The 60746-nt window shown below is 44.4% G+C and overlaps 1 protein-coding gene across 2 annotated transcripts; it reads right to left on the bottom strand.

Annotated features, from left to right (window-relative positions):
* Positions 1 to 1644: 1644 nt before the first annotated feature.
* SLC38A5 (solute carrier family 38 member 5) lies at positions 1645 to 32604 on the bottom strand. Of its 2 annotated transcripts, none has more exons than XM_069943465.1 (17): positions 32454 to 32604; positions 17629 to 17718; positions 13375 to 13550; positions 12944 to 13025; positions 10431 to 10546; positions 8176 to 8249; positions 7895 to 7987; positions 6324 to 6405; positions 6116 to 6198; positions 5757 to 5815; positions 4675 to 4803; positions 4514 to 4593; positions 4317 to 4417; positions 3781 to 3905; positions 3555 to 3699; positions 2843 to 2946; positions 1645 to 2671 (listed from the first exon to the last, which is right to left on the bottom strand). In XM_069943465.1, exons 3-17 carry the CDS (start codon positions 13470 to 13472, stop codon positions 2567 to 2569), a joined length of 1476 nt encoding a protein of 491 aa, XP_069799566.1. In that variant the 5' UTR covers positions 13473 to 13550; positions 17629 to 17718; positions 32454 to 32604; the 3' UTR covers positions 1645 to 2566. The 2 variants fall into 2 exon arrangements, with proteins under 2 accessions (XP_069799566.1, XP_069799565.1); XM_069943464.1 differs by lacking the exon at positions 32454 to 32604 and adding an exon at positions 20899 to 21016.
* Positions 32605 to 60746: the final 28142 nt, after the last annotated feature.

Here is a 60746-nt window from a genome sequence, read left to right as displayed (position 1 = left end):
TTGGATAAAATGCTTATTAATCCCGCATGAGGCAGGGGGAGAGCCGTGAACTCTGCGGGGTGATTGACAGGCAAGAAGGCCCATAAGTGGCTGCTAATGGGCCTCCTTGCCTGCCAATCACCCCACAAAGCGCCCTGACAGGACAAAGAGTCGTGTGTAGTCACAGCCCAGATGACTAGTTCACGGTCTCCACCTGCCTTGTGCGCAGGGTTAAAAAGCATTTTACCCAATATGAAGCCTACAGAGCTCGGAACCCCAGACATCATAGAAGACCTGGCTGAGAGGTCTGCGCAGCCATTCTGGGAGCCCATTCAGCACAAATTCAGGGGGACATAACTTTTTTTTTTCCCACTGGGAGTGTGTTAAACAAAAAAATTCTTACTCGCCTTCTCTGATCCCCCCACAGCTGCTCCTCTGATGCCTACCAGTGCCCACCCGTCATTACTTTTTCCTGATTCATCTCATCAGTGTGATGCTCCAGTCAGTGATAGGCTGAGAGATGGGAACCAGAAAGAAGTGGTGAAGAGCAGGGACGAGGAGGCTTTACAACGGCAGCTGGCGGGAATTGAGGTAGGTAAGTATAACTCTTTTTATGTTATAACACTCCCTCAACTGTATATAAGCAATATATGTCACCAGGAAATCTCTTTTTCAGTAATTGGTAATTAATGGCACATCTCATGCTACAGTAAATCTTAGAGAATTGCTACCTATGCAATGTAGCTATCCTGTAAGGCAAGGTTATCTTTTTGGATACCTGGGGTACCTGCTCCTCATCCATACAAATTGAAGTTGATTCTAGGGGCACTTGCTGTCATTAAAGTGATCCAGCTCTGTATGGAGTCCTGTAGGCAAAGCTGGATGGGGAAAGTTATCCCCAATACGTAGCACTAAAGTCAGTTTAACTTACTTTGAATATAGTGCGTATAGTGCGTGTAAAACTCCATACATAGCTGGACATCTCCAATGGGAAATAATGATAAGATAATGTAGACTGAGTATTATTAATGTGGTGTCTGACATATCCTCCTCCAGCAAATTCTGTTCAGCCTTTTCATAGGCTGGGTTCACTCCACGTTTGGGCTCTACATAGCCAATATACCTCAGGATAAGAGTAAAAAGGTATGCTGAAGTATACCATGGCGTACCTGCAGCAGGTCCATTAACCTTCTATTTTACTTCTGTTTCTCAAACTTACTTTGTTACTTGATTTTGCAGAACTCAGAAGCATAGGTTACTGAACTGTGAATCCCACAGAATGGAAGTATACATGTGGGAAATAGGCAGATTATAGTCAGTGATGGTAATTAGACATGAGCGAATTTACAGTGCTAGCGAAGCAGTCAACATGTCAACCGGCTGTCTTTGAACTCTGTGCTGCTCCACTCCAGGTGCCTTGAAAAGCTGGATCCAGTCTTGAGAATCTGGGAGAAGGTTTCCAGGACTGGATCCAGCTTTTTCAGGCACCCAGAGTGAAGTGTCACAGCGTTGAAAGGCAGCCGATTGATAAGCTGACTGCCGAGATTAGCAAAGCACTTTGCTAGTACCGTAAATTCACTCATCCCTAATGCTGATGCCTCTTTGTATCTTACCTTACACAGCAGTCATTGCTATCAGTTGTCGCATAACATAAGAAATCACAAACATTGTTTAAAAATTTATTAAAATATTCTTTCCATGGTCTACATTCTACTGATGTAAACCATGCCTTGTACAGCTTCTCTCCAGTCATGTAACATGTACGAATTGAGTAACTTTGGAGGGTCACTGCAGTGATTGCAGGTGATGGAGTGGATCCCGCACGATTTACAGTGATCAGGACGGAAGGGAGCCGACTGATGTGACCTGGCAGATCACAGTGTTCTAATAGGGAACCAGCTGCACTATAGAGCTGTGCTGAGTATGACTACAGCCATGTAACAGTTATTGTTCACTTTAAGACCGTATGTGACATTTGCAACCGTAAATTGGGGGCCCTGTTCTGATTAAAGCTTTAAGGAGAAACACACAGAATCTGGGCCAAGCTGCGTAATGAAGATGGCAAGGTGTATGTAACATGTAGAGATACTCTATATAGTGCAACGTGGCACATTGTAATGCTCTGCTGCTGCAGCGTCCTCTCTTAGAGAGATTACCTAACCCCTGAGTGCAATACACTGAGACCCCTGAGGAGCTGGGGCTGGTGAGGTAGATACACTGTGATTCATTGACACTTTGGTAGTGTTCAGGGAAGAGGAAAGTGACATGAGAGAATACTCGGCTGATTGTCTCAAAAAGCAATGACGAGGAAAACAGCCTCCAATGACCAAGACAAAGAAGAAACAGGAAGCAAACACATCAAGTGATCGTAGTGAGGCCTTGCAGCAGCTGGGGGGCGTGGTACAGTTTTGGGGGGCACTTATGGCTTAAAACATCTTGTCCGGTACTGATTGGAAGCCCCACTCTCTCCTCGGTCAGGTACCCTGAAAATTCCTGTGTCTGCAGCGACTGTCCTTTGTGATGTGCACAGGTCTCTCCGGGGGCTGACCTATTGTCCTTAACCATGGGAGAGGGGGCCAAGGGCAGGTTAGTGCCCCCCGACGGTACTTTTTCCGTTTGTCGTCCAATCCACAATCATAAAGCTCAGACTCATTATCATGAACACGAAACCCAAAGAAGCAAAGATGGCAGCCTGTGAAAAGAAATGGGAGCACATAAGAGACTGATGTTCAATGTGAAGACAGGGGACTCTTTGATATTTAAACTTTTGGTTTGTGGCGCCCCCCCCCCCCCCACTGTGTGTCCTGCCCCTTGTGCATGAAAATGACTATACATGCCTGTGCATGAAAATGAATATACAAACCTGAATCTTCTGACGTGAAAACAGAGGCTCCTTCTCTCTGGGGACAATTCTGATGTAGAAGATACTTGGCAGGATGAAGATCAGACTTGGAGCCGAAGTAGATCCTGTGGCGAACAAATAGTAACAGACATCAAGTTCAACACGCACTATAGTACACAATGTAGCACATCTACTGCCACTTACTATTCTGCTGTGGGGTCACCACGTACATACATTACATTATCCTGTATCCTGTACTGATCCTGAGTTGTATCCTGTACTGATCCTGAGTTATATCCTGTATTATACTTCAGAGCTGCACTCACTATTCTGCTGGTGGGGTCACTGTGTACATGCATTACATTACTTATCCTGTACTGATCCTGAGTTAGATCCTGTAATATACTCCAGAGCTGCACTCACAATTCTGCTGGTAAGTTCTCAGTAAACATACATTCGTTATCCTGTACTGTTTTGAGTATGTACAATACTACGCAGCTGCTTTGCAGGCTCCACAGCTGAAATCTTCCAGCATTACTTGTGTGTTCTGTGTCTGCACACATTGGGCTCAGGTAAAGCAGATAGGGGATAGTCTGACAACAAGCTTGTTGACTGTTTCCATTGGCAACTAGCGTTTAGGGCAGAATATTAGTAACCTCTGCAGTCCATGTATATACTGGTACATGTTACATTTCTGTACAGCTGGGCAATGCAGATGTGAAGTAATTCTTACCAATTACACCAAAGATATCCTTGATGTTGGGGATAAAGATGACCAGCAGGTTAACAGTTACCAGCAGACACACAGCGATCAGGATGTGCCGCCACCAGCGGAAGTCCTGTCCGGGACAGAGGAGCTGCTGGATGGCTCTGCGGATCTGTGGGCACAGGGGGCAGAAAGATGAAGTCAAAGGAACAATGTACACCCCATAAAACCTCAAGTGCAACCACAATCTTACCGGAAAGAGAACAACAGGCACAGTCAGCGTAACAGCTACTAACACGGCAAGGCGTACACACAGCACCAGCGTGTCCAGAGGGTCCACTTTGTTATATGTGTGCAACATCTCAGAGTCCACACTACCTAATATATGGGGCATAAACATGTGGTCAGACATGGCTTTCAAATAAAAAATAATTGTAGCCAGTTGCGTATCATGGGGAATGGGGCCATAGGCCACAGGGCAAAAACTGTTAGGGGGCAAAATGAGTGGCGATGCATAGAGATTTATATGGCTTCTAATGCTGTACGCTTCTATGTATGCACTTAACTCCCCATAGTGGTGGCTGCTGGTGGACCGAATCTTTGGATTTATACAAAATGTTTGGATTTGGGCTGATTCTGATACCATTGTGCCACAGGTTTCTGTTGTCTACATTGGTTCCATCTCTTTAGATGCGCATCGAAAAAGTCAAATGGATAGGTAGAACATTACAGGACAATTCCCCACCTTCAGGTCTCTTCAATACTTTTCTTCTCTTAAGTTTTACTTACCAAAGAAAGTTAGGTAGCCGAACACAGCAGTCAGCAGGTACATGACAAACATGGCAAAGATGGAGACATTGGCCACATTCTGCATGCGTTTCCTGGTGGCTCTTCATAAAGAATAGAGATATAAGTATGTCGTACCTCGTACTGTGTGTTACATGTTACAGGTACACCACAAAAGTCCCTTTATATAGAATCCATACCTGCGTAGCTCGGTGTATATAGGCAGAACCTCGGGATGGCACACAAAGGCGAACGCAATAATGGGGATGGAGTACGCTGTCTGAAATGGGAGTGAGTTGTTAGAAGCAAAGGAAAGTTTTTCAGAGATACAACGTGTATGCGGATCTGCATACAGACGTACCTGAGTGTTGAGGGTGAATAACTTAGGGGAGCAGCTTTCCTCTGTGGAGTTGTAGCCGTTAGTGTAGACAGGATGTTCTACATGTGTTGTATTCAGAGGACATGGTATCACAGATTTCTTGTAGATCACCTGGACAGGGATGAAGTGCGTCAACACAGATAGACGTGAGAATAGCACAATGAGGAAAATCTGCAGCGGCATTCACTTCGGGTGCTATAGGCTGATTTAGTGCAGCACAGCAACCCGCTCTACAGGAGACTGCGTCTGGTCTCATCCAAGTAAATGGATTTGGTGCAGCCAGATGGCGAAGACCACCACTGTGCAGGGGGACACAGCACCAAATCAGCACTGCAGCCCCTTCATCTTCGGGATCAGGGATCCCGGGATCAGATTGTCGTGGTTATAAGCCAAAAATAGCAAATTTGCCTTTTTTATTCAATAACTACTAGATTTTGATTGACTTCTAATACATTCTACATATAGGAACTGTATGCCCTCTAAAGCTTCAGGTCTTAGTATGTCAAGAGTATCTGTAGCATTGTTGCATGTCTAGGGCTTGTGTTTTTACAGCTAAGGACCATATGTAGTTTTGAGCAGACCTGTCAAAAGCTCTGAGTTTGATTTTTCCGAGGCTGCATAAGTTGGATGCCACCCTGAGGAGTCCAGGAAAACATGAATACAGCCACAGGCTATATTCACACACTGTAAGAGACCGGCCATTCTGTGATCTGGCCGGATGATCTTTAGCGCTGCTTAGTTCTGATGCGGGTGCATCCATTCGCACCTGCATCAGATTTCCGCACAGCACACTATGGAGTGTGCGGCCGGAGCCGCTCGCTCCATTGTGTGCACTGACAGGGTTTTCTAGCGGCCGCTAAAAACTGACGTGTATACACTTCGGCCGGGATTCCCTCAGAAGGCAGCACTACGTAAGTTTCGTGGGAATCCCAGCCGTTGTAACAACGGCTGGGATTCCCACTGAACTTACGTTGTGTGAACATAGCCACAGACTGTGTCCATGTTTTTAACTTTTGCAGCCTCGTGGAATGCCCTACAACTTGACAACATTTCCTAAAACTTACCGCACACAGGAAGAACACCATACAGCTGAGAGAGAAGCCGCTTGTGTAACCCAAATAACCTGTAAAGGGAACAAGAAAAACAGGTGAAAACTAATGGACATGTGGCTATGACCACACACAACTACAACATGCAGTGCCATATGTAGGCAGCCTTTACACAGACAAGCTGGTCATGCTTTCCTCCAGTAATCTGCAACCTGCGGATCTCCAGATGTTGCTAGACTACAACTCCCAGCATGCTTGCCATGTTGTAGTCGTGCCACATGTTAAAGACCACTGCTATACACATTATACACACATAACCTGAGAATGCGGAATATACATCCTCACCAGATGTGATTTATGGCTTTAGGTCTTACCAAGATGTTTCATGAGTGCAAGAGGCAGAATGATGAGGATACTGACAATGATGATGAGCACGTTACCATTGAAATACCAGTCCCTGCAGAGAAGAAAACACTCAGACGTCGGGAACAAATGATGGGGTGATGGCATTTTCCCCGGGAAACTCTCACACCTATATTACACACACACACACGGACAGATGTACAACCCTTCTAATCGTACCTAGTTGGTTCGGACAGTCCCAAGAAGGCCTGGATTACAAGGGGAAGCTCATATTTGATAATATATAAATAGCTGGACATTGCTGCAAAAGAAAAAACAAAATGGTTAGAGTGCTTTCTTGCACCTCCGACTCTTGACACTGGAAGAATGCCCCATGTAAGGAGTGAGCAGTAATACATTTCATTGGTCAAATAGTTTTACTTCAGCAATGAAAATGGGCATGAACATTGTGATCAGTTAAATAGGATACGACAGTGAGGCTACCCAAGACTTGTCAGCAGAAAACCATGAGTGTAAATAAGCACATGGATAGATAGGTCCAGTCATCTGAATCCCAGTCATACCTTTCTTATCTCTATAGACCTTTCCAGTGCCAAGATATATGGCTTTTGGTTAATATGCAGATGAGGCCTGGGGGGCATTCCTCAGTGCAGCATAGGCCCAGGTAATTCCGGCCCATGCCCTCCTTATCATTGCCCCTCCCCCCTATTGCACTAGATAAGGATGACATGGCCCGGAATTACTTGGGCTCTTCGAGCCTTACGCCCCCTGAGGTTTTGAGCCTTGTTTACATAATAATAACAAGATTATATCTATTCACTGGAAAGGACTATGCCGAGAATTCGGATAACTAGCACAATCTAGCCATGGCCTTAAGGGCTGTATTACACAGCCCCACATTTAATGTAAGCGAGCCTCGATCTGCTAGATCGATGCTCGCTTTCTGAGCATATTAGACAGCTCGATGATCGCGTAGCAAGGGTTGTATATATATATCAGTAGTGATGTCCGTGCAGCCCTTGCTGTATATAGCAAATAATAAAGTATATACCTCTTCACACTGGCCGGTATCGTTCTAGCTTCTCCCTGCTCACTGCTAAAGCCTTCTCTGAAGTGACAGGCTGCTCAGCCAATTACTGGCCAAGACGGGACTGTGCCGCAGCCAGTGGTTGGCTGAGCAGTCTGTCACTGCACAGATTGCTTCAGACGTGCTGTGAACGTCGAGATGGACACCAGAGAGGTAAGTAATATCTTTATTCTTTTACTTTTCTCAGCCTTCAGCCACACATTACTATTACACGGATCGACATCTGCCTTATTCCTCAGATTATCGCTCCATGTAATAGGGCCTTAATGCCATTTTACAAAGGCCAATTATCAGCAGTGAGCGTTCAAAAAAAAAAAAAAGTCCATTTGGCTTAAAATCAGCTCTGGTGTTAGCGATCAGCTGATGAGCGGGAAAAGGCTCCCTCATTGGCTGATTACAGCTTTGGATTTATCATTATCGGCCGCACACCTCTCTGTGTAAACAGGAAATGTGCGGCCAATAACAATGCATGTTAATTCCCCCAATTACGTTTATTCTCCTCTCCCCTTTGCGGAGAACACATGGACGCTCAGCAGAACCAAGCATGCATGTGAATTCAAAGTTGAAATTGAAAGCTTAAGTATAAGTTACATTGGTAGTAGAAAATATTTCTATTACCACAATAAAATATTTCAACCAAACTCGGCCATGCATTTTCTGCTAGAACCATCAGGCACTTGTAGAGGGGACGATGTATACTCACCGCCCACATTATGGATGGTTATGATTAATGCTGCAAGAATTTTCCCCACCGATCCAAACGCTCTTTGTCCGAGCTGTTCATAGGCTCTCAGACCTGTCCAAAAGAGTTTACCATGAAACTAATAATAATGACTTAACTTAAGATGAGATGCCGGTTGCGGAAAGGGGTAATGACATAGGAAATATGGGTCTACCATATGTCCTCTGGCTCTATATACAGAGATAGGAGGTTAGTAATAAAAAAAAATAAACTCCAGAAGAAGAGGGAAAATGGTCACTCACCTACAACCCCCGAACACTTTAGGAGGAGGTGGATGGAGTAAGCAGACAGGAGAGCAATGGATATCAGAAGGATCCTACAAAGAAGAATAAAAGCATGGCCTTACACACTTATCCTTTATATACATATACACTGTAAGGCCATGTTCACACAAAGTATAACACCGGCCAGATGATCCTCACTTCTGCTGAATTGGGATGCGGGCGCATTAGTGTGCAGCCGGAGTTGCGTGCTCCATTGTGTTAACTGGCAGGTTCTCTGCGGCCGCTCTTCAATGAATAGTGGCCGCAGAAAACTGACATGTCAGTTTTTTGTGGGGCTGCTAGCGATCCCGGCTGGAGTGTATACTATGGGGGGGGATTTATGAAGCTTATGTCTGAGGTGTACGCCAGCGAGAAGGTGCAGATTCTTCTCCCTGGCATACGCCTCCCATGCGCCCCCCTCGCCCGATGGGTGGGCTGGCAGAGCTTGCGGGGGCATGATGAGGCGGGCGCCTCATTTATCATGATTTATGCCTGCTTGCAGGCGCAAATAATGATGCAAATCTACACCTGATGGAAGCAGGTGTAGATTTGGTACGCCAGGCGCAGATTTGGGCGCCCGGCTGGCCGGATTCACTAAGAGGCGTACACCTCTTAGTGAATCCTGCCACAAAAAGGGGGCGGGGCTTAACATAAGACCGGTGTATTTGTACGCCGGTCTTCATAAATGCCCCCCAATGTGTATACACTCCGGCCAGGATTCCCTGTAGCTGCAGCAAAATGTAAGTTGGCAACAACGCCCGTGATTAATACTTAACTTATGTTGTGTGAACCTAATAAGGTAAAGATGAAGCATCCATGCTAGAGTATCTATATAGTGCTTGTATGTATCTGTATGGCAGGTGTCTTCTATATGGCACGCCACTTATATCTCTACATAATTCATGGCCTGTAGATGGGTGTATGGGTCTGAAAATAACACATCCCCTGAAAATAAGACCTAGTAGAGTTTTTGCTGAATTGCAAATATAAGGCCTCCCCCAAAAGTAATACCTAGTTTTTGTTTGGAAGCAAGCCCGCCAAACAGAACACCGGGGCATGCAACTGTGATTCATTTTAGCCCGCCGCCATTGTCCCCTACCTTCACTGTCCTTTTCAGAACATGAAGACCGTCAACTGCCGCCAACCGCAATGTTCCCTTTCACGGCTTTCAATTGTAAATATGCGGTCAAGGCATGTCGAGGCCTATTGCCCTCCTCCTGTCCCCTACCACTAGATGTAGAGCTAAACACAGTATGCCGTTTTCCTGTCGCCTGCCACCATACAGTACACTGTCCCTGCTGTGCTGTACAAGTGTGCTGTGGTGAGCTCCCGCTGGTGACCGGAGGCCGCCATATCATACGCTGTCCCTGCTGTGCTGTACAAGTGTGCTGTGGTGTCCACTGGTGGCCATACGCTCTGTCCCAGCTGTGCATGTGACATGTGAATTCTTTGTGGAAAAATAAGACATCCCCTGAAAATAAGACCTAGCGTATTTTTGGGAGCAAACTTATTTTTGAGGAAACGGTAGTAGATTGGAGACCATAGATGTCTGTATATTAAGCATGTGGAAACTTCTATATTACATGGTATACATTTATCTCATAGGCTGTAGATGTGTATTCTGCATACATAACGGAGGTGGATATAAAGGAGGACACAGATAGCTGAAGGCCCCCTCGTGCATGAGGATTAAATGGGCCCCTTTGCTCTCTAGTAGCATATTATAGATCGCCTTCCATGTACCTCTCTTACAATTCATTAGTCTTGTATCGTATTTGCTCAATCCCTACAGGCAATCAGTCGGTAGGACGCTACCTGTAAGGTGACGTGTATAGGTTACACATATGGAGTGTTCACTCCTAGGTAGATCATATAGATGCAGTAGACCTTGCAGGGCATATGTCTGTGTAGAAGGTTGACTAAATATCTATTGCAGAGAGGCAGTGTTGAGTTGCCAGTATATATGAGTAGGAGATAGGCCTTACATCTGTGTAGCAGGCAGGCTGTATATCTGTAGAGGAGGCAGGAGGTATATTTATACATGTGGCAGCTTATATATCTATATAGTGAGCGTCTGTGTGTCGGGCCTGTGGGAATGGGAGCCTGCAATCTATCTAGCAGCAGCTGCTTACAGTCATTGCAGAATCTGTTCATGGAAAGGACTTTCCCAAACTGATAGCAGCCTGGACCGGAGCCAGGAGACCGTGCATAGTCACAGGGGGGCAAATACTTACACAAACAGAATGATCCCTGTGTTAGACATAGCGAAGGCAAGGCCCAGGATTCCACTGCCCATGATAGCATTGCTCAGGTTAAACACTGACATCCCGAAAGACGTCTTCCCATCAAACTGTGGAAGAAACAGCACAGGATTTGAATGATGGTGAATTTGTATATATGATACATAGTGTCCAGACGTCTGGAGTGAGGTCATTGTGCAGATCAGGCCATTACTGCAGTCAGTGACTAAATGTCTATGAGTCTATCAGATGTCCGTGTATGGGGCGGCATCATTATGATAGCATTTCCCCTAAAATAAACTCATCCCCAGTGTCTATAATATACCCTCCATGCCACAAGTAGACACAGGAACAGCTAAAGCCACTCTACATATTGAGGACCCTACAAACAGCTCCCTGTATCTCAGCATAGGGCCCATATAACATGGAAAGAGATATCGGGGCTTACTGCACTCTGGTTTTCTGTGGCATTAAGCTATAACTAGAGATGAGCGAACCGGGTTCGGGTTCGTTGTCTGGAAAACATGGATACAGCCAATGACTATATCCATGTTTTCCACATAGCCTTAGGTCTTTATCCAACTTCAGCAGCCACCGCTAATCAAATGCCGAAAGTTCGGGTTCCGATCGACTTGAGCATGCTCCAGGTTCGCTCATCTCTAGCTATAACCCAATACATCTAAAGGTTAGCTCTGTAGAGGGAATAGAGAACCATGGACATTCTCCTTTACTGCCTACGGTTCAGAGAAGGTACAAGACGACACGGCAGCTTTATAGCTTTCTCCTTAGTTGCCTGGAGACAAGTCGAGCCGAGCTGTAAGAAAATGATATAAGATGTCGTTGTTTTCTTATTGATGTTGAAGGTAACACACTGAGAGCCTGAAAAGCTGGAGAAAAGAGCCATGAAGAAATGACGATACCATTTATGAGCAGAGTCTCTGAGGCTTCTGCACCGGAGCAGCTAGAATAAAGCCATTCAGCAGCGGTAAAGTGTTATTTGTATTACAGAGAGTACCATCGCTCTTCCACTCAGGGCAAGTCCTCAGCGGACACCATAAGAATTGTTTGCTGTCTAACCTTTTAGTGTTTGGAAATAACAAGGAAATGCTTCTCATGGCAAAAGAAGAACAGAAAACTGGTAGCAATGATTTTCTCTGTAACTTTACCATACGACGGTAAAACATCTGGGTCCTGAAGAAGAGTGGCATGTATCCACATACTTTATTTCGGTCTCATCTTAAGACCAAACATGGCTGCTATATCCCTAATGATGCTATGACATTTTTAGGTGACCTCTAAAAACCATAACTATATCAAGTCCTTATTATCTTACAAAGTTTCAGGAACGCCAAGGATGCAGACGTCTATTTTAGGCGTGATTTCGTCCTGGTAAGTTATCATCAGGGTTTTCATGAAATGTCTTGCAGCCAACCATAATAGATCTTGACTGAATAATGGATTGGACTGGATGGACTGTTTGTTCATTGGTTATTTCTGGATTATTAAGTAATTTGTTTGTGACAATGAAAATGAGAAAGTCAACTGTACTGTACAATTTTAGTTATAGCTTTCTCCAGATCTATAGGCCACTGTAGAGTTTTTTTCCAGGATGCTTCACCTTGGAAGGTTTTATAGACAGATGTATCAACTGAGGGGCCTATTAGATGAAGCGAATTTTCGTTTTCAACGATTAATGACAATGACAAACGAGCGCTTTTGGGAACATCCTGAAATCGTGTGAATTATGATCGTTTGTATGCTCTAGTATGCGAACGATCGTAATAATGAACAACTGTTGTGTACATAAACCGAAAGATTAGCGAACAATTAATGATGATTTTATAGTCAGCTTAAAAGATGCGATCAGCGATCAGGATCGTTGCCTGCATACACACTGAAAGATTATCATTTAAATTTGAACGATATAACGATTTTTCGTATAATTGTCTCGTGTAATAGAAGCTCTCCGCCACGGAATCCCCCCTGCCTCAGTGTCTCTATGGGATGGCTCGCACACCTCCGCTCCCAACTTAAAGAATTGACATATCGCGAGCCATCTCATAGAGACAATTTGTGACACTGAGGCAGGCGGGATTCCGCCTATATTATATAGGAGCAGATATTTCCTTTTTTTTAGATTCTTTCCTTCTAGGTTTATTCCAGAACCTCCATCCATACCAGACACAGCAGCTACTAAAGTTTAACATATTTTCAATGAGCATCTTGAAGGGGAATTTAAAGAGAAGGTTTGATGTGTAGAGACTGTATAGAAGATCTCAGGCCCAAACATATCCATATGTAGAGGTCTTTGCTGCCATTCTTCAACTTATGACACAGTTGTGAAATCATATCACGCTTTCTGGCGAAGCTGGAAATTTGAAGGTGCTGCTTTTTCGTTGTACAAAAACTGATTTTACCATTCCCTATCTTATCCTGCTTTAATAATCAGATTTTTCTACGAATAAAGCATTTCTAAAAGGGGATGTTTTAGAGAAATCCATACTTACGTCAGTAAACTGGGTTTTCTGACTAGTTACGTGTTGCAAGAATCCCTCCTGCTCCTGGCTGACTGGTTCATCTGCCTCATATCTGGAATAAAACATAATATACATGGCTAGTGACATGAAGGACGTGCATGCAATCTTTTCGCTAGTTATGGAAAACAAAATGAAATTTCAAACTCAAGATAGCACCTTGGAAAGTAGAGCTCACTTTAGATGACATACTGTAATACTGGGGTGTCAAACCCCCTGACCAAACTCCTATCATGTCTGGATAGCCAAAGGTATAGTTATCCAGGTATGATGATAACTGTAGTTTTGCAGCAGCTGGGGGGGGGGGGGGGGGCTGTGAGTTTGACACCTGTGTCATTGTGGGGTACATTACTCTAATCTCATGAGATCAATGTAACATGTAGAATCTTCCAGATATCTCTTACCCCTCCTCCAGCGTTACTCTGTCGGTATTCAGGCTTTCAGATACACTTCCGTTTAGCATTAGGGAATCTTCGCCATCCCCCAGTTTATCCATTTCCATACTGAACACCCGGCACCTTTATTAATGAACTGATGACACAAAGGACAATTGGAGAGGAGATGGTATAGAGCAGTGACCCTGGAGGGGGTGACAGAAGGGATCCTAAGTGAGCAATCACTTCATTAAGTATTACTTACACATCCTAATACCCCAAATAGTTCTGTGCCCCAAATAGTTCTGTACCCCAAATAGTTTACATTTTGGGTTGATCACTATTAGGACATCAGCCCTGATGAAGAAGCGGAACCATATAGCATTGCTTACCTGTCTGCCCCAGATCCAAAACCAACAACAATCCATTTGTTTTTGGAATATGTAATACTCTCCCCTACCACATCCTCTCACTGCTTCCTGGTTGCGTACTATCATACCTCCCAGAATGCACTGCTTTCCCTCAATTTTCCATTACAGGCACTTTACCATCAGGCCTGGGCTGAAGCACTGGAGGCGGGCTGACCCACCCCCAGTGGGAGGAAACCTCCGCCCCTCTATGACACTGCTCTGTTAGAATCAATCAACCTGTATCATAGAGGAACGGGGGTTTCCTCCCATTGGGGGTGGGTCAGCCCGCCTCCAGTGCTTCAGCCCAGGCCTGATGGTAAAGTCCCTTTAAAGTTCTCCCACCCATCCTGCTCCCCTCCCCAGTTCCCTTCCCAGAGCTGATGCAGAACATTTCAGTACACAGCAGACTATTGCCCTGCAGTCAGTAAATCTGCAGCACCTGCTGCATTAGTTTTCTGGCAGCTCCTCTTTCTGTGGCATTGTTCAGCACAAGCAAGCATAGTCTCAACACATCTCATTCTTCCCTAAAAATATATATGTGGCAGTATATGTAAATGTAATATATATGAAGTAGTGACATCGCTTAGGGGCTGGACTTGAGCTCAGAGAGAAGGTCCAGCCACACCTACAGAGGAAGCTAGGGAGGATGCATTGTCTCTGGAGAGAGGGAGGAGCATGGAAGCTGCTGAGACAACACCACACTAAAAAGTAAAGGACTACACAACTTCTTGAGTGAACCCTAAGACACGGTATTAGTAGGTTATATTTCCTAAGCTGCTTGTTGATGGTTGCCATAGAAAACAAAGCATTTGGGTATGCTGGGAGTTGTAGTTCAGGGACACCTGAGGATGTGCTGGGGTGTACACAGGGTTAAGGGGGCTGCGGTTGGTGGTTGCCCTGTGGTTAGCTTGTCAATAAGACACAGACTTCCTGTGAGAGTTGTTGAGCCCCATGTGTTTTTCTACATGGTGCTGTGCAGGTGTCAGGGAGGACAGAGTTGCTATATACGGTTACACTTCTAAAAATACTCGCTTGCATCAATGCAGAGACTTTTTAACCAGAAGTTAAACAACATGATGGCAAAAGCAGATAGGACTCCCAGGGCTTCTGATCAGCATGTAATGTATGTAATATTTAGCTGAAGCCTTATAGACAGGACTCTGGAGAAGGTGACTGACATAGTCTGTGTAGTCATAATACTTGTCACCCTGCGTATTCAGAGAACAAGCAGCTGAATCACATGGCACAGCGCAGGAGACGCTCAGCTCCAGGATATATAGTTTCTATGATTTATTTCAGGTCAGCCATCTTTGAATAGCTATTAGGCACTGCAGGAGACATAAGGCACTTTAATATAACTTTAATATAGCTATAGCAGTGTTTTATACGAGCCATCGCAGGAATACAGGGACTAAAAATAAACATAAAAAAGTATTTGGAAAAAAAGAATCTTGGAAAAAACAAGTCCGCTCACAGCCTTCCAAATAAAAGAAGGATCTCAGAAGGTGGGAGTGAAAGGAGATGCAGTGTCCTATAGGCCAGAATTAAAGGGGATGTACTGTATAAGGGTAAGAAAAAAAGACCTGCTCCTTTTCTTCCAAAACAGCGCCACTGTTGCTTATGGGCCCTGTCTGGTATTGCATCTCAGCCCCATACTGGCAGCCATGTGTAAGAACAAGAACGGAAACAAACATATGGTTATTGATGCAGTGATCTTTTAGAGCTATTAGTTGTCATCTCCCTTCTCCCAAACTGCAGCGGAGGTAAAGGGAGTTTGACTGTGACGTCCCTGCTACACAGCATCATGGTATAGATGACATCATATATAACCTGCTATACAGCATCATGGTATAGATGACATCATATATAACCTGCTATACAGCATCATGGTATAGATGACATCATATATAACCTGCTATACAGCATCATGGTATAGATGACACATATATAACCTGCTATACAGCATCATGATATAGATGACACTTATATATAACCTGCTATACAGCATCATGATATAGATGACACTTATATATAACCTGCTATACAGCATCATGGTATAGATGATGCTTATATATAACCTGCTATACAGCATCATGGTATAGATGACATCATATATAACCTGCTATACAGCATCATGGTATAGATGACATCATATATAACCTGCTATACAGCATCATGGTATAGATGACATCATATATAACCTGCTATACAGCATCATGGTATAGATGACATCATATATAACCTGCTATACACCATCATGGTATAGATGACACATATATAACCTGCTATACAGCATCATGGTATAGATGACACATATATAACCTGCTATACAGCTTCATGGTATAGATGACACATATATAACCTGCTATACACCATCATGGTATAGATGACACTGATATATATATATCCTGCTATACAGCATCATGGTATAGATGACACTGATATATATATATATCCTGCTATACAGCATCATGGTATAGATGACACTTATATATAACCTGCTATATAGCTTCATGGTATAGATGACCTTCATCTTCATGATCTTTATCCTAATAACTATAATTCCTCTAAGATATGTGAAACTTTTAACATTTGCAGTTGAGCAGATTAATATCTGGCGTATAGGAAACGTCTGGCACTGCACCCAGATACCAGGGCTTGCCGCTGTATGGGAGGCATGTCTGACCTGGTGACCCCATTTACAAATCATCTGGCATCTAACACTGAGACACATCAAGAAATTCCATTGTATCCTATTATACCGAGATATGTTCTCCAGGACAATGTCAATAAAGTTTTTTTTTTTGTTTAAGTGATGTTACGGATGTTACGGATGTTACTAGAATTTGTAGCACATGAGCCTGCACTCTGTGACTAAAAGATTGTAATAAAGCACAACGAGGCCAAACATCAGGGCTGGGGGATGGAAATGTGACCCTAACTTCATTACTAGCATCGAGCATATCCTGCATACATGTCATAAAAACTTTGACATAGTCATGGAGAAGCTCTTAACCCCTTGCTGCAGCTTCCGTACAGCTAGGGACCCCCAGACATCTACAGCGCTCAGCAATAGACTTTGAATAGAGCGGCAGATGAAATGCTTTTAAGCCAGGCTTAAATAGGAGACTGGGGTCTGTTTATGACGATCACAGGGGTCTTTAATACCCAAGGAGGCGGCTGATATCAGCAGTGCCATTGGGCTTTCTGTTTAGCGTCCCTTTAAGGACAATCAGGCTGACATAAATATTTGCATGATGAGATATAAGCGGCGATGGGGCGTCTTCTGGACAGCGGGAGGAAGAAGCAGCCTTGTATCTTATAATAGCCGCTCCTGAGATGCCGGTGACCAGCAATTACCCTGTCAGTTCAATGGAGGCCTTTATACCCCAGCGCCGCTCCGGCAAATATAGAAACGTTTGTGCATTCACGGAAAGTCCTTGAGTCGTCCTCTTCTTTCCAAAACTTTCCTTCAGACCATGCCTGACTGTATCGTTCATATAAACCAAAGCTAAGTCTGACAGCGCTATGTCTGGTGGGCCACAGTAAGTATAAGAGGATGCACGGTGGAATAGGCCGCACTAAGTACAAAGAGAGTCCTGCAGCATCCAATGTAGGTGTCCAAACAGCAACTTATTACACACAGCTCATTGAGATCAGCAACTTATGGTCTTTATCAAGCCAATGTATCCGTTATATTGTCATCCAGCTTTCCCAGGCCCCTGAATGTCAAATATCTCAGATCTAGCATTCAGGCTGTGACAGCCATAGGTAAAGTTGTCACCCACAAAAGCAAAAGGTTATTGCCGGTGCTGAAACGTCTCTTCACGAATACAGATTCTACCAATCGCTGTGTATTAAGAAGAGTATTTACCTGTGGTGGTGGTGGTGGACGGCCGGATGGTGATAGGCTGATGGGGTGTTACAGTGTTCTACAGCAGACGGTGACCTTTTCCATCCTACCCTGCAAGACACAAAGTAGAAAGTCAGCACCTTGTGTTCACTTGTGAAATCCCCATACAGACCATAAATGTCACACACATACGCCACAGCGAGCATCGTCCACAGCACCATCATCTGGTGGCATAGTGGTATTAGGGTAGAGGGTGCTCTCTATCCCAGTTATAGGCTATGTTCACACTACGTAAAAGTACGGCCGTTGTTGCTATCAGCCATGCTATCAGCCATGGTGGCCATGCAGCTTCAGTAGCCGTCGGCCACTCCATACACATGCTAACTAGGCTCAACCAGGCGTCTGTGTGTTCACACAGGGGAATATCGGATTCTTTTTCTTAAAGGGGTTACCCAGGATTGAGAAAAACATAGCTGCTTCCATAAACAGCGCCACTCTTGTCCTTTGAGTGCAGTATTGCAGCTCATTTTCATTGAAGTAAATGTATCAGAGTTGTAATACTACACATAACCAGGGGCGGCGCTGTTGTTTTTTTTGTTGTTTTATTTTAAAACAGCAATCTTCTTTTTCTTATGCGGGATACCCCCTTAGGTAGTTAAGGACTGGGTGCTGAATCTTAATATGCTTGACTCTTCTTTCCACCGGTATCATCTGTTGTGGAAGTTACATGGGACAATAATCGGCCTGTCTAAAAGTGTCAGCCAAGGAACAGAAAAAAATCCTTATCCTTGGCTGATCGCATCTCTTGGGACATAAGTTATATATCTATTGGCCGCACTTCTCCCTGTGCAAACTGGGCATGTGCGACTGAAAGCAACACATTTAGATGGCCGAACGAACAACGCAGGGATTAGTGTGGCCTGGCGACGTGACTGGTTGTGAAGGCACTGCAAATGAGCACCGATCCTGCTGACCGGCGGCAGTCAGCGTCCTTGCATGGCAACATGAGCTCTGCCTCATATTGCCAGGTTTGGTGTGATGTGTTTGGGCTCCTATGCTGACAGCAGTGGTTTGTGGAACCATTATCTGCTGCCTCTTATACACATTGCCGGGTGGTTATTGGATCAGACGTTGGGCCTAAAAAAAAAAGACCTACTGGTCCCTTCTCTGGTCACTAGAAAGTGAAGCCAGGACTCCTTAGGGCTGCATCCATATTCTGCAGCCAGCGATAATCAGATGCCGCACGCTTGGGTTCGGCTGGACCCAAGCATGCATCAATTGTGCTCATCTCTAGACCTGGCACATCTGTTCATTACATGAATGGCCCAATGGTTTCAGTGAGATCTGTGCAGTACTTCATTCCTCCTGGGGTGGCGCTGCAGGGAAAGGAACACTTGTTGCTTAGTTCTGCTGCAGATCCCAGCTGATCATTGATCGTCCCAGCAGCAGAAATCATACATATCCTGTAGCTTGTTTGTTTAGTAGGAAACATGATGTGACTGTACAACACAATATATCGACTCCTACAACTTAGGGTTTATTTACACTGATCCTTTCCGCTGTGTAGTATACAACAGATCTTCTTGTGTACTTCTCATTGCAGAGTGAAATTTGCGGTGAAAATCGATTGGCATTCCATACACTTTAATCTCATCTGCCTTCAGTAATGCTCCAGGTCATGCGGATGGCGTTGTCAAACCGGTCATGTCTTGTCCTTATTATTTCTCTGGATTTGTGGTGTGAAATCCAAATCCTCCACCCGGCCGTGCAGTAAAAACTACATTGTGACTGCACCATGTGGCTATACCCATACATCCCTGTGCACACACCGCAGTACCCTCGCCATGTCACTGTGATACGTTGCTTATTTTTCTGAAGGTTTTTATGATGGAGAAATCTGCATCTTCTAAACGACAGCATGGCCTCCCATTAAAGGTAACAGTATGTGTTTCTGGAGCAGAATACACCTGGATGGAACCCTCAGAATCCACACAGAAATCCGTGGGGATGGGCTCATTTACTTTTTGCTCTCATTTTTTGTCTTCACTCTTTTCATATGCGCTTCCACTGACAGTAAAACACTCAGGCACATGTTTGAGATACATATAAACAGATCATAATAACAATAAATGTCCTTAACAAACAGTTGCCGAAACAAAAAAGCAAAGTTGAGTTAAAAATGCATATAAGGTATCCAATGTAACAAATATTATACATGTATGTATTCTGTCACAATAGAGAAGTGCAGCTCTGGAGGGGAAGGCTTCTTTGTTCTGCTTCTTAGGAAGCAGTGGCCTTATGTTCCATGGTTTGGGGGGGGGGGGGAGTTTCTATATTGTATACTGGTGTATACAGTAGGACAGTCTGCGCCTTTGTTGGTCCCTAATTCTCTAATATAGAGAGAGGAAGGAACACTGTCAGCCTCGCACTTTTTGTTCTCCACTTACTTAGCTTCCTTATTTTCTTTTTGGCCACGTTTTCCAGCAGAGAGGACGACAAAACAAGGAGGGAAGGGGGGCTATGGTAAGCAGAGGGTTAACCAGAACCCCTCGGGGGGGGGGGGGGGGGGGGGGGGGGGGGGGGGGGGGTAACTAACTTACCAACAGATTTGGAACACTTCTACCCAAAACTTACTTTTAACTATTTCCTGCCCACAATGCAAAGCAGTAAAGTAGGTGTTTCCAGCTGTTGCGGGGCTGTCCATGTAGCAGAGCTGATTTTGCCATTTTTCATTTGGCTCAATTATAGTGACATCAAAAAGTGTTTTTCCATAAGACTGCAGCTCAGTCTGCTACATTACACCAATTCAGAGAACTATCCCAATGAAGATCTGATCAGCTCTGCAACATTCTGTAGATGCCTCAGGCCGTCCTGCTGGGGTTTGTAGTTCTACTTAAAGGTCACTTAAAGGGGTACATAAGTTAAGAACCAAGTTGAATTGCAGGAAAGACAAGAAATGAGTTTCCTCTCTGACACGTGTTCTCTCTCTGACACCAATATGCTAGATAGGGAAGCCTTCTCCTTTCTATTATTCCAGCACCCCACCCACCAGGGGTACATCCCTTTATTAAAGTAGGGACCCCAGTTCCCTCTGTAACCCCCCCTCCACTCTATGACTAATGGGAGGGGCCCTTGCACTTGAAGTTGGCTGGCTGCTTAAAGGTGCAGATCAAGTGTCGTCTGATGCAAGAGGCGCATGGAGTTGCATCAAGGCTGCTGGAAGTCATGGATTGTGGGTTTAGGATCCCCCTGCTCCGCCTCAGTCACACCCCACCTCGACCCAGCACTCACCCAACACATCTCAGGGAAGGGGTGCTCCACTCTTGGGGGGATTTTTACTTGCAGCTGGAATTCTCAGGACGAGGATCAATGCTGTCACCCTGCACACACACACACACACACAGGCAGAAAGGCCCGCCCTGGCCAACCCCGATCAGTGTCACATAGAGGCGGGCCGGCCTCCCTCCAGCGTATAAGGGCTGCAAGTAATATTCACTGAGTGCATTCATGTAGTTCCCTGGATGGAGGGAGGGGGCCCCCCGAGAAGAGAGGCCGCACTGTTCTCCTTTAATAATTCCTGCCAGTCCCCATACACAGTGTCCACTCATAGCCAGTATGCCTAGAATTAGTGTCTCCACGCTCACCCCCAAAGAAGAGCCAGCGCCTAACCCTCCATACCCCTTCTGAAAACCCATGACAAAAATTTAAAATAGGATAGGTTCTAGCATAGGGCGGTGAGACTATGGCCAATCACTTGCTGTTGTGGAACTACAAGTCTCAGCAGGGTTTTGTACACGTATCTCCATGCTGTAGGTAGACAGCATTTAGTATCCTTCCATAGAGAAGTAAAACCGGCCATAAGTAATTCATATTAAATCTTTTACATGCCGTAATATACCAAATGGCTGATACCAGAGAACAATAGATTTCACCTGTATAACAGATTGAAGTTACGTAGATATAGGGTACTATTAAGCAAACGATTAACGGTAAATGATCTCAATAGACGGCTATAGCGAACGACCTGAAATCGTTTGTTAAATTACACGGAAAGATGATCGTTACTTATGATCGTTCTTGCAGTTGTCTTGTCGTTGCTATTGCGTTCGTCGCTACTGCGAACGACTGAACAACGTCTTATTGCATGCGAACGATTTGCAAACGATCAACGATGAAATTAGGTCCTAATTCTATCAAACTACCAACGATTTCTCGTTGATCATTTAATCGTTGCCTGCTATTACAATGAACGATCGTTCAAATATGAATGTTCTAACGATTTTTCAAAATATGATCGTCCCGTGTAATAGGGCCCTTAACTGGACGATTATTGGCCTTACGATTACCGACCGATAATCATTCAGTGTATTGGCACATGTTGAGAGATTATGATCCATCTGCAGTGTGGCGCCCCACTTAATAGGAAAGGCGGCCGCCCAACCAATCTAAGGATCCCCCTTCTTGCTGTCTGTGTGTGTAATAGCACAGAGCCACGAGGGAGAAGTGAATGATGAGCTGACATATCGGCATTTGCTTCCTCAGTTTATTGGGTCATGTAATACAGCCTTTAAAGGGGAATTCCGCTCAGACATAACTTTTGATATGTTGCTGCCCATGGTGAGACTTACAATTCATTCCATACTTGTTATTATCTATTCAGTCTCCTTCACCCCGTTCTCAGCTGCTGCTTTCTGATGCAGACACAAAAAATCTGTGTGTGAACCTCTCTCTCTTTCCCCCTCCCTTCTGAGATGGCTGATGTAAATAAGTTCCTGACTGGCTGTATCTGCAACATTGTAGCTTCTCTGTAATGTTGGGAGGATTAATCACAGTGAGTTCATTACTGCAACCCGACCCCAGAATAACCCTCCTAGCATAATAAAGAAGCTAAAAAGTTGCAGGTAAAGCCAGCCAGGGACTTGTTTACACCAGCCGTCTCATAAGGGAGGGGAAAAGAGAGAGAGGGAAAGGCTCACACACAGATTTTAGTGTCTTTAACAGAAAGCAGCAGCTCAGAACTGGGGGAATGAGACTGAATAGATCATAACAAGTATAGAAGGAATTGTTAGACTTACCATGGGCAGCAACATATCAAAAGTTATGTTTGAGAGGAATACCCCTTTAAGGGCCTTTTACATGGGCCAATAATTGTCGGCCGCACATCCTCCTGTGTAAAAGGGTTCTGTGTGGTCGATAATGACAAAGGGAAACTGACAGCAGATATATGTATATATCAATGCTGTCAGTTTCCAGATCACAAGCAGTCTGTACTTACCACGCTGCTTGTGATCCAGGATCTGACTCCTTCAGTCCTCCGGCTGTATGTTCAGACCTCGCCTCCTCCGGAATGATTGACAGCCAGAGATACAGCCGGAGGACTGGAGAGACATGCCGAACCACAAGCAGCATGTATGTAAGTATTGGCTACTTATGATCTGGAAACTGACAGCACAGATATATATACATATCCCAGAACCCAATATATACATATCTGTGCTATCAGTTTCCAGGGCTGCATGAAAGATACAGTGATTGTTCATGCAGCCCGGGCGCTCGATTTCTTGTGTCATGTAAAGGCATCGCAAACAACCACCAATTTCGCTGACCAGCGGCAGTTTGTGGTCGCTCGCGGCAAAGCAGTCATCAGGTCTCAGCAGCTTTAGTCAGAATAGACACCTACAAGTCCAGTGAACCGTGGGGCCCGGTCTATGTATGTGAGGTCTCTCTATAGTAGGGTAATAGTACATGGGAGGTCTCTCTATAGTAGGGTAATAGTACATGGGGGGCTTGGTCTATGTATGTGAGGTCACTCTATAGTAGGGTAATAGTATATGGGGGCCCGGTCTATGTATGTGAGGTCACTCTATGGTAGGGTAATAGTACATGTGAGGTCTCTCTATAGTAGGGTAATAGTATATGGGGGCCCGGTCTATGTATGTGAGGTCACTCTATAGTAGGGTAATAGTATATGGGGGCCCGGTCTATGTATGTGAGGTCACTCTATAGTAGGGTAATAGTACATGGGGGCCCGGTCTATGTATGTGAGGTCTCTCTATAGTAGGGTAATAGTATATGGGGGCCCGGTCTATGTATGTGAGGTCTCTCTATAGTGAGGTAATAGTACATGGGGGGCTTGGTCTATGTGAGGTCTCTCTATAGTAGGGTATTAGTATATGGGGGCCTGGTCTATATATGTGAGGTCTCTCTATAGTAGGGTAATAGTATATGGGGGCCCGGTCAGGGCCGGTTTTAGACTAGATGTGGCCCTGGGCGAAGTTAAAGGTGGGGCCCCAAATGCTGAAATATTTTAGCAACAATTTAAGGTCCCCATACATGTTACTCTTTTGTTGGTGGTACCTGTTGCTCCTGGTGGGTTCGGCCATCAGCGTAAGGTGTATGGGGCTCTCTGGACAGTCCTCTGACAGATGATATCAGTGGACATAGGGGGTCGAGCTTGATGGAAAATCAACGCCCAACCTCTTTGTTCTCAGAGAGATAAGCCGGCATCAGATCTGTATGGCTATGGCTTTCCCCTCTCATAGAGAACACAGGAACACTCAGATGTGCCAAATTTCTGTGTATGGGGAGGACGGGACCGGATGGGAGAGATAATTGTCAGCTGAAGGATTGTTCAGCCCGCAGTTATTGGAAGTGTACGGCCACTTTTAAGGCCGTATTACACAGCCTGATATTCCGCAGAAGCGAGCGCCAATCTGGTAGAATGGAGCTCGCTTAGAGAGCCTACTACATGGCTCTTTTATGATGCAGCAAAAGCTATGGAGGAGATTTATCAAACTGGTGTAAAGAAGAATTGGCTCAGTTGCCCCTAGCAACCAATCAGATTCCACCTACTTAGAATGTGAGTAATGAAAGGTGGAATCTGATTGGTTGCTAGGGGCAACTGAGCAAGTTTCATTTTACACCATGTTTGATAAATTTCCCCCCCTATGTGTATATATACAGTATATCATTAGTGATGTGTGTGCAATCCTTGCTGTATATAGTAAACAATAAAGATATATACTACCTGATTAAGGTCCCCCGGTGTCCTCAGGCCGTGTCTGTGATATATACTACCTGATCATGTTCCCCAGTGTCCTCTCAGAGCGATAGCGTCCTGATTCGGACAATTTTCGCTCCATGTATTAGGGCCCTTACTCAGTTCAGAAGGTTACATGCCGGGACTGCCGCTATATGCCAGGACTGCCGCTACATGTCAGGACTGCAGCTACATTATGGGTCTGCCGCTACATGTCGGGACTGCCGCTACATGTCGGGACTGCCGCTACATGTCAGGACTGCCGCTACATGTCGGGACTGCCGCTACATGTCGGGACTGCCGCTACATGCCGGGACTGCCCCTACATGCCGGGACTGCCGCTACATTATGGGACTGCCCCTACATTATGGGACTGCCCCTACATGGCAGGACTGCCGCTACATTCTGGGACTGCCGCTACATTATGGGACTGCCGCTACATTATGGGACTGCCACTACATGCCAGGACTGCCGCTAGTGGTGTAAACACAAGAACTATTTATATGAATTGCATTAAAAAAATAAAATAAAAAAATCACTATAATCAGGACCAAATATTACCTCCATACCGTTATTGAAGAAAACACACTATATATAGGCCAATATTACCACCATAAAGTGACCGCCCCATAATGACTTTATATACACTATATACAGACCAATATTACCGCCATAGAGTGACCACCGCATGACTCTTTATATACACTATATACAGACCAATATTACCGCTATAGGCTGGGTTCACACTATGTATATTTCAGGCAGTATTTGGTCCTCATGTCAGGTCCTCATAGCAACCAAAACCAGGAGTGGATTGAAAACACAGAAAGGATCTGTTCACATAATGTTGAAATTGAGTGGATGACCGCCATATAACAGTAAATAACGGCCATTATTTCAATACCACAGCCGTTGTTTTAAAATAACAGCAAATATTTGCCATTAAATGACAGCCATCCACTCAATTACAACATTATGTGAACAGAGCCTTTCTGTGTTTTCAATCCACTCCTGGTTTTGGTTGCTATACAGCCTCACAAATACAGCCTCAAATATACATAGTGTGAACCCAGCCATAGACTGACCACTGTATAATGAATGACTCTATATACACTGTATACAGACGAATATTATGTGTCTGTAACTCTATGGCTGTACTTTTGGTCTGTATATAGTTTATATATAGAGTCATTATGTGGTGGTCACTGTATGGCGGCAATTTGGCAATATCATTATGTGGTGGTCAATCTATGGCAGTAATGACTATATATACACTATATACCGACCAATATTAATGCCAAAGAGTGACCACCGCATAATGACACTTTATACAGACCAATATTATTGCCAAAGAGTGACCACCGCATAATGGCTCTATATACAGACCAATATTACCGCCATAGACTGACCACCACATAATAACTCTATATACAGACCAATATTACTGCCATACAGTGACCACCACATAACTCTATATACACACTATATACAGACCAATATTACCGCCATAGAGTGACCGCCACATAACTCTATATACACACTATATACAGACCAATATTACCGCCATAGAGTGACCGCCACATAATGACACTATATACAGACCAATATTACTGCCATACAGTGACCACCACATAACTCTATATACACACTATATACAGACCAATATTACCGCCATAGAGTGACCGCCACATAACTCTATATACACACTATATACAGACCAATATTACCGCCATAGATTGACCACTGCATAATGACTCTGTATCCAGACCAATATTATGTGGCGATCACTCTATGGCTGTACTATTGGTCTGTATATAGTGTATATAGTCATTATGTGGTGGTCACTGTATGGCGGTAATATTGGTCTGTATATAGTGTCATTATGTGGTAGTCAATCTATGGCAGTAATGACTATATATACACTATATACAGAGCAATATTAATGCCAAAGAGTGACCGCCACATAATGACTCTATATACAGACCAATATTACCGCCATACAGTGACCACCACCTAAGGACTGAATACCACCTTATTTTTTTTTCTCACCGTATTGCCTTATATACATAGGAGCTGCAGCCAATCAGCGGCCTCAGTGGTCACCTGCAGCAATTACATAGGACTGATGAGGCCAGAGAATGGCTGCAGCTCCTATATACAGTCTATTCACCTCAACACTTGGAGTCAGCAGTGCTAATACACACACACCATTATATATATATATATATATATATATATATATATATATATATATATATACACACCATTATATATATATATATATATATATATATATATACACACACACACACACCATTTTATATATATATATATATATATATATATATATATATATACACACACACACACCATTTTATATATATATATATATATATATATATATATATATATATATATAAAAAATTGAACACGAGGACGGCACTCCAGTAGTGTATAGTGAGGATTTATTCACCCAATCACAAACAGCTATATATATATATATATATATACACACACACAGCTATATATATATATATATATATATATATACACACACACACACCATTTTATATATATATATATATATATATATATATATATATATATATATATATACACACACACACACATCCATGAAGACACATTATACAGATACAAACCATCCAGTCCACACACTATACACAGGACATGTAACACACACTGCATTCATGCATTATACACCTACATTCATACACATTACACACTACATGTACAGTATACTTACCCCCTCTAGCATGCTGGGTGTAGTGGTACATCCCCCTCATGTACCTTGCAGCAGCAGCAGCAGGCTCTCATCCTCACCCGGCAGCCCTCTCCTCCATCGTCCCGACAGCTCCACACCAGAGCAGGAAGTCACGTGCAGAGAGGAGCTGGAGGGAGGGGGAGGGGGAGCTACACACACACGGAGCAGACACCAGCCCAGCGTCCTGCAGCCTCTGCGTGACCCCTGATGGCAGCAGCCGGGGATCACTGCCAGACGCTGCCGGACGCTGCCTGTGCTCTCCTCTCTTACTGGAACTGCGGGAGGGGGCCCCTGGGGGATGGGGGCCCTGGGCATTTGCCCTGCTTGCCCCCCCCTAACGCCGGCCATGGGCCCGGTCTATGTATGTGAGGTCTCTCTATAGTAGGGTAATAGTACATGGGAGGTCTCTCTATGGTAGGGTAATAGTACATGGGAGGTCTCTCTATAGTAGGGTAATAGTACATGGGGGCCCGGTCTATGTATGTGAGGTCTCTCTATAGTAGGGTAATAGTGCATGGGGGCCCGGTCTATGTATGTGAGGTCACTCTATAGTAGGGTAATAGTATATGGGGGCCCGGTCTATGTATGTGAGGTCACTCTATAGTAGGGTAATAGTATATGGGGGCCCGGTCTATGTATGTGAGGTCACTCTATGGTAGGGTAATAGTACATGGGAGGTCTCTCTATAGTAGGGTAATAGTATATGGGGGCCCGGTCTATGTATGTGAGGTCTCTCTATAGTAGGGTAATAGTATATGGGGGCCCGGTCTATGTATGTGAGGTCACTCTATAGTAGGGTAATAGTACATGGGGGCCCGGTCTATGTATGTGAGGTCTCTCTATAGTAGGGTAATAGTACATGGGGGCCCGGTCTATGTATGTGAGGTCACTCTATAGTAGGGTAATAGTACATGGGGGCCCGGTCTATGTATGTGAGGTCACTCTATAGTAGGGTAATAGTACATGGGGGCCCGGTCTATGTATGTGAGGTCACTCTATAGTAGGGTAATAGTATATGGGGGCCCGGTCTATGTATGTGAGGTCTCTCTATAGTAGGGTAATAGTATATGGGGGCCCGGTCTATGTATGTGAGGTCACTCTATAGTAGGGTAATAGTACATGGGGGCCCGGTCTATGTATGTGAGGTCTCTCTATAGTAGGGTAATAGTATATGGGGGCCCGGTCTATGTATGTGAGGTCACTCTATAGTAGGGTAATAGTACATGGGGGCCTGGTCTATGTATGTGAGGTTACTCTATAGTAGGGTAATAGTACATGGGGGCCCAGTCTATGTATGTGAGGTCACTCTATAGTAGGGTAATAGTATATGGGGGCCCAGTCTATGTATGTGAGGTCTCTCTATAGTAGGGTAATACTACATGGGTGCCTGGTCTATGTATGTGAGGTCTCTCTATAGTAGGGTAATAGTACATGGGGGCCCGGTCTATGTATGTGAGGTCTCTCTATAGTAGGGTAATAGTACATGGGGGCCCAGTCTATGAATGTGAGGTCTCTCTATAGTAGGGTAATAGTACAAGGGGGCCCGGTCTATGTGAGGTCACTCTATAGTAGGGTAATAGTACATGGGGGCCCAGTCTATGTGAGGTCACTCTATAGTGGGGTAATATTACATGGGTGCCCAGTCTATGTATGTAAGGTCACTCTGTAGTAGGGTAATAGTTCTTGGGTACAGGTAAAATCTACAGTGGATGAAGGGACCAGTCTTGTAGATGAGATTTTATCTTCATCCCTATTTTGTATATTGTTTTCCACATGATCCCTGCAATCACTCTTGTACACATATCCCCTCAATATGCCTTAGAAATCTTTGATGAGAAAACCCCTTTAAGGTTAGTCTCCCTTTAAAACAAGGTTTTCCGCACGTAGACAGTCCCATAAAACACCCAGGACCGGACTCCCAGGAGGGATAGGAAATAATTTTAACATCTGCAGATGGTCGGTCTGTGAGCTATTCCTGGAGATTCATTTTCCCCACCAGATATTTCCATCATCTCTGCAGAGAGGACAGCAGGACGGGGACTATTTTGGGTTATTACGTTTATTTGCTTTTGTAAAAATTTTTGTTCTTACAGAATTTTTAAGGTGGGGAGAAATGATAAGACTGCTCTGTGTCCCCATGATAAACATGACTGCGTCACCTTTAGAGATGAGCGAACCTGGAGCATGCTGGAGTCCATCCGAACCCGAGCGTTCGGCATTTGATTAGCGGTGGCTGCTGAAGTTGGATAAAGCCCTAAGGCTATGTGGAAAACATGGATACAGCCAATGACTATATCCATGTTTTCCACATAGCCTTAGAGCTTTATCCAACTTCAGCAGCCACCGCTAATCAAAAGCCAAACGATCGGGTTCGGATGGACTCCAGCATGCTCCAGGTTCGCTCATCTCTAGTCACTTTTCATTTTTGTCATGAAGACATTGATTGGCTCCAATCACCATCCATGTCAATGTCCACATCCTATATACATACGTGGTGGTTGTTGGTTATGGACTATGACAACACTGCACCATAAGGACACAGACCAGGAAGGGTTCTCATGTGAATTGAGCTTTCACATTAAAACTTTTTCCCAGTGATAATGAGACCCATAGAAACGGGATTGTCCAAATACGACCCTTTAAAGGTTTATTTCCCAGCTAGGTGAGTTTGGCTGCAGTAGAGTCTCAGTGCATCCATAATACTGGGAGGGAAACTTTATAATCTCTGCCCACAGTCTTATATCCCTGGCGGAGGCCTGTGAGCCTCCGCTGCAGTGAAGGCCACGGGGCGGTTTATGGCTTGTGTCCACATGACCGCACTTGCCAGCACTTAGCACAGTGTCGGATATTAGGAGCTTTGTGAAAGATATGAACTCACAGCCAGAGGATGCAGCCGTAGGCGATGGACATCTCCACAAAGTGGCGGCTGCATTGTTAGAAACGCTTCATGATTTTTAAGCAAAGGGCTTTGTATCTTCCTTCCGCTGAGCTCTAAATCCCTGAGATAGCCAGAGAATTAAATGATAGAATTCTGCCACATTATGGAGAAGCTTACTGCGTAATCTTTATTCATTTACAGAGACCAAGCATATTCTGCAGCGCTGTACAGTAATTGTCATCCCTCATTGCTCCCTGCTCCTATACTGTGGGAGGAAACTGATAAGCGCGTTCCTCTTGGCCACATTGAACCTCTGGACCCCAGCGCTATACTAAACTCAATATAAACATCTGTGCGCATTAAGCTCCCCCTAGTGGTGGCTTCAGATAGACAGAATCAGGGAATTTAGAGTATTTTTCTTAATTTTCTCTTTAGCATTTTGTTGCATGAAATAAGCATTTGATACAACTGAAAAACAGACCGAGAAAGGTTGACTTCTTGTGTTTCTTCCCTAATTCCATAATTGCGCCAACAGTTGTTGCCTTCTCACCAAGCTGCTTGCCTATTGTCCTGTAGCCCAACCCAGCCTTGTGCAGGTCTACAGTTTTGTCCCTGGTGTCCCTATACAGCTCTTTGATTGAGTGTGCATACAAGTGTTTTTTTTTTTTTTTTTTTACAGGTAACAAGACCAAACGGGTGCAATTAATTTAACTAACAGGTCTGTGAGAGGCAGAATTCCTGCTGATTAAATCCTTATTTCATGTAATAAAATACGAATCAATTATTTAAAAGTCATACAATGTGATTATCTGGAATGATCTATATATATAGTGAGCACATAATTCTCTGTCAAAAAAACAACAATATAGGATGGAGCGCCAACCATGTCAGACGACAGAGCGGAATCTCTATGGAACGTTTCACTTGTTTGTAGTGTAAACATTACAGCTAAAAGAAAAAAAAATATCCACAGTATAACTACAAGTCACATATCTGGTTCTGCTGTACCCTCATCATGTGATCTGAGTGATATCAGTAATATATTTATATATACCAAGAGGAGGAGCCATGATACTGATAATACCCACCCACACTATTCAGAGAAAAGTTGGAGAAGATTGGGAATCTGAAACAAAATCACCCCAAACGAGGGGCTGTCCAGAGTAGAGAACCCCTTTAATATTTCCCTTTGCTTCTCCAAGTTCATCCTCGAACACTATGTAATGACCTCAGATGGTGGCTGCATTTATAGTGGGTCCCGGTATAAGAGCAGGCTCTCTGTGACCCCTGTGTCTTTATCCCGGCCCGGTCTCCAGGTGACCTGTAATATCCCTGAGCTGCGCAGTAGGGAACCTGTTATCCCTTTGTATCATTTCCAGGGGATTATCAGAGAACAAATGGGACTTATACACTTCATATATTCCATATATTACAGGCGGTGGAAAACAGGAAAAGAGTTCCAGCGTTAGCCTAGATCCGCCTGTCAGCGTGTTCACCTAGATGGTGTTAAAGGGTGTTTCATAAGTTTATAGGCTACAACCAAAATGGCGGCTATAACAGCCTCAGGAACCAAGCTTGTCCACATTACTGAATGTGAGAGTGAGGGATAGAGCCGAATCAAGAGTCTTGGCGAGCAGGATGATGAGATCTATGGATTAGGGGACTGTATGTGCCGCCATATTGGATGTAACCCAGCTTTTCCTGAAGCCAACAGAACTATTATCCGCAGCTCTTAGGGGGGTTGACGCTAAGATTAGAGCAAAGCTTTGTACACAGAGACTGTATGGCGGCACAGAGGTCCCCACAGTCCTGTATTATGAACTGTAACTATGCCATTTAATAGAGACACCATATGGCGGCACAACACCGTATCCTCCCATAGAACTATTAATGGAGAGAATCTCATGGAGTTTATATGAACAGTAGGGCCCCATAGACTACTCTAAGTAATGTATTATGGTTCTCCTATGGGAGTCGTATTACCGCCATGTGCATGAGGCCTTATATATATGGGGTGAGTGCAGGAGGTCAGTGGTGTAATGTATATAGCTCTGCTCCCATACTATGTGCTGCACGGATGTGGCTGGGAACTTCTGTTTCTTAGGAAACCCCTAGTTTTATCCCCCTCCGATTCCTTTTTTACTTGCCTGTACTTCTCATCTGCAGAGCATCTCCTGGTCCTGTAATCTGCAGACCATCTCTTTCTCGGCTACTTGTGAGTTCCCCCCTGTTGCCATAGGTCTGTTCTGCAGAGCTCAGACAGCAGGGAGCTGTAATATGACATTGCTTCTGTCTCTCTGCCCCCCTGTCATGTTTCAGGCAGCCCGAGCCTCGTCATATTACAGCCTAGAAACTAAGCAGGGGGAGGGGTAGTAGTAATACTGGGGGAGGGGCACCTGCAAAATCCACCTAATATATTACTTTTTATACAGTTACCAAAATGCCCGGCCATAGTCGTGGAGTTAGGGGTGCTCCTTACAGACATTACATTGATGAAGAAGTCATATTCCTCTTGAGGAGGAGCTGCTATGATGGGGGGGGGGGGGGGGGGGGTTAGTTGCAGGGTGTTGGCCTTGGACCCTATCAGTGACAGGTCTCTGGTGATATCAGGTAATATTTCATGTAACAGGTGTGTAGGGCGTCTCCTCCCACACAGCTGAAGGCATGGGCTGTATGATGTGCTATAGGGGATGACAGCTACATGTATGAACACAAAGCACGTCATCAGCCCATGACAAGGAAAAACACAATCCAGAGTCAACATGACCTTACTCAGGAAAATACTGAAGTCTGAGCAAAGTCAACAAGACAGGACAGGGTAAAGAGAAAAACGCAGCACTCAGTAAACCTGATGTATCTAAGCCAAGTGATACCGTCTGCTGTGCTAGCGTATCATGTGCACCAGTATATCTGAGCACAACGCTACATCCAACATTGTGTATAGGAAGCAGATCTCCAGGACAGTGAGCGGTGGGAATGTACATAGTCACATGACTGGTTTTCAGACAGAAAAGTAGGCCATGAAGGGTTAAACGTTAGTTCACCTTTAAATACCATAGTAATGTATCATCCATCCAGCATGGCTTCCAGATGAATCACACATAGTTGGAATAAGACAGGCTGTCCCTGCGACATGGTTCAGGCCGCATAAAAAACACAAGACAGGTGCCCAAGTGTTTTATAACCTACCACGTACTACTTGTAATACTGCTTGTATTATTCTGCAGAGCTGTACTCACAATTCAGCCGCTTCATATTGTCAGACACACTGTAGACCCTAACAGTTCAGCTGATCTCAAAGAACGGTTTTATCCTATGGGAGATTTCTGTACAGAACCTGGTGGCACTTCCCAGAATGCAAATCACCAGTATGCCAGTACTAAACAAGCAGGGAATGCTGGGACTTTCCAGCTTTGGAGCTGCAGAATACTGAGTGCAGCTCTGAAGTATAATACAGGATGTAACTCAGGATCAGTATAAGATCAGTATTGTAATGTATGTACACAGTGACCCCAGCAGCAGAATAGTGAGTGCAGCTCTGGAGTATAATACAGGATGTAACTTAGGATCAGTAATGTAATGTATGTATACAGTGACCCCACAAGCAGAATAGTGAGTGCAGCTCTGGAGTATAATACAGGATGTAACTCAGGATCAGTAATGTAATGTATGTACACAGTGACCCCACCAGCAGAAAAGTGAGTGCAGCTCTGGAGTATAATACAGGACGGAACTCAGGATCAGTAATGTAATATATGTACACAGTGACCCCACAAGCAGAATAGTGAGTGCAGCTCTGGAGTATAATACAGGATGTAACTTAGGATCAGTAATGTAATGTATGTATACAGTGACCCCACAAGCAGAATAGTGAGTGCAGCTCTGGAGTATAATACAGGATGTAACTCAGGATCAGTAATGTAATGTATGTACACAGTGACCCCACCAGCAGAAAAGTGAGTGCAGCTCTGGAGTATAATACAGGACGGAACTCAGGATCAGTAATGTAATATATGTACACAGTGACCCCACAAGCAGAATAGTGAGTGCAGCTCTGAAGTATAATACAGGACGGAACTCAGGATCAGTAATGTATTTTATGTAAATATATAATATGAAGAGACTTCTATGAAATGATGTGGATTGGGGTTTCAGGGTCTTTTCTGTAGGGAATCACTAGTAACATGACGGGTTCTATGGAAGAATAAGAGTTAAGGAAATCTGAGTCTATTGAGGGTTTTATTTTTTATACTGAGTCCTTTGGGCCTTTCATTCCCCGGAATACAGGGATATTAATAGACAAGTGCTGGAGAAAGGTCAGCGTAGCCAGTGTGTGGCTCCATATACAATCACAGGACAATGCCATGTGTTATTTTAAGCCCGGCGGTTGGATTCGGGTTCTGTGTCTTTTACACTCGGCCGTACTCCCATCTGTGAACGTTCACATACAGCTCAACCTCCCAGGTAACCATCAAGATGTCATCCACAGAGAGAAGGTATACAGAGGGGCAGAGCGGCGCTGCGTCTTGCGTAGGGTAGATGTCATTGTCAGTGATACAATAGAAGTCTCCTGTAGCCTGACCATGTGGCCTAGAAGCCGCCCTGGGGCAGCTCAGCATCCTGTCACCTGACTACGAGAACACTTCATGTTTGCAACAGACTGTGCTATTTTGTGTTGTGCAGATGCTAAGAAACATTAAAGGTATGTTCACATGATGCAGAAATCCTCAGAGATCAATCTGCACCAAGAAAAATCAATGAAGATCTGATGCGGAAAATCCCCAGCATATCTGCTCAGTGTCTGTTTGTATCTGTTCAATGACCTTTAATTTTGCATTGATTTTTATTACATTGTACTCTAAATGTTACAATTAAAGACAAACATAATGTAACTTATACCACACAGGCATCTCTCTCTTATTGAGCAGGTTGAGTAAACATCCACAATGCAGGGAGGAAAGGTAAATGAAACCTTAAATTTAAAGATGTTTTCTCATCTCATATCTCATGTCTGTCTCTCTCTCTCTATATGTGTATATATATGCCCTTGTCCCATCGAACTAACAGCCTTCATGATTTTTGGCTCCAGCTGGCTTCGGAGTAATGTGAATACTAGCAGGGAATTTAGGGGGAAATTATAATTCATACAAGGGACAACCACATTTGTTGTGACAATCACCCAGACTAATAAAAAGAACAGGCGGGGTTGGTAAACTTCTCAGTGTCCCCATGTTCGTATGGTTTCCATCCCCAGAGCACTGACGGTCTGAACTGTCAGTCAAGACAGAATGTCCCGCCCATCCCAAACCAGGAAGTAAGAGAGTATACAGCACTGTACAGGGAGGAAAGGATCAGGTAGGAAAAACCCTTTATTAAAGGGCTATTCCATTCAAGCATAACATTTGATATGTTGCTGCCCATGGTGAGACTAACAATCCCTGGCAGGCTTTATCTGCAACATTGAAGCTTTTTGTAATGCTGGGAGGGTAAAGGGGTTATCCAGTGCTACACAAACATGGCCACTTACTTTCAGAGACAACACGACTGTTGGCTCCAGTTCAGGTGCGGTTTGCAGTTAAGCTCCATTCACTTCAATGGAACTGAGCAGCAAAACCCCGCCCAAGCTGGAGACAAGAGTGGGGCTGTCTCTGGAAGAAAGTGGCCATGTTTTTGTAGAGCTGGATAAACCCTTTTAATCACAGTGAGATCATCAGCAATTTGACCTCAGAATAACCCTCCCAGCATTAGAAAGAAGCTACCATGTTTCAGATAAAGCTTGCCAGGGACTTGTATACATCAGCTGTCTCAGAAGGGGGGGGGGAGGGGCAAACAGAGAGAAAAGCTCACGCACAGATTTTTGTGTTTTCAGCAGAAAGCAGCAGCTCAGAACTGGGGGAAGGAGACTGAATAGATAATAACAAGTATGGAAGAAACTGTTAGTCTCACCAGCAGCAACGTACCATAAGTTATGTTTGAGTGGAATACCCCTTTAATTTGTAGATCCCTGTTTTGCAACAATCACCTTCACCAAACATTTCTTGTAGCTTAGTGTTAAAAGGGAATTGTGGACTATTCCATTCTAAAAGAAAAACAATTATTTTAATTCATTCATTGTTCTATATGCAGCGCCCTCTGCAGGTCAGGCAACCACATTTCAGTAAGGTTAAGGTCAGGACTGTGACTTGGTCGTTCCAAATCACAAATCATCTTCTTTTTCCATCATTCTTTAGTAGATTTACTTGTGTGCTTTGGGTCATTGTATTGTTGCAGCAGCCTTGGCTGGCTGCCAGAATATTCTCCTATCAAATGTAGTGAGATCTGTTGATTATTTAAAAGTATCCAGATCCTGAGCCTAGGACCACAGTACTCCCTCCACAATGTGCCACATTCCAGATGGAGTATAGGTGTTGGTGCTTTCACAGCCTAGTATTGTGTATTTGTGCTAAAAAGTTTTACTTTAGTTTCATCCGTCTATAGAACTTTCTCCCAGAAGCCTTCTTGAGAGACATCTCGCTGGACAGCACTTATGCACAGCACTATGGTTTCAGTCTGTTTTGCTGCCTCAGGGCCTGGACGCCTTGTGTTACTTGAAGGAAAAATGAATTTAAAGGTGTATGAAAACATTTTACAGGAGAGTATACAGGCAGCCGTCTATAACTTCCAGCTGAAGAGACGTTGGATGGTGCAACAAAACAATGACCCAAAGCTGACAACTCAACCAACTAAAGAACAATGGAAAAAGAACTTTCCTCATGTTGTGGCTGCAGGATACTGCCCAGCAACTCTATCTGACTGCTAAATAGGGTGCTATATGGAATTGCCAATAGTCCTTTAGACGTGCATTGCAATACAAGTCTATGGGACTTCTGACAGTTTCATATACCACTTGTTTTAGCAGTGAGCCTCGGAGTTGCCAGAAAGTTTGGAGGCATATCCTGCCACTGCATCAGGCTGATAGTTACCCTTAATAAAATCTCCCCCTAAGGCCTAATTCACACATCCGTTGTTCTCTCCGCAATTGCGGGCTTGCAATTGTGGACAGAACATAAAACCAATGTTATTCAATGGCCCCGTTCACACGTCCGTATGTGTATACAAGGCTGCGATCCGTGTTGCAAAAAAACGGACCTGTTTTACTGTGGACCCTTTTTTGCGGCACAGATCACTAGGGTAAATGTAGTGCTCCGTGAAGCATGGAGCACTACGGATGCACATTCGTAGTGCGGTCCGTGGTCGCGGACTGCACTACAGGTGTGTGAATCCAGCCTTACCCTCATGGATCTGCCAAGGCCTAACCTGAAGAGGGTGCTGTATACAAGACATCCCCGAAATACTGATGAAACACATCTACAGGGACAAAAAGGTCCAAAATTCCCCCTCAACATGGTGTAAATCCTATTTGTAGCTACAAAAAAGAAATATTTGGTGGATGCAATTGCTGCTTTAGGAGGATCTACTGGTTATTGGGTTCAAGGGTTCACTTATTTTATCCTCTCTCCACTGTGGATGTTTACCCAATGTATTCAGTACAATATTTTTTGCCGATATTTGACACTCCAGTCCCGACCACACATAGATTCAGACAAGGCAAAGTAAATCCCTGGACCTGTCATGAAGACTTGTGGCCGCCAGCGACATGATAACTAAGGGGAAACTTCTTATCAGACGAGTACGGTGTAAATACAATAGACCTAGTGTGAAAAATGTCACTAATGCTAAATCCCCCATGGCGTCTCTCTATAATTGTGACTCTGAGAATGATCAGACCACATTGTATTAGTGATCAATAAAAGTGATTGCGCGTATCCTGATAGTTCTCACTGGTCTCCTGGCAGCTGTCGGGGTTCTTCAGGATTTTATTAATAACAGCACAGCGGACATGTTTACATCTCCCCGGATCTCAGTTACATGGGAAGAAGCGCAGCGTGTTTCATGTCAATAAAACTATCCGTACATGAGAATCTATGGCCCTGATCCAACAAGCGCTCTGGAATGTCTGAGCCGCTGTCTTTGTAGTGGGATCAGGAAGGGATTGTCCTGTGTAAATAATAAAATCTTCTGCCGCTTTCTAATACACCTTCACCCTCAGGATCTCTGCTTACCATCAGTGGCTGGAAAGCTGAAACACTATGGAAACCAGCAAAGGGGAACCTTCAGCCCTCCAGATGTTGCAAAACTACAATTCCCATCATTCCTGGACAACCAAAGCTTTAGCTTTGGCTGTCCGGGCATGATGGGAATTGAAGCTTTGAAGCAGCTGGAGGGCTGAAGGTTCCCCATCCCTGTTGTAAACCATGTATTAGGGTCCAGGAAGGGAGAGACATTGGTGCCGCTGCTATATGTGGATCAGAGAGGACTGTCTAGGCTGCATACATTACATCATACTATCATTGTGTGTTGGATCTGGATGGATTTTCAGACCTCTGAATGTGAAGAAGAATGAAGTTTACTGACAGCAAGCAAAGATATGGAGAATGGTAAGGAATCCAAACACCAAGTCTATTAGAAGTCTCCTTGTAGAGCGTGTAAGCTTTATACGCATGAGGATTGTTATCCGTATGGTCACCTCAAAGCTATGTTCACACACAGTATTTCCATCTGTATTTTTTCAACTGAAACCAGGAGTGGGTTGAAAATACAGAAACTTTGCAGATCTTTCCATTATAATTTGCCCTTTTGGTTCCACTCCTGATTTTGGTGAAAAAAAGACTGACAGAAATACTATGTGTGAACATAGACTAAATGGCTATTCTATATAGAGGCAATTATTAGGACTCAATTGATGATAACTGCTAGATCCGTGGGGTCTCACCAGTGGGAGCAGCTACTATCTTTAGTGCCATAGACTGAATGGAGTGGCAGGGCCATCACTTATATCAGACAGACTTCTGCCAGCCCTGCAAGAGATAAGAAAACGGGCACCGACACCCCATATCATGTCCGTGTAACTGCACTGGTGTTGGGAGTGCTAGGTCCACAAGAAGAAGAAAAATCCTCAGCACCAATACATAAAATCTGAATGACTAATAGAAACTTACATTACAATAAAGACATTAGATCCTAGGCGAGATGGTCAGTCTGTCCAATGTCTTCAATCTAATGTGAGTTTCCAATAAAGTTATCCATATTTTAAGGGATGGTGCTGAGAAATTTGTCTTCTTCCTTCTAACTGTGATATTGTATCTGAAGGGATCCGAGTCACCCACTGCGGCGATCAGTGGCCCCCCCCAGGATTTGATCCCCACCAATCCAGCAGTCTGTTAATTGGTGATATGCAGAATACTTCTTCAGTACTGCTCTACTACTAGTGTAAGAGGTATAGGTCCTTAGAGAGCTTCATAACTGGCCTCTCCACTTAGGGGCTTCACAGGATTAGAAAAACATAACCGCTTTCTTGCAAACACAGCGCCACCATTGTCCTTAGTCTCCGTGTGGTATTACAACTCAGCTCTATTCACATAAAATATTATTCTCCTAGACTGGGTCTGGTGCAATAGAACTACAACTCCCAACATGCATAGCTAGCAAAGAACAGGGGAGACAAGTTGTGAGCAAGGCCTTAGATACCCTTTATGTTATTTGAGCTACTAACGCTTCTTTGTAGTTTTATCACTCCAGTATTTTTCCTGAGCTCCGCCATGGTTGTATACAGAACCTAAAACACTATATACATATATATTTACACAATAGGTCCATGAACAGGGTCTATGGACCTTCCCTTAAAGTATGTGGACCCTCGTATTTATGGGCACCCCCTCATCCATACTATATATTTATATATAGCTATAAAGAAGCATAACAGAACATGGAGACAACTTTAGGACATTTTGAAGGTTTTAAAGCCCAATCACTTTACATACTCATACAAGCACATGCTACCATCCCCCCGCCTGCATATAAAGCGTCTGCACATAAAGGCGGCGGGGTCCCTACCTTCCTGCAGCCCCAGATCTTCATGCAGCTGCTCTCACCAGTATGTTATGCCATACTAATCCAGAGAAGAGGATAAGTATACAGTGCAGATGTTACACTGGGGTTACAGAGTCTGTGCAGAAAGCTGGACGGTATAGGAAGCTGCAGGGAGGGGCTACAAGGGGCTACGTGGGAATAGAGCAATGCAGCCAGCAGGACCCCGCTACTCCCTGGACCACACACTTCATATCATTACAGTCCCACAAAAAATTACATCTCGGTATTGATCACCCTGTTCCCCCAATACTGGAGTTTAGGGGTAACACCGACACATCTATTAACTTCTATCGGACATACCTGAAGGAGAGGATAGAGGACTGACCATGGTGCGATGTGAAGGCTCCAGCTGGGATGAGTGATAACGCCTGCACTGAGCTGCACTTATACATTTACACACCACTTATAGCGATGATGTCATCGTAGTGACATAGTGGAAGGGGACGAGCGTGGACATCCCGGATGTAGGGAACCAAGAAGAAAACTATCAATCTTTTTTTAAGGCAGTAGGAAGATTAGTATTGAAGCGACTTGTGCGGCCCGGTAGGTGCCATCCGTCCGATATCGGGTATTTGATTTATCTTAAGGGTGCGTTCACACCTACAGGATCTGCAGCAGATCTGCAGCAGATTTGATGCGGTGTTCAGTTATTAAAATGAAATCTGCTGCAGAAAATCAGCTGCAGATCCTGTAGGTGTGAACGCACCATTAAGGGGAAAAATATGGACATTAAATTTATAAACTATAAACCGGTGTTAAATGTGTCAGTGGACGGATGATATCTTGCTACTGTGGATTGGTCACCTAGCTTTTTTAGAGTCCTGAATGGCAGCTATGATTGTGTCGCCTTCCTTTATAACTAGGCAGCTAGATTGGAACCATTTTTTCCATAGGTTTTGCCTGGTACTCACTTGAATGAAGCTGAGCTGCAGTACCAAGCACAGCCTGTGCAAAAGAGTGGCACTGCCATGTGTCTGTAATCCTATACAACCCCTGTCCTTGTTCTGTACACCAGTGTTCTCCAGCCTGTGGCTTCCCAGCTGTTGCAAAAACTCAATGCCCAGCATGACATGACAGCTGAAAGTTGTGAGGGCATGCTGGGAACTGTAGTCTACAACAGCTGGGTAGTCAGAGGTTGGAGTCTTGTAGACTCCAGACGTTGTACATAAATCACCTGGTCCTCCTATGACATGATCATTAAAGGGGTACTCTGGCGAAAATCTTTTTTCTTTCAAATATACTGGTTTCAGAAAATTATATAGATTTGAAATTTACTTCTATTTAAAAATCTCCAGTACTTATAAGCTGCTGTATGTGCTGCAGGAAGTGTATTCTTTCCAGTCTGAAACAGTGCTCTCTGCTGCCACCTCTGTCCATGTCAGGAACTGTCCAGAGCAGCAGCAAATCCCCATAGAAAACCTCTTCTGACAGTTCCTGACATGGACAGAGGTGGCAGCAGAGAGCAGTGTGTCAGACTGGAAAGAATGCACCACTTCCTGCAGGACATACATAAGCTGATAAGTACTGGAAGACTGGAGATTTATAAATAGAAGTAAATCACAAATCTGTATAACTTGCTGAAACCTGTTGATTTAAAAGAAAAAGATTTTCGCCGGAGAACTCCTTTAAGGATGCGTGCAGAAGGAAATTAGCTATGCTTATGATAATTTGTCCACTAGGGGGCTGTATAATAACAGGAGGCGATATCGTCCTGCACCTTCCTGCTGTATGAGACCGGGGAGTCGGCCAGTATGCTCAGGTGCACGATTTGCTCGGACCAGTTTTTCCACTTTGTCCTTATCTCGCCTGACATCAGAGACGCTAACGTCCGGACTGAGCACTTCAGACGTATACAGAAGACGCTTTAAAGGGGGAGGGGGAGATACAAGGTATTTGGCAGAGAGCTTCCGTAGCTATGGTAGCAATGCAGCGGTAATACCGGATAGCAGATACTTACATGTGCAGGGTACCGTGTCCGCTGTGCCCAGGTATACCCCAATAGCACAAAATGCTTCATATAATACTGTAGCACAGTCGCCTCCTCAGTGTCCATTATAGGATATAAGCTCAGCAGGGGCTATATGATATTATGACCCTCTGTACTCGGGGGCCCCCCACAGGTCGTGGCGCCAGCTCCTGTGGATGCTTCCCTTTTTCTGCTTCCCATTTTTAGACTTGGCATAAGAATAAAGAAATGTGGAACAATGCAGATGAACTCAGGTGTCCCCACAGCGGTATACATCACAGCCCCCGCCGCCTGTATATATCCTATCATAAGTCTTCTGTATACAGCATCATTAAATATTCTGTGTGTATGATAGGAGTCCTCTGTATACAGCAGCATTGTATATACTGTGTGTATGATAGGAGTCCTCTGTATACAGCAGCATTGTATATACTGTGTGTATGATAGGAGTCCTCTGTATACAGCAGCATTGTATATACTGTGTGTATGATAGGAGTCCTCTGTATACAGCAGCATTGTATATACTGTGTGTATGATAGGAGTCCTCTGTATACAGCAGCATTGTATATACTGTGTGTATGATAGGAGTCCTCTGTATACAGCAGCATTGTATATACCAGTCCTGTGTATACAGCAGCATTGTATGTACTGTGTGTATTACACCAGCCCTGTGTATACAGCAGCATGGTATATGCTGTGTGTATTATACCAGCCCTGTGTATACAGCAGCATGGTATATGCTGTGTGTATTATACCAGCCCTGTGTATACAGCAGCATGGTATATGCTGTGTGTATTATACCAGTCCTGTGTATACAGCAAGAGATCACCTACTAGGGGCTTCTACCTACTCAGAGCCTCTACCTAATAGATCGGGGAGATTATCTGCCTTCTAGGGACATTAAGCTATTGGGGGTGTAGTGCCCCAGAGCAGGGACTACACTTCAGCACAACCTGTGGTCAGGTACTCTCTATGTGTTACTCTCATAGGCTTAACACTGCACTTCTCTATGTTATGTTTGCCACACTGTTGTCCAATTCTCAGACTGAGTTCCCACACTAAACAACAAATCACACACTCAGGCTTAGGCCTTTCCAAAAGCTTCCCCATCAATGGGAGAACAGTCTGGTCCACATCTATAAAGATCCCTGTTATTTCCTGGGTGGGGGTAGACTAGCCTAGAGAAGAGAGAGGAGTTCAAGCTAGTGTATGTGTGTTAAAGAAGTTTTGCAGTGAAGTGGAAACCTTGTCTACGTCAGGGGTGACATTCTCAGTACTTAGGACGTTCCAGGAAAGTATAGTTTCGTCTACAGTGGAGAAAAGTGTGCCTAAGCCGACGTACTCCATTGATCTGTTAAATGTTTTCCACTGTACCTGTAAATAAGTCATGTACTCAATTGATCTTCGCTTGGCCATCTTGGGAAGCCTTGAGTGACTAGCTAACCCCAGTTGTGCAAGCCCGGGATTCGTACTACCAGACCTGGAACTTCGTGATCTCTTCTGGCAGAAAGTGGTATCTGTTAAACCATGAGTACAAGATTCTTCTATCAAGATTACTTCAAAAAGTTCACTTTCCCTGACAGGGTACTGTACTACCTAGACAAAGTCCCCCTGGTGGCCCCTAGCTTCCTTCACAAGTCAAGTAAAGAACAACTAAACCTGTAACTTACAAGCCAAAGTACACAGATCTGCCTTATACACCTATACCTCCAGTACCCAGTCTAATCACTTGTCAATCAGGCGAAAGTACTATTGTTCACTGTACATTAATATTTTTGCACCTTATTGCCAACTACTGTTTTCCATGTATTTGCACTAAAGGTCTACTCAGTAAACTGTTCATTGTGGTTACTCCGCACCTGCACCTACACTGGTTCTAACCTAACTGTAAGTATCCTAGGGGTGGGCATGTCAATCCTTGCCACTGTGACAAGTGCCTAGTCGGTACCCCAAAACATAGCCCACTGCTAACAACACCTAGCAACCCCAGGTTACTGCAGTGGGAATTAACCACCAAATTTTATTACCCCTCCCCCCAACCCACTTACCTCCTTGCTCATACAATGCAAGGCACCGAGTGGGGCATCCTTTAGGGCACTGAGAATAGGGAAAAGGTGGAGAATGGGCTGGAAAAGTGTGGAAACTAAGGGTGGGGATACCTCTCATAATGACGGCTGAACCCGCTGCAAACAGTGGGTTCAGCTAGTATAAGTACTAAGTGTACGGAGACCTTAAGGTGTTTGTCTGCTATATCCTGTGACGATAAGTTACAGGATCGTGGTCTTAGTGGTGGGTTAAGAAGAAAGGAATAGAATACAACTCCAAGAAGTTGCCCCCTGTGAGTCACTGAATGTAACCACAGTGTATCCTCCTTTACTGTTTACAGAGCCTGTGTAGAGCTGGGATCACCAGTATATGGGCACTTTATAGGGGATATTGGTGTGTGTACGGTAGTTTTTATTCTGTATCAGTATGGTGGTATTACCCTCTCGCTAAGTTGTGTAATGGTAGTGATCATGGTGTGGCAGAATTATTTGCCCCTTGCATAGTGTTGGTATAAGTGATATTGGTCTGTGTATATTGTTTTTTTATTCAGTATCAGTATGGTGGTGGTATTTAGTGACTTCAGTGGTAACATCTTATTATGGTGTATGATGTTAAATACCAAACCATTAGGAATCATATCAGCAGTTCTGTGTAAGTAAAGACTTTAGAAGAGAAGGATTTAGGGTCTGTGATTTCTGACACCTCACAATGAGTCCCCACTGCTGTATAGAGCTTTAGTGACATCACATCTGGAATACCGAAGATATTGAACAGGTCCAAAGACGGCTACTAAAATGGTGGAGAGTGTGAGGCATAAAACATATAAGGGAAGACTTAAGGATCTAAATCTTTAGTCTGGAGGAAACAAGGGAAAGTTAGGACACCTTTATATATGTTACAGAGGGGAAGAAGGGAAGGGGAGGACATGATGGAAAACTTTTATATATGTTACAGGGGGTGTCATGGGGGTCCTACTCCAGTATCACACAATCAACAGAGCGAGCTATGGATGAACAGCCCCAAGAACCTTTATTAGATGCCAGCTGAAAGGTCCATACAAAACACCACACAGATGGTAAAAAATGTCTAGGAACACAGGAAACATCCAGCGCTATGGTAGTACAGCTCCTGTTGCTACTTCTGCCGGGCTGTTTGGGGGTCCCTTGGGTAGTTATCATGGTGGTCCGGAGTGGAGTTGTGACCCACCCGGACTATTGGTACCGCCACCCTCAGAAAGGGGAGATGACCCAAGGAGGATGTAATGGCTGTGTAGGTGCTTGGATAAAGATCACAGAGTTAAAATAAATAAACTTTTCTTTACTGCCAGAATACTTGAAGTTTCAGCTTGATAAGTTACTTTAGACCTTAGCGACCAGATCTGTGCTGAGATCTGAGAAGGAGGACAGTCGTGCTGACTGGGTTGCAAGCTGAGAGGTAGAAGGAGTTTAGAGAAGTAGAGAGGAGGATCTCAAGAGATTTTCAACCCAAAGTAGTACTGTGCTCTGCCGGAATTTGAGAAGTAGAATACTTGAGAGTAGAGAGAATACTCTTCCGTGCCAGTGTTTTGACTCTTTGGTCTTTACACCACCTATTGCCCACCAGTGTTGGGCGACCCGTCCTAGAGGGTGACACAAGCCCCAGACCTTGTTACCTGGGATGAGCAAAGTGGTCAGAATTTTCTGGTTACACCCGCGCTGCAAGATAGAGTACGTAAGCTTCTAGCAACTTTGCTCTCTCCGGATCAGTTCCTATTTCTTCAGGATACCGTCCTGCACTTTTAGACTTGTTCACGGAGTGGGCTGGGATGATCCAGCACTGCATAGTATGTAGAAGGGCTGCTTTTAAGAAACAAGTGTCTGTCTCTATGTGCGTCTATCCACTATCACACCTTAGACTACACTGCATTGGACAAGTTAAGAGTGTCCCGTGACAGGGGACCTGGCATAGGCCAGCGCCCAGCTTGACCGCTGTAGGGAGCGTTCTTCTGTGCGTCTGTCCTCTACAGAATCTAAAGTAAGACTCACTAAATTGTGGCTACACTTGCTCTCCCCATGGAACATCTTCCTACAGCATCTGTAATGTGTGCTGTGAGTGGGTGAGAAGAGAGTGCAAGGAAAAGAGAAGAATACAGCCAATTAGAAAAAGTAAAAGGTCTCATTGCTGCACAGATCACAGAACCAATAACCCTTTAGACACCACAGCTGTGCAAAACTTAGGTATACAGTACATATATTAGCAACATCTAGTGGTAAAACATAATACATCACCACCACTGATACTCTGAAGTACAGGCTTTTGTGAGAGGTGTAAGAACAAGCAACACCCGTGGTGGGAAACCACAAAGTGTCAGCAGGGGTTCATCAGAAGGTATGGACATCTTTACCCTGCAGATGGTAAATTAACCAATGCAATTGCCCATAATGTTATTAGAGTTGTAGACAAGACAGGGAATACACAGAATGGTTTTGAGCATAAGACTCCCCTAAAACCATAAAGGAGGGGGAAGGAGGGACATGATGGAAACCTTTATATATGTTACAGGAGGAAGAAGGGAAAGGGAGGACATGATGGAAAACTTTACAGTGGGGAAAAAAGGTATTTAGTCAGTCACCAATAGTGCAAGTTCCACCACTTAAAAAGATGAGAGAGGCCTGTTATTGACACCATATGTAGACCTCAACTATGGGAGAGAAAATGAGAAAACAAATCTAGAAAATCACATTGTCTGATTTTGTAAGAATTTATTTGCAAATTATGGTGGAAAATAAGTATTTGGTCACCTAAAACAATTAAGATTTCTGGCTCTCACAGACCTGTAACTTCTTCTTTAAGAGTCTCCTCTTTCCCCCACTCATTACCTGTAGTAATGGCACCTGTTTAAACTTGTTATCAGTATAAAAAGACACCTGTGCACACCCTCAAACAGTCAGACTCCAAACTCCACTATGGTGAAGACCAAAGAGCTGTCAAAGGACACCAGAAACAAAATTGTAGCCCTGCACCAGGCTGGGAAGACTGAATCTGCAATAGGCAACCAGCTTGGAGTGAAGAAATCAACTATGGGAGCAATAATTAGAAAATGGAAGACATACAAGACCACTGATAATCTCCCTCGATCTGGGGCTCCACGCAAAATCTCACCCCGTGGGGTCAAAATGATCACAAGAACGGTGAGCAACAATCCCAGAACCACGCGGGGGGACCTAGTGAATGAACTGCAGAGAGCTGGGACCAATGTACCAAAGCCTACCATCAGTAAGACACTACGCCGCCAGGGACTCAGATCCTGCAGTGCCAGACGGGTCCCACTGCTTAAGCCAGTACATGTCCGGGCCTGTCTGTAGTTTGCTAGAGAGCATTTGGATGATCCAGAAGAGTATTGGGAAAATGTCCTATGGTCTGATGAAACCAAAGTGGAACTGTTTGGTAGAAACACAACCTGTCGTGTTTGGAGGAAAAAGAATACTGAGTTGCATCCATCAAACACCATACCTACTGTAAAGCATGGGGGTAAAAACATCATGCTTTGGGGCTGTTTCTCTGCAAAGGGGCCAGGACGACTGATCCGGGTACATGAAATAATGAATGGGGCCATACCAACATACCAACAACAGTGTGTGCCAACCTTGTGAAAACTTACAGAAAACGTCTGACCTCTGTCATTGCCAACAAAGGATATATAACAAAGGATTGAGATGAAATTTTGTTACTGACCAAATACTTATTTTCCACCATAATTTGCAAATAAATTCTTACAAAACCAGACAATGTGATTTTCTGGATTTGTTTTCTCATTTTGTCTCCCATAGCTGAGGTCTCCATATGGTGTCAATTACAGACGCCTCTCATCTTTTTAGGTGGGAGAACTTGCACTATTGGTGACTGACTTAATACTTTTTTTCCCCACTGTATATATGTTACAGGAGGAAGAAGGGAAAGGGAGGACATGATGGAAACCTTTATATATGTTACAGGAGGAAGAAAGGAAAGCGAGGACATGATGGAAATCTTTATATATGTTACAGGGGGAAGAAGGGAAAGGGGGACATGATGGAAATCTTTATATATGTTACAGGAGGAAGAAAGGAAAGCGAGGACATGATGGAAATCTTTATATATGTTACAGGGGGAAGAAGGGAAAGGGGGACATGATGGAAATCTTCATATATGTTACAGGAGGAAGAAAGGAAAGGGAGGACATGATGGAAACCTTTATATATGTTACAGGGGGAAGAAGGGAAAGGGGGACATGATGGAAACCTTTATATATGTTACAGGGGGAAGAAGGGAAAGGGGGGACATGATGGAAACCTTTATATATGTTACAGGGGGAAGAAAGGAAAGGGGCGACATGATGAAAATCTTTATATATGTTACAGGGGGAAAAAGGGAAAGGGGGGACAAGATGGAAACCTTTATATATGTTACAGGAGGAAGAAGGGAAAGGGGGGATATGATGGAAACCTTTATATATATATGTTACAGGGGGAAGAAGGGAAAGGGAGGACAAGATGGAAACCTTTATATATGTTACAGGAGGAACAAGGGAAAGGAGGACTTGATAAAAACTTTTATATATGTTACAGGAGGGAAGAAGGGAAAGGGGAGAAATGATGTAAACCTTTATATATGTTACAGGAGAAGGAAAGGAAAGGGGGGCATGATGGAAACCTTTATATATGTTACAGGAGGAAGAGGGGAAAGGGAGGGCTTGATTTAAACCTTTATATATGTTACAGGGGGAAGAAGGGAAAGAGGGGACATGATGAAACCCTTTCTATCTGTTATAGGAGGAAGAAGGGAAAGGGAGGACATGATGGAAACCTTTATATATGTTACAGGAGGAAGAAGGGAAAGGGAGGACATGATGGGAACCTTTATATATGTTACAGGAGGAAGAAGGGAAAGGGAGGACATGATGAAAACCTTTATATATGTTACAGGAGGAAAAAGGGAAAGGGGGGACATGATGGAAACCTTTATATATGTTACAGGGGAAAAAAGGGAAAGGGGTGACATGATGGAAACCTTTATATATGTTACAGGGGGAAGAAGGGAAAGGGTGCATGATGGAAACCTTTATATATGTTACAGGAGGAAGAAGGGAAAGGGGGGATATGATGGAAACCTTTATATATATATGTTACAGGGGGAAGAAGGGAAAGGGAGGACAAGATGGAAACCTTTATATATGTTACAGGAGGAACAAGGGAAAGGAGGACTTGATAAAAACTTTTATATATGTTACAGGAGGGAAGAAGGGAAAGGGGAGAAATGATGTAAACCTTTATATATGTTACAGGAGAAGGAAAGGAAAGGGGGGCATGATGGAAACCTTTATATATGTTACAGGAGGAAGAGGGGAAAGGGAGGGCTTGATTTAAACCTTTATATATGTTACAGGGGGAAGAAGGGAAAGAGGGGACATGATGAAACCCTTTCTATCTGTTATAGGAGGAAGAAGGGAAAGGGAGGACATGATGGAAACCTTTATATATGTTACAGGAGGAAGAAGGGAAAGGGAGGACATGATGGGAACCTTTATATATGTTACAGGAGGAAGAAGGGAAAGGGAGGACATGATGAAAACCTTTATATATGTTACAGGAGGAAAAAGGGAAAGGGGGGACATGATGGAAACCTTTATATATGTTACAGGGGAAAAAAGGGAAAGGGGTGACATGATGGAAACCTTTATATATGTTACAGGGGGAAGAAGGGAAAGGGTGCATGATGGAAACCTTTATATATGTTACAGGAGGAAGAAGGGAAAGGGGGACATGATGGAAATCTTTATATATGTTACAGGAGGAAGAAGGGAGAGGATGCATGATGGAAAACTTTATATATGTTATAGTAGGAAGAATAAAGGGTGGGGGGGGGGCATAATGAAAACCTTGAGAGTGATATTTTTCAGTGTGTTGATTCATGTACTTTATGCAACACTTTATTCACATTTAGCTGCAGGATTGGCTGGCCTGTGGCTACTTCCACACTGGGTCTTCAGCTTTTCCATATTCATGTCTGTGGTGTGATGCACATATAGTGGCAGGTTTCATGCTATATATCACCAGGGCTCCTTACCCACAAGCCCTCAAGCCCTTATATCTGCTTTACTTTAGGGGTGAGGGCATTCTCCTCTATGCACTGGTAATTTTCTGCCATCTAGTGGTTGCTTTAATAATGACAAGGCTTATTTTAAGGCACTCAGACTGACTAATAAGTCATTAGTACCCATTGTTTGCATAGCCTTGTGTTTTCACTGCACGAATGCACTCACATCAGTCTGGTGTGTACAGTTCAGCACTGACATTGATTCACAATCAGGGGCGGGCTGGGCCGGGGGGCAGGGGGGCATATGCCCCCCGGGCTGGTCTTCCCCCAGCTGTCAGGGCCGCATGGCTGCTGACAGCTGGCTGGAGTCCTCAGTGCCTCCCCTGCTTACAGCCCCGCCCTCTTCTGTCATATTTACCTGTGGCTGTGCTGTGGATCCGGACTGTGATGGAAGCGGCCGCTGAAGCCCCGCCCCCCATTACGTTAAGCCCCGCCCCCTTTATGGCCATTATGCTTTCTATAAGCCTATGAGGCTTATGGTAAAAAGCAAACTGCTGTACGCAGTATCTTCCTCCGGCCACCAGAGTGCGCTCTCTCCTCCCAGCTCGTTCTCCTGTGTCTGGGCTAGAAGAGCCTGAAGACAGAGAAGATGGTGTCTGCAGAAAGCCAGGTACCTACACAGCAGGACATAGGGCAGGGGGAGGGGACCAAGGCCCTCCAGATGTTGCAAAACTACAACTCCCATCATACCTGGGCAGCCATAGGCTGTCCATGCATGATGGGAGTTGTAGTTTTGCAACAGCTGAAGAGCCAAGGTTCCCTATCCCTGACATATAGGATACATATACACAGGAGACCTACACAGGAGGATACATATATACAGGAGACCTACCCAGGAGGATACATATATACAGGAGGAGACATACAGAGGAGTATATAGAGGATACATATATACAGGAGGATACATATATACAGGAGGAGACATATATACAGGAGTATATAGAGGATACATATATACAGGAGACCTACACAGGAGGATACATATATACAGGAGGAGACATACAGAGGAGTATATAGAGGATACATATATACAGGAGGATACATATATACAGGAGGAGACATATATACGGGGGTACATGGAGGATACATATATACAGGAGGAGACATACAGAGGAGTATATAGAGGATACATATATACAGGAGGATACATATATACAGGAGGAGACATATATACGGGGGTACATGGAGGATACATATATACAGGAGGATACATATATACAGGAGGAGACATACAGAGGTGTATATAGAGGATACATATATACAGGAGGATACATATATACAGGAGGAGACATATATACAGGGGTACATGGAGGATACATATACACAGGAGGATATATATATACAGGAGGAGACATACAGAGGAGTATATAGAGGATACATATATACAGGAGGAGACATACAGAGGAGTATATAGAGGATACATATATACAGGAGGAGACATACAGAGGAGTATATAGAGGATACATATATACAGGAGGATACATACAGAGGAGTATATAGAGGATACATATATACAGGAGGAGACATATATACAGGGGTACATGGAGGATACATATATACAAGAGGAGACATACAGAGGAATTAGGGCTGGGTGAGTAATCAAATTAATTCGCCCAGAAGGTTAGAATCGATTAGATTTTTTGTGAAAATCTTAAATTAAATTTTCACAAAAAATCATTGCAGGCGGAGCAGCATGGATTGTCGGGTTGGCGGCCGGGCAAGAGGTGCAGGTCAAGCGGGCGGCGTGGAGGTGAGGTGCATGGCGGGCTTATGGCGGTGCGTGGAGTGTCGGGCCGGAGGTGAGGTGCAGGGCGGTCGGGCAGTCCGCCTAACAGAGCCGCGACTGACCTGCCTGAGCTATAAATATCACGTCCTGCTCCCCTCCTGGCCACACGTGCAGGTCCCCGGTCTCTGGAGCAGGTGATATCACCACTACAGTCCCTGCGGCCTCCTTCAAAGACCGGGGACCTGCATGTGTGGCGGGGAGGGGAACTTGTGTGCCAGGGTGAGAGGAAGAGGAGGAGGGCTATGTGCACTCCTGCCCCAATCACCCCCAGCTGCCCCAGTCCCCCTAGAGTCACCCCCAGTCTGCCTCAGTGCCCCTCAATCACCCCCAGTCTGCCCCAGTCCCCCTCAGTCACCCCCAGTCTTTCCCATTTCCCCTCCGTCATCCCCAGTCTGCCCCAGTCCCCCTTCAGTCAACTCCAACTGTCCCCAGTCCCCCTTCAGTCACCCCCAGTTTGCCCCATACAACCCCAGCTCTCCCAGTCACCCCCAGCTCCCCCAGTTTGCCCCATACACCCCCAGCTCTCCCAGTCTCCCCCAGCTCCCCCAGTTTGCCCCATACACCCCCAGCTCTCCCAGTCACCCCCAGTTTGCCCCATACACCCCCAGCTCTCCCAGTCACCCCCAGCTCCCCCAGTTTGCCCCATACACCCCCAGCTCTCCCAGTCACCCCCAGCTCCCCCAGTTTCCCCCAGTGACCCCTCAGCTATACCCGTATTACTACTACACCCCTCATCTTTACCTGTACTACTACAGCCCACATCTGTACCTGTACTACTAATCCCCCTCATCTGTACTACTAATACACCCCTCATTTATACCTGTACTACTACACCCCTCATCTATACCTGTACTACTACTACTACACCCCTCATCTATACCTGTACTACTACTACTACACCCCTCATCTATACCTGTACTACTACTACACCCCCATCTATACCTGTACTACTACTACACCCCCATCTATACCTGTACTACTACTACACCACTTATCTATACCTGTACTACTACTACACTCCTCGTCTATACCTGTACTACTACTACTACACCCCCATCTATACCTGTACTACTACTACACCACTTATCTATACCTGTACTACTACTACACCCCTCATCTATACCTGTACTAATACTAAACCACTTATCTATACCTGTACTACTACTACACCCCTCATCTATACCTGTACTACTACTACACCCCCATCTATACCTGTACTACTACTACACTCCTCATCTGTACCTGTACTACTACTACACCCCCATCTATACCTGTACTACTACTACTACACCCCTCATCTATACCTGTACTACTACTACACCCCCATCTATACCTGTACTACTACTACTAATCCCCTCATCTGTATTACTAATACACCCCATATCTATACCTGTACTACTACTACACCCCCATCTATACCTGTACTACTACACCCCTCATCTATACCTGTACTACTACTACACATCCATCTATACCTGTACTACTACTACACTCCTCATCTGTACCTGTACTACTACTACACCCCCATCTATACCTGTACTACTACTACTACACCCCTCATCTATACCTGTACTACTACTACACCCCCATCTATACCTGTACTACTACACCCCTCATCTATACCTGTACTACTACTACTAATCCCCTCATCTGTATTACTAATACACCCCATATCTATACCTGTACTACTACTACTAATCCCCCTCATCTGTACTACTAATACACCCCTCATTTATACCTGTACTACCACACCCCTCATCTTTACCTGTACTACTACTACACCCCTCATCTTTACCTGTACTACTACTACTAATCCCCTCATCTGTATTACTAATACCCCCCATATCTATACCTGTACTACCTCACCCCTCATCTTTACCTGTACTACTACACCCCTTATTCACTATACCTCCACTACTACACCCTACCTAGATGAAGGCACCAGTGGTATGGTGGTATAAGTAACTACCGTATGTGGTGAAGGAGTGGTGATAATATTTGTTACTTATATAATGGTAATAGATGATGTGGCTATGGGGTCATAGAGCGCAGTTATGGGCGTGGCTATGTCCCTCTTTCCCCCCAGCAAAAGTTGGGGGGTATGCATATATACAGGAGTACATAGAGAAGATATATATACAGAAGTATATAGATGATACATACAGTATATACAGTAGTACATAGAGGAGACATATATACTGAAGTATATAGATGATACATATATACAGGAGTACATAGAGGATACATCATATATCCTCTATGTACTCCTATATATATGCATCCTCTATGTACTGCTGTATATATGTCTCCTCTATGTACTCCTGTATATATGCATCCTCTATGTACTCCTGTATATATGCATCCTCTATGTACTGCTGTATATATGTCTCCTCTGTACTGCTGTATATATGTCTCCTCTATGTACTGCTGTATATATGTCTCCTCTATGTACTCCTGTATATATGCATCCTCTATGTACTGCTGTGTAGGTCTCCTCCTGTGTGTATATATATATATATATATATATATATTTACACTGATCCAAATTTTCCTGCATTGCATATTCCCTCGTGAATATATATATATATATATATATATATATATATATATATATATATATATACACGCACACATAGGAGGAGACCTACACAGCAGTACATAGAGGATACATATATACAGCAGTACATAGAGGATACATATATACAGGAGGAGACATACACAGCAGTACATAGAGGATACATATATACAGGAGTAGACATACACAGCAGTACATAGAGGATACATATATACAGGAGTAGACATACACAGCAGTGCATAGAGGGGACATATATACAGGAGGAGACATATACAGGAGTACATAGAGGATACATATATACAGGAGTACATAGAGGATACATATAAGTATGTGTGTTTGTTGTTTTGTTTATTATTATTTTTACTAATGGGGGGTGCACACACGAGGGGGGTGTTCTAAAAAGAGGAATGCCTATACCCACAGGACCACAGAAGTGATATAAACTATTGTAAAAAAAAAATACAGAAACCCCAGCTTTCCCAGCATCTTGTATTTGTAGTCAGTATAATGGAGGTCACCCAGCTTTCCCAGCATCTTGTATTTGTAGTCAGTATAATGGAGGTCACCCAGCTTTTCCACCATCTTATACTCAGTATGATGGAGGTCACCCAGCTTTCCAGCATCTTATACTCAGTATGATAGAGGTCACCCAGCATTCCTAGCATCTGTCTATGGGTACGTTCCGTGTCATCGCTGAGCCGCCCCATAGACTTATACAGGAAAGTGACTTCTGATCCCTTCACAGGGCACAGTAGGATATTTGCTCACAAATGACGAAGATGTTATAGGTAAGGGCCAGAGTGGTCCTTAAAGGATGGGCCGCCAGCCTGCTACTTATGGGCCAGTGCTGTGTGCTTGCCCCCCGGGCTAAAATTTGCCAGCCAGCCCCTGTTCACAATCATTATAGTGAGCAAGTAAAACCTTAACAGGGTGCCCCCTCAGAGTGCTGACAGGTCTTATCGAGTCCCCTTTATGGTGCTAGTAGTACACATACAGGGACTTCCTCTCTTGTACTGCTCTCTGTTATGCTGTGACACAGTGCGGGAGAAAGTGCAAAGAAATGAAGAGGCTTTACTGTGCTAGGAAAATATTTATACAGCAGCATTATAGATGGCACCTGGAGTAAGAAGGGGGTACTGATACGCTCCAAAACATACTGGTAGGCTAATTTGGAATTTAGATTGTGAGCCCCTATGGGGATCAATCTGAGAGCCAAGCTTTGTACAGTGCTACAGAATATGTTGGGTCTATAAATAAAGGAATAATCATGAGAGGAAAGAAACAGAAGCGGGATGGCAGAAAGGAAAGAGCTACGCTAAGCAGTGATCTACTACTGTTTATTATATTCCACACTGTTCCTCAAAGGTTCCTCAACTCTTACCACACGTAGAGGTCTAGACAGCTGAGGTGAAAAGCCTTGATTTACCTTTGAGGAACAGTGTGGATCATTTCTTGCAGGTAAACTGGCTGATTTTTCCTGGTCTAGTTGTTACTTGAGACAGATTTCCCCTGACAGCAGACAGTAAACAGCAAATTGCAGATAATTTCTGAATTCTCTTTGTTTGATGCTCAGTGTGACATGCCTCATTGCTGGACTATTCAGTGCCTCATCATGGATCACACCTAGAGCAAAGAAAACAAGGTTACAGGGGGTAAAGAGAAGAAACATGAAGGGTGGCGGGAAGTGATAGCACCGCTCATACACCAATCTGAATCAGAGAGACAATGGAAACCTTTAATCACATATAAAGATGGCGCTTGTGGATGGGGGACAAGCAAGTTTTACCCCCTTTAAGCAGCCACATTCCTACCATTTATCATAGGAGGCTGCATGTTGGATATGGTTGTCAATAAAATCAGATTACAGATAATAAACATTGTCATTTATATCTTTGCTATGTAGTAATAAAGCTGGGTGATATCCTCTATGTGTAAGGAGTCTAGAATGTTTGGCGGGGTGCTGCAATAAGGCCATGTCCTGTGGTCCACTGCTAATAATAGTCTGTGAGTCATGTTGTGCTTTGGCGCCATCTAGAGGAAAAACAGGAAAAATGCAACAGCTGAAATATAGTAAGCTTGGAAAACTCATTAGTTAACCAGCCTCTTTAATGTTACACTTTACAGCTTTTCCTCAGTATAAGGCCTAGATCAGGGGTGTCAGATTCAAATACACAGTGGGCCAAAATTAAAAAATTGGAGAAAGTCATGTGCCAACTTTAATAGTTAATGAAGAGTGCATGCAGCGTTTTTGGCACTGTCATAGCAGCGTGCAACTTTCCTGGCACTGCCTATCCTAAGGTAAATGTCCCCACATGGTAGTTACCCATTATATCCCTTAAGCAGTAGGTAATCCCATAATTGTGCCCCATGTAGTAGCTCCCCCAATAGTGCCCCACATATTAGCCAGGCCTACTATTAGAGCCCCACATAGTAGCCAGCCCTTCCAATAATGTCCTATATAGTAGTCAGCGCTTTCAATAGTAGCCAGCCCTCCCAATCGTGTCTTATATAGTAGCCAGCCCTCCAAATAGTCTCTTATATAGTAGCCAGCCCTCCCCAATAGTCTCTTATATAGAAGCCAGTCCCTAAAATAGTCTCTTATACAATACCACCCCTCCCCCATAGTTTATATATATCTCCAATAGTCTTACAAAGTAGCCAGATCTCCCAATAGTCTCTTATGTAGAAGCCAGTCCCTAAAATAGTCTCTTATATAGTAGCCAGCCCTCCCCCATAGTTTTATATAATAGCCAGCTCTCTCCAATAGTCTTATAAAGTAGCCCACTCTCCCCAATATTCTCTTATGTAGAAGCCAGTCCCTAAAATAGTCTCTTATATAGTAGCCAGCCCTCCCCCATAGTTTTATATAATAGCCAGCTCTCTCCAATAGTCTTATAAAGTAGCCCACTCTCCCCAATATTCTCTTATTTAGAAGCTAGCCCTCCAAACAGTCTCTTATATAGAGCGGCCGTCTTGACCACCCATATTATAATTTGCTGCAACCTCAGGCGGGCCAGATTTAATACAGCAATGAAAAAGCTCAGTGGGCCAAAAATAATGGCACTGTGGGCCAGATTTTGACATGACTGGCCTAGATGGTGACATTAGAGGCAGTACATCTGTGACACTATACCCTTAATGCACTGCCCCATGGTTTGTTACAAAAAAACAAGTAAAAGTAAAAAGCAGCTTGCACCAATGTCTTCAATAGATAATATTTACCATATCTTAAAGGAGAAGTCTGGCGACAACATTTTTTTCAAAAACGGCAGGGCACGGGGGTAACATAACAAACAATGTTGGCTCACTTTGCAGCGATGTATGGCAGCTCCAGGATGCCCGCCGAGCTCTGGGATATCCTGAGCTGCTGATTTTACAAGCCGGTTTATGGACAGCCCACTCAGCCAGTCAGTGACTGTAATGGGATGCCGCTGCAGTCACTGATTGGCTGAGTGGGCTGCCCATCTGCTGGGACGAGCATTATCACAACTTGGGGGGAAAATGCCTTCCGGCTGGGGTCCTGGAGCAGATCCAGCGGCACATCTCAGGCACGGGGAGAGGTAAGCAATCTCTGATTGTTCTTCTCTCCCCTTCCTCTTACGGCTGTTAGCAGTTGGCTATGGCCAGACTTCTTTAACAAATTTTATGCAGCGAATAATCCTTACTACCTATAGCACAAGCAGCAGAGTTTCTGGTGAGATAAAGGATATAATAGTATTGTAATGTATAATCATCACTTCCCAGAGAGTGATGCCTGGTTTGGCACGTCCTCCCTCTGGGTGTGATGCCAGGCGTTGCTTCATATTTAACCTGGGAGTGGGTGTTTAGTGATGTGACCTAAATACAGGGTGTGAGAGTGAGGATTGTGTTAGGTCCCCACTGGGGAATCTGATTACTCATCACACAGAGAAACCTCCACACACTGCACATCATCAGTACTGAAACCTGACATCCACATCCTGAAGAGATGCAGGAGATATACACCATCTGTGTAATACAACCAAATGGCGGCTCAGTATATGTAACTCCTTACTTATCCTCTATATACTGCGGAACACGGAAAGGGGCCCAGAAAAAATATACTGCAGTATATTGTGTCATGCAGTTATATAGTAGTTATATTCTTGTATATAGGAGCAGTATTATAGTAGGCATCAGCGACTCCTCAGGTGTGAAGCAGTCTGGATCGCGAGGCTAGATACCACCGGCCCGAATGGCCTCAACGAAAGGAACGATTGGGGTGTTTTCCTGTAGGATATTTATCTTATTTATCACTATGTATTATTTGTACTCACTTTCTTTTGCTTCACTATTGGTATACGATTCACTATGCTAATTTGGATATAAGTTACCCCCACCCCGGCAGTGACTTGACAAAGCGCTGTGGCGCAAAAACGTTCGTCTGCCTAAGTTACTCCCGCACCTCCACCATCCATCCCCCCCTGAATAAAGCTGCTACAAGAAGTCACATACCGGTGAGTGCCTTCATTGTTTTCCTCCACGCTACATATTGTATTCTTCCTCTTCATCGGGGCACCTCAGCAGACTCTGCACATCGCAGTCCGTTACTCCACTGAATTCCATAGGTTAGACAGTGGGTAGCCGGTAACAGATAACACAGGCGAATAAATGTAGTACAGTTGTTTGCAGCTTCAGCCACGGACCAAAACACAGACCCACGAAGGTGCACAACAGGGTATGCAGCAAAGACGCACAGTATGAATACTGGGAAATACAGAAGTGGCACTCACCGCTTCGGGACGAATATCATCTTTATTGAGAACGTGGACAGCATGGAAGGGGGAAGATGTTAAAAGCAGGTAGAGTCACTGAACAACTGAACAACAAACGTTATTTGTTAGTTAGTTATATACGACATGGAGAGAAAGGAGCTGTTGTACATCAAACCTATGGCTGACACTAATGCCTCTCGGTTACATTTAAAAACCAACGCCACAATGTTGGTATACAATTTGATCAAACCATATTGCCCCATGTACCACGTGCCCGTCTTCTGGTTCACATGGGTACCTAGATTATCTCCACACTGTGTCGGTCAGCGACCACTTACCCCGCAAAGCGTGCAGAAGCAGGGAAGGGAGGCCATAGAACGGCCCTTCAACCCCAATGTCACAGGACCAATCCCCAAGTGCCCCCCCAAAAACCCAGCAGGCACCACCGGCGGAGAAATCTGCCACCAAACACAAGTGGCCCTTCAACCCCAATGTCACAGGACCAATCCACAAGTGCCCCCCCCCCCCCCCCAAAAAAAAAAACCCAGCAGGCACCACCGACGGAGAAATCTGCCACCAAACACAAGTGTGAGTATAATCTTGTACTCACCATAGCTCCTGCAGGTAGGAAGGGGAAGATAGGAGGTACGTGACATATGTGCACAGGTGTCTCCTGCTAAATTGGGTCATGTGGGTCTTACAAAGAGGAGTGTTAACTGCTCAGAAAAGGAAGAAAAGTAAAATACGACATGGAGAGAAAGGAGCTGCTGCACCTCACACCTATGGCTGACACTAATGCCTCTCAGCTACACTTAAAAAACAACGCCAGGATGTTGGTATACAATTTGATCAAACCATACTGCCCCATGTACCACGTGCCGATCTCCTGGTCCACACGGGTCCCTACACTTTCTCCACACTGTGTCCGTCATCGACCGCCAACCACACAAAGCGTGCACAAGCAGGGAAGGGAGGCCGTAGAATGGCCCTGCAACCCCAATGTCACAGGACCAAACCCAAAGGGCCCCCCCCCCCCCAAAACCCGTTGATTTTTAAATGTAGCCAAGCTGCAGTGTTTTAGACCTTGTTCACACTGGTGTTACTTGGCGACAGCTTTCTCCACCGGCAGTGCCTGCTGGGTTTTGGGGGGGCCCTTGGGGATTGGCCCTGTGACAATGGGGTTGCAGGGCCGTTCTATGGCCTCCCTTCCCTGTTTGTGCTCGCTTTGCGGGGTTGGCGGTCGCTGACTGA

Source organism: Dendropsophus ebraccatus, chromosome 10 (genome assembly GCF_027789765.1).
Source record: "Dendropsophus ebraccatus isolate aDenEbr1 chromosome 10, aDenEbr1.pat, whole genome shotgun sequence".
NCBI classification, from domain to species: domain Eukaryota; kingdom Metazoa; phylum Chordata; class Amphibia; order Anura; family Hylidae; genus Dendropsophus; species Dendropsophus ebraccatus.
The sequence above is the reverse complement of the archived record's forward strand: the minus strand, read 5'-3'. Positions and strand labels throughout refer to the sequence as shown.

Coding starts and splice junctions, on each gene's coding strand:
- SLC38A5 (XM_069943465.1), bottom strand. CDS start 13,472: ATGGAAATGGATAAACTGGGGGATGGCGAAGATTCCCTAATGCTAAAC. Junction 6,199..6,323: donor GGACTGTCCGAACCAACTAG/GTACGATTAGAA, acceptor TCTTCTCTGCAG/GGACTGGTATTTCAATGGTA. Junction 2,947..3,554: donor GGATATCTTTGGTGTAATTG/GTAAGAATTACT, acceptor TGTTCGCCACAG/GATCTACTTCGGCTCCAAGT.